This window comes from Nycticebus coucang, chromosome 8 (genome assembly GCF_027406575.1).
Source record: "Nycticebus coucang isolate mNycCou1 chromosome 8, mNycCou1.pri, whole genome shotgun sequence".
Classification (NCBI taxonomy): domain Eukaryota; kingdom Metazoa; phylum Chordata; class Mammalia; order Primates; family Lorisidae; genus Nycticebus; species Nycticebus coucang.
In genome coordinates, this window is record NC_069787.1 from 68376781 (window position 1) to 68448869 (window position 72089).

Below are 72089 nucleotides of genomic sequence, written 5' to 3' on the forward strand. Positions count from 1 at the left end.
GAGGACGTCCTTTCTACATACCATGGTGGAAGAAAAAGGCTGGAAGGGGCAAAGAGGGGCAGCACCCCCAAAGATTTCCATGCCTTCAGGGTATTCAGCCACTATGAAGTATTGTCATTCAAAGGTATTTTTCAGTTGACTTCTCCTTCCCTGACCTAGAAACCAAGCTCTGTAGAGCCCCTGAAACATGTTAGAGGGACAGGCAAAAGAAAACCAGGTGAGAAAGGGGCTGAAACCTGCAGAAAAGAAGGTAGTGGATTTTCTGGAAAAAAACCTGGACACTGGATGTAGTGAGTGGAATAGTGGCCTCATCACAATATGTCTAAGTCTTGAGCTGTAGGACCTGTGAAGTTATCTTGTTTGGAAATAGAGCCTTTACTGATGTAATGAAATGTAATGTAAGTATCTAAATATGAGATCATCCTATTTTAAGGTGGGATATAAATCCAGTGACCATAGATATTCTTTAAGAGACAGGAAAGGAAAGATAGAAAGGAAGAAGACAGTATCAAGATAGAGGCAGAGATGAGAGTTATGCTGCTAGAAGCCAAGGGATCCCAGCAGCCCCCCAGAAGCTCAAAGAAGCAAGGGAAAATTCTAGAAGCTTTGAAGGAAGTGTGGCTTTATAGACACTTGGATTTCAGACTTCTAACCTCCAGCACTGTGACAAAATAAATTTTGTTATTTTAAATCAAAAAGTTTGTGGCAATTAGGTATGGCAGCCCTAGGAAACTAACACATTGGGCTTATAACAGGAAGAGCCCTTATTAAAAACTGAGTTTGAGGTGAGGAGGGTGACAGTAAGGCTGTCACCCTCAGGACTTCCTTAGCTTTCCAGTAGCACCTCTCAGACCATGAATCTAGGGTATGAGGCACTGAGCACAGACCCAGTCTCAGAGAGATATAGACTCTAAGCCACACTAGACACTGCCCACTCTGAATTGGGATAAAAAATACCAAACCCATGAAATGTGAAAAGATAGTTCAGATTCAGACTTCATGTGACTGACTCTATGCATACACTCGTGTATGCTCCTTACTTTTTGAAGACCTTAGTAGCACCAATCATTTATTTGAAAAAATCACCCAAGGTGACCTCTAAGGGTCCTTGTGCTGGGAATCTTCTGGTCTATAAGACCTTGTGGTTAGAGCAGAGGGACAGTCAGACCTGAGTTTGCATCTATAGGACTTTGCCTGTGGACTGGCTCTCAGTTGGATATGCTGGCTTGATGGAGGTATTGCCTCTTCCCACCATTCCCCGGGGGTGACTTCTTAGATCTGGCCATCCCTGTGTCTCATCTGCTACCTGGGACCAACAAGTGCTTTGAGAGGAGATGGCCCTTAAATTCCTACTTACAGTTAATGTCCATGCAATGTCATCATAGGGTACAGTTAGTGCTCCAAACATATCACACAATTCCTGTAGACCAGCGGTTCTCAACCTGTGGGTTGCGACCCACAGGAACTGTATTAAAGGGTTCCGGCATTAGAAAGGTTGAGGACCACTGCTGTAGACCTTGTTGAATGTCTCAGGCCAATGTTGGAATTCCAGGAGACCTTGGTGGCTTCTGGGAGTGAGCTACATGCATCCTACCTGGGATCCTTTTCTGAGAGCACAGTCTAGAACTGCATTCTTCAATGTGACTACTACCAGTGAAATGTGACTACTTAAAACTAAATTAAAGAATAATTCAGCTCATCAGTTTCACTAGTTACAGTATAAGTTATCAGTGGTTACATGTGGCTATTAGCTATTCTCCTGGGTATTTCAAGTAGAGAACATTTCTATCATCACAGAAAGTTCTGTTGGACAACACTGCTCTAGAGCAGTGCTTCAACTTATCTGAGCATCTTGTTAAAATACAGATTCTGTTTCAATTGATCTGTGTTGAGGCCTTAGATTGTGCAATCTAGTAAACTCCCAAGTATGTCAATGCTGGGATTTCATAAACCACACTTTGAGGGGCAAGCATATAGAAAACTAACCTATAGTAATTAGGGCTACTATGTGAACTGTATGTTATGTGGGTAGCATAGTTCATCTTCAATCAGTAGAAAGAGACTGTGGTAGCTTTATTGAAGTCTTTGAGGAAGAGAAGAATGAAAAGTCACTTGGTTAAGCAAGAGAGGCCCTAAATGTTAGCCCAATGGGAATGAACTTTCTCCAATAGAGTAAAGCCTTCCAAAGGCGAGAGATACAACAGTGCAAGGTTTAGCACACTTTTTCTTATAAAGGGAAGATGTTCTCTATTTTAGACTTAGAGGGCCATGCAGTGTTTGTTGCAGTTACTTCAGTGTGCTGTTGTAGCGTGAAAGCAGTTATAGATGAGTGTGGCTGTGTTCCAATACAACTTTGTTTACAAAAACAGGTGGCATGTTGGATTTGGCCCATTGGGCATAGTTGGCTGGTTGGTAGGTCATGCTGGGTTAGGGAGTTTAAATTGAAGTTTATAGTTTGTCAGTTAGAAATTCTACATAGCTCAGAACTTGTTATAGCTATTCTCATGATGTGTCATTACTAATAAAACAACAGTCAATGTCAATTATTAGTATAATTAGTTTAATTTCAGATCCAAAGCAATAATTTTCTAACACAAACAATTCATAATTACATTTCAGTTATATCAAAGTTGAACTATAATATGTAGAAATTACAAGCTGTCCCAGAAACACGAAGTGAAACAAATTCTAGACAATCAATTTAAAAGCAAAGTCTACTCTCAGTCACCTTCTATTATCATGTTAAAGTAGAAAATAATTATCTAAATCCCAGATTGTAGAATTGCCTTATTTACCAGAAGGGGAAACAAAGACCTGGAGAGGGTCACTGGTCCAGTGTCCACAGTTTAATGAATGACCAGTTCAGGATAAAATCAGAGATCCTGTTTCCTAATTAGCATTTAACCCTTGCCTGACATTGCCTCTACAGAGTAGACAAGGTACTGCTCAAATTCTCCTCAAGTACAGGGTACGCTACTCAGAGACATGGACCTGAATTGTGGCTGTAAACACAACAAGGCTATTACAGACATTCTTTGAACATTTTATAAATCATTCCTTGTTGTCTTGAACTTTAGGGAGTATGAGCTGGATGATAAACATCTCTCTAAAGAGCTATCCAAGAAATTTTAAATGAAGTATTTAGTCATTCAACAAGAATTTCTGTGTGACAAGCAAAAAAAAAAAAAAAAATCAAGATAATTTCATTTGTAATTATTTTTCTTTTTTAAGAATAAACTATGCCATGCAATAGTTCTGTTGGAGGAAGCACTGACCAAGATGTTAAAAGATCTTGGGTCCTTTGAGGCTTCTGATGACTTAATTTTCTGAGATCTGAATTCCAGATCACTCTTATCCTCCCCCTCTTCTACCTCTGCATGATTCTCCAGACTCTCTTAATTGTTAACACATTATCCTCTCAAAGGTTTGGCTTTCTTCATACAGTGCAGTTGGCAGCCATTCGTGGCACCCTAGGTCACCATGAGCTTCAGAGAAGGTTCTTCCACAGGATCAGGAAGGGACTGGGCTTAAAGGTAAGGGGCCATAACCCCATGACAACTCATGGACATGAACAGTCCTATTTTATGGATGAGGACACCAAGGCTCAGAGAGTTGCAGCAACATGCCCAAGATCATTTGGAAGGTCTAAGACCAGCCTCCACCAACTTCTCCTATATGGTGATTTATTATTATATTTTTAAATCAGAAAAGTAATCTTCATTAGAACAATTAAAACACTACAAAGATGTAGGAAGAGAAAAATTAAACTTTTGCTTTTTTTGTCTCAGTTTCTCCTCCTGACCCTGAGATAATTAACTTAATATTTTTTGTGTGAATCCTTCAAAACATATCTATGCATACTATATGCCCTTCCTTCCTTTCTTCTTCCTTTCTTTTCCCTTCCTTTCTCCTTCCCTTCTCTTCCCTTTCTTTTCCTTCCTTTGTTCCTTCCATCTCTCTATCTTTCTTAAAAAATATTATACATTAAATACAGTTTTAAAAAAACATACAACTTTAAAAAACTTTGTGAAAAACTGCCTCTCATTTTTTTTTAAATTTCTCAAACTAGAGTGAGTTTGGAAACATTTTCATATATTTAGTCATTACTGGTGTTACGCATCTTTTTCTCATTTTTGTATTTTACTTATCAATACATTGTAGCTTTTAATATATTAGGGATGTTGACCACATGGGTGGAAAATAATTTCTCCCAGGCTAGCATTGGATTTTAATTTTGTTTATGGCATCTATGCTCTACAGTTTTTCATTTTCATGTACATTATTCAACTTATTCATTTGTGATATCTGGAGGTTTTGTGTTCCTTAAGAAGACATTCTTTACCAACACTTAAATTATGTACCTAGTTATCTATACTTTCTTCTTATATTTTATATAAAATTATAAGACCTTTAATCCATCTATTTCAGTTTACCAAAGGTATTAAAAAAGGTTCTGCTTTTTTTTTTTTCTTTCGGATGGATAGGCAGTTGGCCTAACTGAATTAACTAAAATGTCCATCCTTTCTTAGTAAATTGGAATGGTCGCTTTATCATATATTAAATCCCCATGTATTATAGGATACAATCTGGAATCTCTTTAGGTTCCATTCATCACCTTATTGGTTCATTTTGGTAGCTGACTCCTCTTAAAAGTTTCTAGAACAGAAGCTTCTACCTGCTTCTAACACCTATTGCATGCATAAACTTTTTAACCAACACATTTTTTTTTTTTCATTTCTGTCTGGAGCCTAAAGGCTCCACATATTTTTTTTAGAATGCCAATATCTTAAACACAGCTCTGTGCTTCCCTGTGACTTCCAATAAGCACTAACATTCCATCCCAATGTTCTGAAAGGAGGATAGAGGAAGATTCTCTTAGGAAAACAAGCAGCAAGGTAGCATACACTCTCTAACAATGCTGTCTGTTGGCTTTTCTCTTGAATTAAGTCCTGTCCTTCCCAGGCTAATGTCATCAGTCTTAGGTGCCATGGTCTGCATCTGAAGCCTAATCTACCCGAACTCCCCGTTTTAAGCTAGCCTTGATCCAACCATCCCCATAAATCTGACACCATAGAATATAAGGAGCCCACAAAATTCAAAGCTTTTGCATTAAGTGCTTTGAAAGGTAAAAACAGGAAAAAAAGCAAAATTTCTCCATGTATCTTGAAGCCCTATTATAAAAACCATTTGAAAAACTTAGATTGAGGATAACCTCTGAGCTATTTTCTAAGGTAAAATAATAATAACAATAGTAACAAGATAGCAAAAATGAGAGAAATTGCTTTAAATTATTTTAAGTAAGAAAAAAAATTCTTGCAGCTTTCCCTCTCTTCCCTCTGCCACTTTTCCTTCATTCTCATCAAATATCTTAAATTCTTATGTAGAAATAGATTTTAAATATGCAGAGATGGCATCTTTGGAGGCTGAAGGTACTAGTGTAGAAAGCAAATGTATCAAATTACTAAGCAGAATAGAAAACAGGGAGTCTGCCTTTCATACTCTTAAATCCCTCTCCAGTGTGCTTCAAAACACAACAGCATGGCTGCTAGCCATAATAGTTGGCATTCAGTCTAGCCTGTGACCATTCTCAACCAGTCCTGACCTAGAGACTTTAGGGTTTTTTTTTTTGTGGAGACAGTCTCACTTTACTGCCCTCGGTAGAGTGCCGTGGCATCACACGGCTCACAGCAACTTCCAGCTCTTGGGCTTATGTGATTCTCTTGCCTCAGCCTCCCAAGCAGCTGGGAATACAGGCGCCTGCCACAATGCCCAGCTATTTTTTGGTTGCATTTTGGCTGGGGCTGGGTTTGAACCCACCACCCTCAGCCGGCGCCCTACTCACTGAGCCACAGGCGCCGCCCAACTTTAGGGTTTTATAATCACCCGTTAAGGTGGATTCTCACCACCTCAAGGCTCTTGTATGACAGCCACTTTCCCTCAGTAGTTGAATCGGACATTTCTGGTTACCAAACCCCCTCCAAGAGATATGGAAAATGGATATAAAATATGCACACAGAACCAGAAAAAGGCCCCACCTCTGTCTCCTCTGAATCATGGGGACTTTGTGAAATTTATTGCCCACAAGGGACAAAAGAGCAAAACAGATGGTGAGATTTCATGCTTATTCTAGAGAGTTAAAAATATCATCAATCATGTAGTTAGAAATTGGCAGTAACTGAATTTTTGTTATTCCATAAGTTATACCAGACAGAAAGTTTTATAAGCAAAAGAGCATGGATGAACCAGCTGAAGTAGACTGGTTCTTCATTAATGAGTTTTGGCTGCCCAGCACATTGGTATAGCTCAGAAAATTAATTCTCAGCTTCCCGTGTCACTGGCTAGTGCCCTGTGTAACCATAGCATTCGGTTCTACTAGTGAAACATGTCCACTATAGGCCCTCGGTTTGAGAGTGAGCAACTTCTGAAGAAAGTGGCATGTGGTCTCCACTAGGGTGCCAGTAGAGCCCTCCTGCCTTTGGAGTGGCCATAGTCACAAGCCTAAGCTTCTGTCCCAGGGGTGGCATTGATGAGTGGCAGGACCAGCCGTGCTTCCCTCCTCCCCAGGCCAGTTCTGCTGTGGGGCATTGTTCTTGGAAGCAGAGCTTGGCTGTGGCTCTCCATTCTCCCAATAATTCTGTGAGAGGGCCAAAATTGTTTTCATAAACTCCTTTTCTGCTTAAGAGGCAACTTCTGTTGCTTGCAAAAACGAATCTCAACTAAGATAACTTGTATGGCCTTTACTCATGTATATTGGATGTGGAAAAATACTTTGATTTATTTTATGCTGCCAAAGTCACAGATAAATTTAACCAGACAAAACAGGTCCAAGATGCCAAACTGCCTCTAGAGGAGGCAGGTCTTTGAACTCCCAGAGATTTTTCTCAGTCCTTTGATGGACTCAGAGTGGAACAATGCAACAAATGATTGACCTGGGTTCGAGCCCTCGGACCTCCTCCCTGAAGTAGAGCAGTCATGCTCATAGCATATTGTGTGCCCCACATCTGGAAAATTAGTTAGCTGAGAATATAATTATTTTAGGCATTTGAGATGTTTCCTATTACCTTTCTTTAACCATGTGCATGTACTACCCAGTGAATTATGCATTCATTATGTTCTAGATGAGACTGAAAAGCCTGTCTTCATTGTGAAGAAAATGATGGGACAGATGCTTTGCATCTGATGAGATTCTTGGGGAGGGCAATGGAGGGCTGGATACTGTTATTTGTTCAGTAAAAGTTGTGAAATGTAATATACACATAGAAAATAACACAAAATGTGGTTGCCATTCATTTTCATTGCTGTGTAGTAGTTAATTTTATGAATACACCGTTATTTACTTATCCATTTTGCCGCAGATGAACATTTAGATAATTTCAACACTTTGCTATTGCAAATAATGCTGCTGTGAACATTCTGAGCACATCACCCAATGTACAAGTACATGTACCGTTATACACATAAAGCTAGCAGTGGGATTACATGGTTATGAGAAACGGATATTTTTCACTTTTTGGAGTAATGCTCTACTGTTTTCTCAAGCAGTTGTATCAGTTTACAGTGTTAGCAGCAATAGAAGAGAGAATTTCCACCTGATTACGCACAATGTTTGATGTTTGCCATCTGGTAGCTTTACAGTAGTACTTGAAGGTGATTTTAGGTAGCATTTTCCTGATACTGTAGGAGGCTTGGTATAGATTGTTGTTTATTGAGTTATTGGTAGCTAATTAGTTTACTGATAATTTGAGGTTTCTGTGAAGTGCTCTTTCAAGTTCTTTATCCATTTCCCTGTTGGGTTTGAATTGCTCAGAAAGCAGAAATTGCAGCAATGAATGTGTACTAGTCCTTTGTTCTGGAGCACACTTGGAGATGCAGGGGGCTGGAAAGGGGAGGCATACATGCTACATATAAGGGTGTTTCACGGCCACAGTGCATTTTTCTGCTGAAACAATATATTATGTGGTTATAATGATTTATTAATGGTCACCTATAATCTTTAGATAGATGCACATCATATTCTTAAGAGAATTCAATACAGTAAAGACATCAATTTCCTACTAAATGTATCATAAATTGACCTTACTTTCAAGATAAATTAATGAGTGTTTTTTTTTTTCCCATAAAGAGTACTTGGAAAAAACTAAAGGTATGAAATAATGAAAAAGAAGGGTAATCAAGAAAGATTTGCCCACCACATGATAACATGTCAGTTGGTGCAGTGCTGGACACATCGATGGAAGGGAAAAGGCCATTTAAAATCAGGCTGGGCGGCGCCTGTGGCTCAAAAGAGTAGGGTGCCAGCCCCCCCACATACCAGAGGTGGCAGGTTCAAACCCAGCCCCATCCAAAAAAAAAAAAAAATTTGTATCAAAATCAGTGAGGCCAACATAACATTCTCAGCCAAACAAAGACAAAATAAAATAAGATCTTAAAAACATACTTTAATCCTTATACCTTCCCATTCTCACTGTTCTAAAAAAATGAGTTGGTAAATTGGGTAGGGAGGTAAGAATACTGTACTCATTACCCCAGATCTAGAAACTATAAAAGAAAAGATTGGCAGACCTATTTGGCTACAAAAAATGTAAGTTCTATACAGAAAAAAATGCTATAAAATAAAGTTTAAAAATAATCTAGGAAAAATATTTGAAAAATATATTTCCAGAAAAGACAAAGATGTCTTACAAATAATAAAAAAGAAACACCAACTCAGAAAAACAAAAACTTCGTAAAAAGTACAGTCGTTAACATTGAAAATATGCACAGCCGCATTAGCAAGTTTTCTCTTCTCCCCAAATCCCTTGGCATCTTAACTGTTCTCTTTCTCAACCTCTGTCTTAAGTAAGGAATGATCTATGTATTTTTTTTCAAAATTCACAAATAAATCTTTCCTCTTTCGTTTTTCCTACCAAAATCAAGGCACCAATCCAGGAAGGAAGTGAGGAGGGCTTGTCCCCCTCCAAAGCGGTGGTTCATAGATAACGTCAGGGTCCCAGGATTGACTTGTAGAGTATTCCCTGTGAGCCATGTTTTTACTCTTCTTCCATGCCACAGAAAGAATCCAAGGATGGGCAGTGGGGCATCATATGAATGTGACACTTGAAAACACTTCAACCCATGGCCGGGTGCAACGGCTCACACTTGTAATCTGGTGGCCAAGGCAGGTGGGTTGCTTGAGGTCAGGAGTTTGAGATGGGCCTAAGCAAGAGCAAGACCCCATCTCTCAAAAAAACAAAACAAAACAAAAATCACCCTACCCCCGTGATTTTGATATTAGTCTCTGGTTGAAGTAACTGTGCCCTGACCCAACGCATACCACGTGATTCCCCTTTGGCCTTCCACAGTCTTTCACCCCTCTCACCACAGTGGTGATCGCCATTCAAGCTATGCCAATCAGATTCCCTCCATCTGGAATTGAAAGGCTGGGTGGAGACACACAAGGTCAGAAAGAAGTTAGGGTTGAATGATCTGGTACAGGAGATCCCTGGAGCTGCCATGGTTCTAAAAGAGTAATTGCAGTGCCTATCTGACTATTTACTCATTCCCAGTCCATTCCAGCCCCAGGAGAACCTTCTCCAGATCTAGTTTGTCATATCCCCAGGTGATGCAAAGCTCAAGCACAGCACAGAGAGCAGCTGAAGCTATTTCTGAGGCTTAGTGAATGTGTGGAATAGTCTTATTCCTTGATTGCTGTACCTTCAAATGAGAGCTTTAACATGCAAAAGAGAGATGAACTAATATGTCATTGAAGACTGGAAACATGTCAATGGTGGAAATGAGACAAGACACCCAGGATATGGAACTTACACAGTTAACACTGGAAAGGTCCTAGGCAGATTGTGATACTTGGTCACCCTTGCCATGATATTATTTTTGAAGAAATGTTTACGCTAAATGCAGGAACAGAATCATTTTTAAAAGATACAATTGGTGGAAAATTGAAAGTTGAAACTTCTCATTTCTTAGACAAGGAAATCAAGGCCTTGAGAGGTTAAGCCACTTAGAATCACAATATTTCCTGGTGTCAGATACAGTCTGTCCTGAGTTTCTGACTGCCGCCTAAGTGATTTCCTCCCGCACCCCATTTCTTTCTTTTTCAAAGCTAATATTGATCAAATCACGGTGTGCCAAAGGTCTCCTGTTCTTATTTGATGCTCTATTGATGGAAGGCTTAGGGAAGTTGTATACGTGATCCCTTGCCAAAACATCTGTGTTCTTGGCTCACACTTTCTGAAACTTTGGTAGGTGCAGGGGAATAGCCAGTGAAGCTCACTGCTGAATGCCAGCCCCAAAGGACAGGCTGTGGACCCTGATTAGTCACAGAAGTAATATCAAGGAGTTGAAAATAATGTACACTCTATCTCAGGGTGTTTGAATCAGAATCATGGGGAAGGTTGTTAAAAAACCAGATTGCTGGGCTATACCTATAAAATTTCTGAATTTATGATTCAGCGCCTTTTTGAGGATTATGGGGTGAGATTTATATTTTTAAGCTACTTCCAGGTGATACTGATGCTGCTGGTGTGGGTCCCTCCTTTGAGAACCATTCTTTCCCTCTGTGTCCCACACACACCACTCCTCACATGCGTAAGGTAGGTTTGCACATTGGTAGAGAGGTAAGGTCAGGCATCCATTTTAACGAATATAGTGTTATTTAATATGAAAAATTGCTAAGATCTGTAAATTAGAGAAGGAATTTTCCATAACTTTTTCCAGCATCTTCAGATGCTTTTGTGGAAAAGAGATTTTAGAAATTACCTAGTCAATTCTGTTGTAGTAGAAAGAGAACTAGAGGACAGTTCATTAATGATATATTTGCAAATTACATTTATATTGACTCTGAGCATAATACACCTTTAGCAAAAGCATACTAAGTTACTGTGAATCATTTAAAATCATAGTTATACCTGTTAACCCATCATTGATTTTCACAGTAGTTGTTTTGTTTTTTTTTTATGACTCAAGTAATTAACTGAATTATGTTTCACAAACATGTTTATAACAGGGAAGTAAATTAACAGGTCTGGCCAGGCATGGCGGCTCCCACCTGTAATCCTAGTACTGTGGGAGACCGAGGTGGGTGCGTTGCTTTAGCTCATGGGTTTGAGACCAGCCTGACAGGAGTGAGACCCCATCTCTAAAAATAGCCAGGTGTAATGGAGGGCACCTGTAATCCCAACTACTTGGGAGGCTGAGGTAAGAGGTTACTTGAGCCCAGGAGTTTGAGGTGGCTGTGAACTATGATGCCATGACACTCTACTAAGGGTGACAAAGTGAGGCTCTATCTCAAAAAAAAAAAAAAATTAACAGATTCATAGGAACTAGGAACATTTTTGTCTTGCCGTTGAGTGTCAGGAGCTTAAAAAGACACAGTTAGTCACATTAGACATTTAGCTGCTTTGAAACTTAATTCTCAGCCCTTAAAATCTAGCTACCAAGTTATTTTTCAGAAACTATTCCATTCTTAGTGGAGAAACATATTTCTAATCCTATGGTTTTCTAAAGCAGAGCATATATGTCTGCTTTCCTTCTGCATTCTCTCAATTTTGAGGCTTATTTCAATACATGTTTCCTCAAAACAAAATCCCTCATATTGCCTTTCAAGCTTTTTCACCCAGGTACTCCCTATTTATCCTTTAGAGCACCTCCTCAGAGAAGCCTTCAGAGATTTCCCTATTAGGCATGCTGATAGCACCATGACAAGTCTTATAAAAATAGAAACATAATTGTTTGTTATACACTCAGTTGTCACACTTTATGGGGGCAAGACACGATTGCAAGAGGGACTTTACCTAACAATTGCAATCAGTGTAACCTGGCTTATTGTACCCTCAATGAATCCCCAACAATAAAATAAATAAATAAATAAATAAATAAAAGAATAGAGGATCCATGAAAAAAGTGGTCATGTTTTTCTTTTGCTCACTGCCTAGTGCATTGCTTAGCCAGTTGAAGGTGCATGTGGTTGCCAGCCTCCAAAAGTGGCCCTCTGGATCCCCACCTCCTGGTGTCCACATCTGGTTAGGCCCCTCCTCCATGTAGCTGAGTTGATCTGTGTAACCAGTAGAATGAAGCAGAGATGAGGTACTGTGGCTTCCAGCTTGGGTGCTCCTTTGCTTGCGTGGTGGGGAAGCTGTTGCCATGGTGTGAGAAACTCTATGGAAGGCTCACGAGAAAAGGAACTAAGGCTTCTGGTCAATTGTAGAAAGGACCTGAGGCCTGCCTAAAGCTATGTGAGTGAGCTTAGAGGTGGATGCTCCAGCCCAAGCTGAGCTTTGGATGACTATAGACCAAGCCAGCAGCTTTTCTGCATCCTCATAAGAGATCTGTGTCCTCCTGAGATACTCTGAGTCAGCACCACCCAGCTAAAGTGCTTTCATACATTCTGAACCTGAGAAACGGTGTGTGATAATAGATGGCTGTTGTTTTAAGCTACTACATTTTGGAGTAATTTATCATGCAGCCATGGATACCTCAAGTGCTGAATAAATGGGTGATGACTAAATGAATGAAAGTTCTCTAGGAAGTAACATGATTCACATAACACTCCATTACAAATAATTTATTTCATCTCCTAGGACATTACTTTGCTTGTAAAAGAGTAATATAGCTCTGGAAGAAGAAAATGAACTTGTCATTCTTTCAGTATCTTAGACTTTTCATTTATGATGATGTTATCATATCACATGTAAGTTGATAACAGGATTTGCCAGAGAAATGGGGTTTCTTTCACCTTTTTTCACTAGTGTGTTCTGCATTGCAGAAGTTTTTGTTAATGTTAGTGGTGAGCCTTTGTTTAATGGATGCTGTAGGTTAGGTGGCCTAGAAAGCAGACTCAAGATACAACTAGCATGCAAGAAATTTATTGGTGAACTATCTTGAGATCAAAGGCCAAAGCCGACGACACTGCAGGATCTGGAGCTGGGCTGGCTCTTCCTACATGTTAGGAGCTGGAGTAAGGGAGATGGGCCATTATGTCCCCATGTTGATCAGAGGTTGGGACGTTGGCTGCCTAGGAGAGAAATACGTCCTTGCACCAGGTGGGTCTCCTTAGCAAAGCCAATTCAGGAAAAGGGCTAATGGCTGAGAGTGGACATCTGCCAGCCCTTCAGCAAGTAGGGAAATCTTGACAGCACATCTCACCATGTTATAAATAATATATAGACTTAATCAAGATTGCTTTATTTATCTTGGAATAAGTTTTATCTTGGAATAAGTTCTTAACTCTTTGATGTTGTTCAAGGTGATTAGACAGATTGAGTTCCTATCCTTGAATCACTTTGCTTATAATATTCTGTCATTATTCCAAATTATTTAAAGGTGAATAAACTTAAAAGGGATTATATTTTGAAGTACACATTCTGTGGTCTAGCAGGTGTGGCCAACCCGCAGTCCGTGGGCTGTATGCCAATTATGGGAGGATTTTTTTGCTTATCTGTGGTGTGGGATATCATGAAAATTATGCCCAGACCATTTTTTGCTCTTCAGTTTTCTGTAGTGTTTGTGTAATTAATGTGTAGCTCAAGACAATTCTTTTTCCAATGTGTGGCAGAGAAGAAAAATGATTAGACACCCCTATTAAATTTCTCTTTCTTTATTTTTATTTATTTATTTTGAGACAGAGTCTCACTTTGTCACCCCCCTGGCAGAGAGCCGTGGTGTTATAGGTCACAGCAGTCTCAGGCTCTTGGGCTTAAGAGAGTCTCTTACCTAGCCTCCCAAGTGGCTGGGACTACAGGTGCCTGCCAGAACACCTGGCTATTTTTAGAGACAGGATCTCACTCTTGCTCAGACTGGTCTGGAACCTGTGAGCTCAGGCGATCCACCCTCATTGGCCTCCCAGAGTGCTGGGATTATAGGTGTGAGGCGCTGCCCTGGTCTTTAACTTTTAAAATCACATAAATGATTTATAAAACAGCACTGTTCACTGTCTTTAATTGAAGTCTTAGTGATAGGATATCACCTTCACTTTCCCACTGAGTATTTGATAACCATGTCAATTTATGTTTGGTGTGTTTCAAATTATCATTTCATTCAGTATACTCCAATAACTCACTGAAGCCCAAAATTCATTATGTAACTGTTGGAAGCTAGAAAATAATTGAGTGATGGTGACGTTTGCTTTATTGTTCACTGATCAAGTTTAAAAAAATGTGCAGAAAGGAAATAAATAATTCCCTCTAAGTTTATTTTTGTTAGCATCTTTTGTTGCAAGTTGTTACATTTTCCACATACATCTGTGCTATTCTAGCACCCCTGGACCCAGGAGATAATTTTATCTATATTTTGTTATGGAAATTACCTTCTAACATATATGTAGGTGTCACATCACTGAAAAAAAATCCAAAAACATTCACAAAAATAAATATTTTTATTTTTGAGAAACCATAAACCTGTTAATAATTATATCTGTTTTGCATTATGTCCAAAGTTGATAATGATTTAGGAATATTTATAATTTCCTGCTTTATTTTAAAGGATTTCATTCACAGACTGTGATAGCATATTTTATGTTTACTTAAGTTTTGTATTTTACGTGTTCAGCTATTGTCGTATTTTGGTTTCATTGTTGGTATTCTGGATTAATATTCTGACATAAATCAACCAGATTTTTTTTTATCATTTCTGTCACCTGAAGAAAATTAGCATTATTATGCTTCTGTAATTTTATGGATAATAACCTAATAGAAATTGAGTATGACAAAATAGAGTCAGTCCATCTTAGGGTCATTTGAGATTTGGTATAGATCAATCTTGAGAAAGAACAAAGTTGGAAGTCACACATTTCCTGATTTTGAAACTTACTACAAAGCTACAGTAATCAAAGTATGTCGTACTGGTATAAAACCATTATAAACCAACAGAATTGAGTAGAAAGCCCAGAAATAAGTCCTTATGTATACAGTCAAATGATTTTGACAAATATGCCAAGACCATTCAATGGGAAAAGAACAGTCTTTAATAAATGGTGCTGGGAAAACTGAATATCTTCTTGCAAAAGAATGATATTGGACCCTTACTTTATACCATATAAAAATTTTGTATTAATCTGAATTGAGTTGGAACACATTTTTCTTAGTAAAGGGCCACAAGAATGGAGAAGCAAGAATTCAATGTATTTAATTCTAATATGAAGGCAATAGATGATCTAATACAAGGTGGAGGGGTATGGAATGAGGGATTGGGAGGGGGTTGTGGGGGGGGGTCACAGTGTATGACACAACTCTTGGGGGCAGGCCACAATTACAAGAGGGACTTTACCTAACAACCGCAATCAGTGTAACCTAATTCTATGTGCCCACAATGAATCCCAAGCAATAAAAAAAAAAAAAAAAAAAATTTACTCAAAATGGAGCTAAGACTAAACATAGATTTAGGACTTTAAAAATCCTAGAAGAAAAAGATAAAAAGAAAAGCTTCATGTCATTAAATTTGGATATGACATAAAACTTAGACCACAAAGGAAAATGAAATAACTTTTTTAAAAATCTCCAAATAATTGACTACATAGAATTCTTAGAAGCAGATTTGTTTTTACCATTTAGAAGAATTTGTGGTTAATAAATTTCTGAAAACTTCTTACTGAGTCAGTCTTTTGGAAAATTAAATTTTCATTCTTGATGTTGAAAATATTCAATGAGAGAGGCTGTTGTTTACATTTAAATTACATCACTATGTAGCTTTATTGGCAGAAAGAGCATCAATTTCAGTGGAGTCTTTTTTTAAACCAATTTTCTTTGAAATTTATCTATTATGGTGGAAATAGTTAGAATAATGTAGTACTATTTTTAATTCTCTTAATACCTCATCATTTTCTATTTTCTCATCCTCTATACAAAATTTTCTATTTTACAGCAGAAATAATATTTCTTCTTGCACTTATAACATTTTAGCCTACTTAATTTTAACAGATTAATTTTTATATTAATAGAATGTCCATTAAAACACAATTACTAAAATACAATTATGTTTATATATATTTATTTCTAGATAATTAAAAGTAAATGAACTTAGTTGTTACACAATGTTTAAAGACATAATTAAAGTAGTTTTGTTTTTTTTTTCTTTTTTGGTACTCAGTGACTTCATTGAGGTACATATAAATGGCTGAGAATATAAATAGCAATATGAAATGCCAAATTTAGCCAATGTGTTAATAGCAACATTGAAGAACAGCAGCTCCTAATTTAGCAGCCTAGGTTAATTGAGATGTTTTTAGACCACAAGGTGTTTTAATGGTTCAACTTGAACATACTTTTTATGTTTTTGTGAGTAATATATTTTATTATTATTATTAATCATAGCTGTGTAGATTAATGTGATCATGGGGCATCATACACTGGTTTTATAGACCGTTTGACACATTTTCATCACACTGGTTAACATAGCCTACCTGGCATTTTCTTAGTTATTGTGTTAAGACATTTATATTCTACATTTATTAAGTTTCACATGTACCCTTGTAAGATGCACCACAGGTGTAATCCCACCAATCACTCTCCCTCCGCCCATCCTCCCTGCTCCTTCCCCTCCTTCTCCCCCTTCCCTCTATTCTCAGGTTATAACTGGGTTATAGCTTTCATGTGAAAGCCATAAATTAGTTTCATAGTAGGGCTGGGTACATTGGGTACTTTTTCTTCCATTCTTGAGACACTTTGCTAAGAAGAGTATGTTCCAGCTCCATCCATGTAAACACGAAAGAGGTAAAGTCTCCATCTTTCTTTAAGGCTGCATAATATAATGTGGTGTACATATACCACAGTTTATTAATCCGTTCGTGGATTGATGGGCACTTGGGCTTTTTCCATGACTTAGCAATTATGAATTGGGCTGCAATAAACAATCTGGTACAAATATCTTTGTTATGATGTGATTTTTGGTCTTCTGGGTATATACCTAGTAGAGGAGTTATAGGATTGAATGGCAGATCTATTTTTAGATCTCTAAGTGTTCTCCAAACATCTTTCCAAAAGGAATGTATTAATTTGCATTCCCACCAGCAGTGTAGAAGTGTTCCCTTTTCTCCACATCCACGCCAACATCTCTGGTCTTGGGATTTTGTGATATGGGCTAATCTTACTGGAGTTCGATGATATCTCAAAGTAGTTTTGATTTGTATTTCTCTGATGATTAAAGATGATGAGCATTTTTTCATATGTCTGTAGGCCGCGTGCCTGTCTTCTTTAGAGAAGTTTCTCTTCAAGTCCCTTGCCCAGCCTGCGATGGGATCACTTGTTTTGTTCTTGCTTATACATTTGAGTTTTCTGTGGATTCTGGTTATTAAACCTTTGTCAGAGACATAACCTGCAAATATCTTCTCCCATTCTGAGGGTTGTTTGCTTGTTTTAATTACTGTGTTCTTGGCTGTGCAGAAGCTTTTTAGTTTGATCAGGTCTCAGTACTGTATTGTTGAAGCTGCTTCAATTGCCCAGGGGGTCCTCCTCATAAAATACTCGCCCAGACCGATTTCTTCAAGGGTTTTCCCTGCACTCTCTTCTAGTATTTTTATAGTTTCGTGTCTTAAGTTTAAAACTTTAATCCAGTGAGTATATCTTAGTTAATGGTGAAAGGTGTAGGTCCAGTTTCAGTCTTCTACAGGTTGCCAGCCAGTTCACCCAGCACCATTTGTTAAATAGGGGATCTTTTCCCCACTGAATGTTTTTAATTGGCTTGTCAAAGATCAAAAAACAGTAAGTAGCTGCATTCATCTCTTGGTTCTCTATTCTGTTCCAGACATCTACTTCTCTGTTTTTGTGCCAGTACCATGCTGTTTTGATCACTATTGATTTATAGTATAGTCTGAGGTCTGATAGCGTGATTCTTCCTGCTTTGTTTTTATTTCTGAGTAATGTCTTGGCTCTTTGAGGTTTTTTCAGATTCCATATAAAACGAAGTATTATTTTTTCAAGATCTTTAAAGAATGACATGGAGCTTTAATAGGGATTGCATTAAAATTGTATATTGCTTTGGATAATATGGACATTTTAACAATGTTGATTCTTCCTAGCCATGAGCATGGTATGTTTTTCCATTTGTTAACATTTTCAGCTATTTCTTCTCTTAGAGTTTCATAGTTCTCGTTATAGAGATCTTTGACGTCCTTTGTTAGATAAACTCCCAAATATTTCATCTTCTTTGGCACTACTGTGAATGTGATAGAGTCCTTAACTGTTTTTTCAGCTTGACTATTGTTGGTATATATAAAGGCTACCGATTTATGAATGTTGATTTTGTAACCTGAGACGCTGCTGTATTCCTTGATCACTTCTAAGAGTTTTTGTAGTAGAGTCCCTGGTGTTTTCCAGATATACAATCATATCATCTGCGAAGAGCGAAAGTTTGATCTCTTCTGACCCTATGTGGATACCCTTGATCGCCTTTTCTTCCCTAATTGCGGTGGCTAAAACTTCCATTACAATGTTAAAGAGCAGTGGAGACAATGGGCAGCTTTGTCTTGTTCCTGATCTGAGTGGAAATGATTTCAGTTTAACTCCATTCAATACGACATTGGCTATGGGTTTGCTGTAGATGGCCTCTGTCAGTTAAGAAATGTCTCTTCGATACCAATTTTCTTAAGTGTTCTGATTATGAAGTGATGCTGGATATTATCAAAAGGTTTTTCTGCATCAATTGAGAGAATCATATGGTCTTTGTTTTTTAATTTGTTTATGTGCTGAATTATACTTATAGATTTATGTATATTGAACCAGCCTTGAGATCCTGGGATAAAACCGACTTGGTCATGATGTATAATTTGTTTGATGTGTTGCTGGATTCTGTGTGTTAGGATCTTGTTGAATATTTTTTCATCTATATTCATTAGTGATATTGATCTATAATTTTCTTTTCTTGTTGGGTCTCCTGGTTTGGGGATTCAGGGTAATGTTTGCTTCATAGAACATGTTGGGTAGTCTTCCTTCTTTTTTTACATTTTGGAACAGGTTGAGTAATAATAGGTACTAATTCCTCTTTAAAGGTTTGGTAGAATTCTGACGTGAAGCCATCTGGTTCCGGTCTTTTCTTTTTAGGGAGATTTTGTATGGTTGATGCTATTTCAGAACTTGATATGGGCCTGTTCAACATTTCCACTTGATTCTGGCTAAGTCTTGGAAGGTGACATCCTTCCAAGTATTGGTCAATTTCCTTCAGATTTTCATATTTCTGAGAATAAAGTTTCTTGTAATATTCATTAAGGATTTTTTGAATTTCTGAGGAGTCTGTTATTTTGTCTTTGTCGTTTCTGATTGATGAGATTAGAGATTTTACTCTTTTTTTCCTGGTTAGGTTAGTCAAAGTTTTATCTATTTTATTGACCTTTTCAAAAAACCAACTTTTTGATTTATTGATCTGTTGTATAATTCTTTTGTTTTCAATTTCATTTAATTCTGCTCTAATTTTGGTTATTTCTTTTCTTCTACTGGATTTGGGGTTGGAACGTTCTTCCTTTTCCAGTTGCTTGAGATGTCCCATTAAGTTATTAACTTCCTCTCTTTCCGTTTTCTAGAGGAAGGCTTGCAGTGCTATAAATTTCCCTCTTAGGACTGCCTTTGCGGTATCCCAGAGGTTCTGATAATTCGTGTCTTCATTGTCGTTTTGTTCCAAAAAATTGGCAATTTCCTTCTTAATCTCATTTCTGACCCAGCTATTGTTCAGCATAAGGTTATTTAATTCCCATGTTTTTGTATGAGTATGCAGATTCCTGATACTGAGTTACTGAGTTCAACTTTTATTCCTTGGTGGAATATTTCTGCATTGACTGAGGTCTTAATAGATTAAGGTTCATAATTATGTTTTTAAAATTTTTATACTTTAAACATTTCATTATTTTTAAAAGGAATAATAATTTCTACATATGAGGCACATATTTGTGCATAAATTTAAATATTAATGTTAAAGTTAATGTTAAAAAATCCAGTTGAAGAAACAAGTCCAGATTCTTATAAAGCTCTGATTTATTATACTGAAGTTATATGCAAATGCCATTTTATGTACTGAGAAATCAGTGTCTTTCACATCCCTGTCTTTTCTGCCACTGGCTGCCTCTAGAACTTCTGAGAGATTCCAGAATTTTAAAACACCACACAATACATCCACCCCATTTTTTAAATCCATTCCTTTATGGTCTTCAACTTCTTGCCACCAAAAATGACTGTGAGATAACTATCCTTTTAGATTTTCTTGATTATAAATGTTCTATCTGTTGTACATTTTGTAGCTGAGGGTCCCTTCTTTTTCTTATTTACAGTTCTTTGTATATTCTAGATATTAAGTTCATACTGGCTTTACAATCTGTCAACGAGGTGTTAAACCTTTGTTCATAATGGACTTAAGTATACCAGCAGGAGTTGTAAACTTTGATATAATTAAGTCATCTTTTTTTACCTTCATGATTCATAATTTTAGGGTTTTAGTTATGCAGTTATTTCCCTTAATCCAACTTCAGATCATAAAAACATTTCTCTACATTATCTTCTAATAACTTTACAGTTTTAACTTTCACATTTAGATTTTGAGTCCATCATAATTCTATCTTCATAAGATGTTAGCTAGATACAGAGTTTTATTTTTCTCCATAGAAGAGAAGAGCTATTTTTATCTGCACGGTGATAGTTCCTTTTTCACAATGGTCTATAAATTTACCTTAATAATAAACTTTTCTTGTACACATACATTAATTCCTCTGAAGTCTTTATTTTGTTCAATTGCTCAGTTTGCCTGTTTTTAAATCCAGGCATTCATACACTGTGTAATGACATTACTGTGGGCAACAAACTATATACAACAGTGGTTTCTTAAGATTACAATACTGTATTTTTATAGTAACTCTTCTATGTCTGGATGTGTTTAGATATATAAATACTTAGCTTTGTGTTATAGTTGCCTACAGTATTCAGTATTGTAATATGCTGCACAGGTTTGTGAGTTCAGAATATATGTTATGCCATACGGCCTAGGTAGGTAGTAGGCTAAACCATTCCGGTTTGTGCAAATACACTCTATAATGTTTATACACGACAGAATCGCACTCATGGCTATAGTATACTGTTTTTCAGATTTTGGCCTCATATGACAAATATCTGGTAGGACACATTTAATTTCTCTTTCAAAGTTAACTGAGCTATTTGCGTGTCTTTATTCTCTCACATGTTAGTTTATTGAATTCCTTAGAAAAATCCAAGAAATTTTTGTTTGGGTTGCCTTGAATTCATATCATTAAAATTAACATTATTATAATACAAAGTTATTCAGTCTAATAACATGGAATATATTCTCATTTATTCAGATCAATTTGTGTTTTTTATCAGTTTAAAAAAAATTTTCCCCTTACAGTATCTGCGTTTTCTTTGTTATTTCTGGATACTTTATAATTTTTGGTGTTATTGTGATTTCTTACTTCCCTTCATAATTTCTATTTGGTTATATATGGTATAGAGAGATCTTTCTAAGGTGGTCGTATATCTATCAATTTTATTAACATTTACTGCTATTTACGATCGTTTAAAGCATTTTACTGCGTTTTCTAGATATATCATTGATATTATCTCTGAATAAAAGACGATTATTTCTAACTTTTTGATTCTTAAAACACTTAGAACAGAACTGGTTAGAAATTAAGCAGTAGTGATAAAAAGGAGAATTCTTACGTTGCACTCCCTCATAAAGAGAATTCACCTAAACCTTTTCTTTAACTATTTTATTTCTCCCCTGCCACCACTTCCCCCTCCTCCATCACGTATAAGCATTAACAAGTAGATGAGAGCTTTGGATTTATTAACAAAAAACAGGTATTGAACTTCATTACATGCTTTTTCTTTCTCAGTCTTTTAAGGTAATGAGTTTCCTCTTTTATCTATTGATGTGGAAACTGACATTAAAATAGACATTGTGATGTGAGGTGGAACCATTCTTATTCCGAGCATATATCCTACCTAATCCTGATTAGTTATTTTCAATACATTTTTGGATTTATTTTGCTTACAGTTTATTTAGAACTTTTTTTTTTTCCAGTTTTTGGCCAGGGCTGGGTTTGAACCCACCACCTCTGGCATATGAGGCTGGAGCCCTACTCCTTTGAGCCACAGGAGCTGCCCTATTTAGAACTTTTTTATTCATATATTTACTGAATGAACACAATGACTATACTTTTCCTGTTCCAATTTCAACATTTTGTAATTTTCAATGATTGATTAATTCCATCTAAGTTTTTATATTTATTAACATATAATTTTTTACAAATTCCCCTTGGCCATTTAAACTTTCTATTATACCTGTGGTTATTACTTTTTTTTCCATTTCTGTTTTGTTTATTTTCATATGTTCCCGTGTTGTTCACCATTAAGTCTTATTAATCTTTTAAAAGAACTATCTTTTAATTTTGTTAGTACTATCTATTGATTTTTAAAAGTTATTCCATTGTTTTCTATCTTTATTTTTCTATCGTGTTTCTTTAGGTTTTCTTTGGTGCTAATTTTTAAACTTCCTTTTTTTTGACATTAACCCTCTGTCAAAAATGTAATTCTTATTTTAGGGTACAGGAATAAAGGAATAGATAAAACTTACAAGTAAAGAAAATATACTATAAAAACCTTGATAAGAGTTTTTTCAGTGAAAGTTATCATAACATTAAAACTTGATTTCAAATATAACAAAAGAGAGAAGATCACAAACAAAAATGTGTATAGATTTTCTAAACATACGTGAAATAGTATTTAGGCAGTAGGGTTCCTGCTGATAACTAGCAGGAAGTATCAAAGTATTATCTACTTGGGAAAAAGTCTTTAATATACAATTATACAAATAACAAGCCCAAATAGCAATTTAATAATGACTGGAATTTTTCTTAATTCCAAAATAAAGCCTTGATTAAAGCGTTCGTACCCTATGTTCTTCTTATCGTTACTTGAGACATTAAGGAACTATATACAACAAGTGAATTTATTTTCACCATTGGGATAACATATTGTACCTCTCTGCCAATGTTAATTGAAAACTTTCCATGTCAAAACAATTTGACAGCGATATAAACAATTAAATGAATTTGCAATGATCTTTCATTACAGTCCTTTAAAAAACACATGTTAATTCATGCTGTTTACCTTAAGATTACAGTGTGTAGAATACAAATATAAATAGTTGGGTTGACTTTCAAAGTAATGTTGAATCTCTCACTTTATCATTAATCCCACTATTACTGAGAAATTCATGTCATAGTCCCTACCATGAATTAATGATTGAGTGTCAGAAGTTAATGAAAACTTTTCCTGTTACAATGTCCATTGCTGGCAATGAATGTACCCAAACCCACCAAGGAAGTCATTGTTTTTGCACAATATGTGAGGATTGGAACTTTTTCAAAAGATTAGTAAAATAAAAAATGAAATTATCTTTGACATTTCCTGATACCTGCATTAATATTGTATGCCTATTTAAAACATGCTCCCAGAATGCACATGAGTAAAAATATGTTAAAATCAAGTAGACTTCATTGTTTATAGATCACTTCTAGTCCAAGCTTAAAGTTCAAAGGTGGAATGATCAAAATATTCATTTTCTCAGACTGTCTTCTGCTAGGATGTTAACAGTGGCATCAGCAAGTAATTGTCATGATACCACTGTTTTGTTTTCTCTGAATTCTTTTTACATGTTCACACATGAAAAGAATTATTTGGTGGTCGTCTCTTTTTTTTGCAGCTGGTAAGTATGCTAATAGTGCTAAGACAGACCCATTGAACTGAGAGTGCTGGGAACCCATTTTCTATTTGAATGCATTAAAAAATGTGACCATTGCTATAAACATAAGAATGAACAGGAATATTTTGCCCAGTGAAGAGGACCTGGGGAGAGCCAGAAGAATATTGTTTACTAAACTTAAATAGAAGCTGAAAATTTTCCCTTTCATATAAGGTACCTGGTGCACATTCCATGTCTACAAGCTACTGTGTAATTATATTTTGAACACTCTTTTCATTTGAAGTCATCCCAGGAGGTGGGTCATTTTGCAAAGCTAACAGTTCCTTTTGTAGTTGTTTCTGCATTGACGCCATGATGGAGCCATCTACCTAGGTCTGGGGAGGCCAGAGGTACCTTAACTTCCAGAGTTAAATTTTAGTTGCTGGTTTTTAATCAGTTAATCTGTAGAATTTATTAAAGTTACTTTTGTGGCCTAATTAGTCAATTTTTGTATATCCCTCTCACATGCTCAGAAAAGATCGTGCGTTTTGGTTGTTTCAGAGTTCATTATATATCTAATACCTTGAATTTGTTAATTAAATTGCTAGGGTTTTAAAAATATGTTTGCTGACTTTTGTTTGATCTCTAAGTTTCTGAGAATGGATATATAAAAATACTCCTGCTAATAATTATTGATAAACAGATTTCTGCTTACAGAATTTTCTAGTAGAAATGATGCTGTCTTGTTAGAATAAGTGAGGCCAAATTTCCTACTCTATTATGTTTTTTTTATCACTACATGATATTTTTTCTCTCTCCCTTATCCCTTATGCTAACTTTTGTCTTGAATTAAAATTTGCCAGATATTAAGATTTCTATTATAACTTTCCCTTGGTTAATATTTTTAATCTCTTTTTCATCCTTTTATTTTTAGTTTTTTCCTATTTTTTATTTTAAATTTGTTTTTTGTAAACAACATATTATTAGATTGTACATTTTTTTCTTTTTTTAATTAAATCATAGCTATGTATATTAGTGCAATCATGGGGCACCATACACTGGTTTTATATACCATTTGAAACATTTTCATCACACTGGTTAACATAGTCTTCATGGCATTTTCTCAGTTATTGTGTTAAGACATTTATATTCTACATTTAGTAAGTTTCACATGTACCCTTGTAAGATGCACTGTAGATTGTACGTTTTTTAAATCCTCTGGCTTACTTGCTTTGCCTCCAGTGTCTTTCAATAGCTGCAATGTTTTTTCTTTGGTTTTCCTTCTTTTTTAAAAAAATAATTTTACATAAGGTTTTACAGATATTCTCAGGAGGAGGATTGGTTTGATACTAGCCACTCTATCATTTCCAGAAACAAGAGAAATGAATTTTTAAATTAAAAAAATCGTCATTTTATTTGTTTGAGCTAAAGGAGATTAGAGCCTTTTTTTTTTTTTTTCAGGAAACAGGATATTTTTAAATAGAAGTCTTACTAGCAGTTAATGCATTAAATCAGAATTTTTTAAATGTAAATAAATATAATTCACCAATCATTCTTATCTTTGTGTGATTTTTAATCTCAAAATCTTCTTTAGTACAAATGTTAAGTACTATTTCTGAAAATTTGCATTTTGAATGAAAATTAAAATCTCTTGCATTCCCCACCAGACTAACTAAGCACAGGGCATTACACACATAGTAAAGGATCATCCTGGACACAGACGTCTAATACAGAGGCTTCCAAGTACACAAATATCAGAAAGCCCTCCCCTTGACATTGTCTCAATTTATAAATCTACTAAATCCATACTGTTAGTGATAGTTGTACCTGTATTAGTAGCTTAGTTTTGCATCCTCTGATTAAATCATTACCAAAAAAATCAAGTGTTAAATTTTATTTGGCTGCATCACCTAGTACTGATTGTGAAAATGGCAAAACTCTTCCAATGGTCTATTGTTGTTTTGTCTATTTATACATACTTTTTGATGCTCATGAAGACTGGAGCTTGTCAGAAGGAGGGCCTGTGTCTGTACTGAAGAGCTCTGCATTCTCAGCTTCTGGTGTAGTCTCTGGCACCTGGGAGGTTCACCCATGTAGGGCTCTGTAGTCCCTTCATCATATCAGTCATCTTACCCATAAAAGTTTTAGAATTTTAAGCCTTGTTTTTATCAATTTACCATGTCTCTACCACTAGAATTAAGGCTGATAGATCAATTCTTGTGCAAAGTATTTATAAAGACCTCCATTGAAAAGTTTATCGCAGCCCAATTCATAATCGCTAAGTCATGGAAGCAGCCCAAGTGCCCATTGACCCATGAATGAACTAGCAAATTGTGGTACATGTATACAATGGAATATTATGCAGCCTTAAAGAAAGATGGAGACTTTACCTCTTTCATGTTTACATGGATGGAGCTGGAACATATTCTTAGCAAAGTATCTCAGGAATGGAAGAAAAAGTATACAATATACTCAGCCCTATTATGAAGCTAATTTATAGCTTTCACATGAAGGCTATAACCCAACTATAGCACAAGAATATGGGGAAGGGGCCAAGGGAGTGGAAGGGAGGGGCGAGGTGAGGGTGGAGGGAAGGTAATAGGTGGGGCCACACCTACGGTGCATCTTAGAATGGGTACAGGCGAAACTTACTAGATGCAGAATACAAATGTCTACATACAATAACTAAGAAAATGCCATGAAGGCTACATTGAACAGTTTGATGAGATTATTTCAGATTGTATATGAAACCAGCACATTGTACCCCTTGATTGCACTAATGAACATAGCTATGATTTAACAATAAAAATAAATAAAAAATAAAAAAAACAAAGTTAGGTGCAAAAAAAAAAGACCTCTGTTGAATATGGCTTTGTAAATTTTATCTCCTGTAAATGAATGTTGATTGGCATAAAGTAGTTGTGTGTATTAAATGTATAAAGTGACTTTAAAATTTTCATAAAAAAACTTTTTCCCCTTGGGCGGTGCCTGTGGCTCAGCGGGTAGGGCGCCGGTCCCATATGCCGGAGGTGGCGGGTTCAAACCCAGCCCCGGCCAAATTAAAAAAAAAAAAAAAAACTTTTTCCCCCTTAACAATTACCTAATCTATTTAAAAATACCTTTTAGATGACAAAGAATTGCTAAAAAGGAATACTGAGAGAAAAAGGTAAATACAGGCAGTAGATCCTCTGGCCCACACGCACACTGGGTCAGGAAGAGACCAGTAAAAAAACACTGGCAAGTAAAGTCCCCAGCCAATTTTAGCAAAACCCAAGATAAGACCTTGAGCTTCTCAGTTCACCACCTCCTTTTCACAGTGGTAACAAGAAAGAAAATAGATGAGATGTGCATATGTTTGAGACTGTGTGATTTATTTGCACTAGCTACAATCAAAGATGTAGCAGAAATTAGAAAGTGTAAATGGCATCCTGAGTTTCTGTGCACACTGGGGCACTTTAACTATGTGCACACAAAAACCCAACCCAAACCCTTGTGGCAAATACTGAAGATGAGATTGGGAGAAACTTGCTCAATAGACAAAAGGTGTGTCTATTTTTGTCTATTGAGCAAGTTTCTCCCAATCTCTTCTTCAGTATTTGCCACAAGATGACTAGATTACTTGTTGTCCGTGCTTTATTAACTTTCCACATTAGTTATGTACAGCTGTTCCATTTTACTATTACGACATGTAGAGGGTGAACTTTTAGTGACGTAATTAGGATTGTGTTAGTTTACTGAGGCAGATGGCGCCATTTTTTCCTAGGAACTCAGTTCTATTTGGTTGAACTCCATCTATGGTCTTGACTTGTCCCATACTTAAAGTCACAAGTGTTGGTAAATGATAGAATGTGTGTGTTTCCTATGACTAGAAACCATTCTTCAACATTCTTCAAGTGTGTTCTGTTTTTCATTTATTAAAAATATAGCCATAATGATCTTTTATAATACCTTATATTAAATCATATATTTATACATACATATACAACTCTAATACCAACACTATGTAGTTCTTTAACATACATATTTAAAACATTATTACTTTCCCAGAATAAAAAAATTCTGATATGATAAAATTCTCTTCTCTCTATTATTTCCCAGATAATTCCTTTGCTCTGTTTGATTAAAATAGATAAGGTACAGAAAAAAAAAAAGGCTAACTGCTAAAGCTAAAGAATAAGTTACCTAGGCTTTACAGTAAACACAGTCATCTATGTGGTTTGCATGTTAGAGTAAGTTTTTGTCCTCATATCTCTGATAGAAAAGTCTTAATGTATTTCACATACTTTTTATAAAACTATTAGATATTCCATCTTCATTTCATATAATGTGAATTTGACCGAATAGCAGACACTATTTGAACAGAAAGTAGTAGCCACCATGGGGTTATCATGTCTAAATTGAAAGACAATGCAGAATATTTTATTACTCAAATTTAGAAAATATGCATTACTGAAGTTATTAGTGTCTAAAATAAGTATAATTATAATCTATTAATTCACATACAGTAGAACGTCTGTATGTTAACTGCCCACAGGACTGTAACACACTAGTCAACCCATGTAGGTGCTCAATGTAAGGAACTAGGCCTGCTGTACTATACATACATATGGTGCCTGTGTGGTCAATGAAAATTAGGTCAACTTAATAAGGTGGTCAGTGTGGGGAGGTGGTCAACTATGGAGGTTCTACTGTATACTATAGCATTTAGAAAAGCTTATAAGAAGGAATTAAGCCTCCATCAGTGAGGGTGAAGCTGCAGACTAATATGTTTTCAAATTTAGAAGGGAATTTCTAAAGAGGATATTTACCATAAAATGACAAGGTGAGAACAGATAGTAGACTTTATGTAACGTAGCTTTATTTTAAGGAATTATTTTTCAAAAATATGGCTTGCTAGAATGTGTGACTGAAATGAACTTAAAATCCATGATTAAAATTCTCATTTCTCAGTGTCTATTTTAGCGAAGTATTAGATCAAGTGTGTTTGACCTAGAGTGCATCTTCTAAGGGATTTTACACATAGGCCTCAGGGTCTTTGACCCTCCTAAAACTATATGCAAAATCTAAAAAAGGGAAAAGTTTCCAGGGAGAGATCCTATATCTTATATCATATTTTCAAAAAGGTCTCTAATGACTCCTCTCTCCCTCCAAAAAGTTACGAACTAGTGGAGAAAATGATTTCCTAGAGCTCTTTGCTACCAGTACTAGGAGTGAAGGATGCACATAAATTTCCTTCTTTAATGCCAGGAATAGTGAGCAAAAGTAATCTGTATAAATTGATATGAACGGCAAATGGAATAAATTGCAAACAAATAAGATCCCACTGCCTCCTTTTTAAACATTTGTACCTAAATAAATGATCATTTTTTACATAATTCTTCCTTGAGAAGTTTTCCTAATAAGATTGGGGTGCACAGCCAGGAAAATTATTGAACTCTTACTTAGAGGTGATATACTTTAATCTTCCTAAATAGCATTTGAATGTAAAATCACTAACCCAAGAGAAAAATCCCATTTTTGATAGTATGATTCAGAAAGCTTGGTTCTGCAAATAAAGTTGACTTACGTGACATTCAAAACTACCCTGTTTCCCCGAAAATAAGACATTCTCGGAAAATAAGACCTACTTACAGGAAAGATAAGACGTCCCCTGAAAATAAGACCTAGCGCATCTTTGGGAGCACACCTTAAAATAATTTCGGGGAAACAGGGTAGATTTTCTTTGTCTTGCTGAAGCATTGTTGTTAACACTGCTCTCATTGTACTTTAGTAAGGTTATTGAAAGATTAAAACTTAGGTTTCATTATCAGAAAAGCTAAAACTATTGTTATGATAGCTTGGTTTTTGTGTTATAGGTTTGGCTTACAGAGAAGTAGGTTATAAGCTAAATAAATGAGTCATTTAACAAAGCCTGTTTATGACCTTTTTAAATTCAGAAAACATGCTGCTGTTAATTCATTTTTTTGTAGGATCCTAAGTCAACATGTCTTTATGCCTCTTGAGTAATCCTTGGCACAGCACAGAGCAGCAAATCATATTTTATTTCTGCAAGATGGCAGAAGCCACGGAGTTATCTGATACTTTTACATCACTTCTCCAAGTTCTCACTTGCAAATCTATGATCTAGAGATTATGATGAAATTTTAGAGTTGGCCTTTGCCAGTAATAATCAATAAAACAAATGGCGAATCCAGCCCTCCTCTTCACCCTACCCTTTCTTCCCCTAAACTCTTTGTTGTTAGCCTTTCCTCTTGAAGGTCACTGTGTCCAGATATAAAATGCTCTGCTTGCATATTATTTTCATGAGCACCTTGTAGTTGTTGGTCTGTGTGTTCCTATGTTAAATTTAAGACCTTAGCTTTGACTGTTCTGGATTAATTTCACCTGTATTATGGTGTTCCTTTTCAGTATTTAAGTTCAGTCTTTTGTTTACTTCAGGAATGTTTTATCAAATTATATTTTTTTCAAATTTGTTTCATTTTGTTTTTCTTCAAAGGTTTCACTTATAGATGTATTTTTCTTTCCTTGGCTGTCTTACATAGTTATCTGTTTCTTTTTTGGCCCCCTTTTTATCTCTTTTATTACTTTTAGGTCATTTTGTCTGCTTGTCTCTTTTTACCAGTTACATTTCCTCATTTTCTGATGTCTGGCCCTCTTTTCCTGGATACCTTCTATATCTGTAGTGCTAGTTTCATGGCCGTACTTGCCTCATGATTTCCTGTTGGAAAACTGGCATCATTTTCATTTGCAGGGAGTTTTGATGGTTTAAAACATTGTTTTTAATTGCTGATTGGTATTGATGGTGTGTTTTCTCTTTTTAATTGTTGGCTCCTTGGCTTTCTAAAAATTAAACTTTACTTTTTAAAAATGTTTTAGATTTACAGAAAAATTACGAAGATAGCAGAGAGAGTTCTCATATATCCCTATCCCCAGTTTCCTCTATTAATCACATCTCACATTACCATGGTATATGTGTCATGATGAGCCAATGGTGATATGCTATTTAGCTAAAGTTCATAAGTTACTCAGATTTTTAATTTTTTTTTTAAGCTATGGCCTTTTTCTTTTCCAGGATTCTACTCAGGAGATACCATATCACATTTTAAGGGGCTTTCTCCTTAGACTTCCCTCGGCTGTGATAATTTTTAGACTTTTCTTGTTTTTGATGACCTTGACAGTTTTAAGGAGTACTTGTTAGATATTTTATAAAATGATAATCAGATTTCTTTGATATTTTTCTCATGATTAGACTAGAGTTATGGAGCTTTGGGGAGGAAGATCAAAGAGGTAAATTTCCATTTTTATTAGTCACATAAAGCATATATCCTGTCAACCACCTACTGTTGATGTTGACCTTGATAATCTGATTGGGAAAGAGTACTTGCCAGGTTTCTCTACCACAAAGTAACACTCTTTTCTCCTTTTCTATACTGTGATTTTTGGAAGCAAGTCATTATGTCCAGGCAACTCTCAGGGAGTAAGAAGTTATACTCATCTTGAAAGTAGACTGTCTATATAAATTATTTGGAATTTTCCTGCATGTAAGGATTATGTTTTCTCCCTTATTCACCATTTATTTATTCAACCATTTCTACAATTGTTAACTTAGGTTTATTTATTTTGTATTTTGGGCTATCATCCAATTTATTTATTTATTTTGTTGCTGAAATTGATCCACTTGGCCATTGGGAGTTCCCTCAGTTGGCTCTTGTGTCCTTTGGACATATCCCCATCATTGTGTGTTATTCATTTATTTGCACTTCTTGCTTAGTATTACAAGCAGTTCTAGGATTTTCTTGTGTATTTACTGCCTGAGTCCTAGAATCTGCCATTTCTTTAAGAAACCCTGGTTTTGTTTATTGGAGAATGGTATTAGAAAAAAACCACAACAAATAAGTAAGCGAGGTGATGGATGTGTTAACAGTTCAATGTAATCATTTTGCATTGTATATCAAATCAGTACCCTGAACCCCATAAATGAATCAATGTACACAGTTATGATTTATTGAAAAAAAAAGAAAGAAATTGGGGGTGGCGCCTGTGACTCAAAGGAGTAGGGCACCTGCTCCATATGCCCCAGATGGCAGGTGGCAGGTGGCAGGTTCAAACCTAGCCCTGGCCAAAAAAGAAAGAGAATTCGGTCCTCCATGTGCTTTCTTAGAGTGCTGTTGCTTCTAGGCCCTCTCAGATGACAGAAGAAAGAAATACATGTGTGTACTACCTTGGGTATGGATACATATGTGTAAACACTTCTGTATGTAATCCTTGCATCTATATTTGAAAAACATGATTTCATACCAATGTCTGCAACTCCAATGTATTACCACATGAATCATTCCAGCCTCTTTCCCACTCCAATATCGAGAAACCTGGGTCTAGCCATCTACTATCCATTCACTAATTGTTCAGTTCCAAGATACATGTACTATGAGTACTAGCATCAGAATTATTAATGAATACCACGCCCGTTGTTTATAAAAGTTGTCAAGTAAAGTACAGTGGTTATGTGCTTTTTTTCTGTACTGTTATAGACTCCCGTCATTTCCAAAGTTTCATAGATCAGTAACTTTTTCCCTCATCTCCTTGTTTCATTTACTTTTAATTCAGTAGATAATTGTCACATGCGGCATTTTGTTCTTATTGCATTTTTCAAAATTTGTATACACTAAAGTTAACTTTCAGTGATGTAAAATTGTATGGATTTTGACAAATGCATGGTATCATGTATTTGCCAAACTCATACAGAAGAGTTTTATTTCTCTAAAAATTCCCTATCCTTCACTAACTTAACTTTCCCTCCTTCTTCCTGAATCCTTGACAACCACTAAAATTTTTACTATTGCTATAGTTTTGTCTTTTGCAAGATGTACTATGGTTGGAAATACGCAATATGTAGTCTTTTCGGATTTTCCTCAGCAATATGCATTTATGATTCATCTATGTTTATGGCTTGATAGAATATTTTTCTTTCTGTCTCTCTTTGTTCTTTCATTCTTTCTTTTCTTTTTTCTTCATGTTGCTGAATGATAGTTCATTGTGTAGATGTACTTTTTTTTCATCCATCATAGTTATGGTTGCTTCCAGTTTTTGGTGGTTATGAATAAAGCTGCTATAAACATTCATGTTCAGCTTTTGTGCGGACATATGTTTTCAAATCAACATGACTGCTGGATCATATGGTAAAACTATGTTTAGCTTGTAAGAAACTGCCAACCTCTTTTCCAAAGTAGTAGCATGATTTTTCTTTCCCAACGGCAATAAATGAGAATTCCTGTTGCTCCATATCCTCATCTGCAATTGTTAATGCCAGTTTTTTGGACTTTAACTCTTCTCATAGTTATGTAGCATTATTCACTGTTGTTTTACTTTGCAATTCCCTGGTAATAAATGACATTAAGCATCTCTCTTTTTTACCATCTGTCTATCTTCTTTGGTCAGGTGTTTACTAAGAACTCTGACCCATTTTTGACTTGGTTTGTTTCCTTATTATTGAATTTTTAGGGTTCTTTATATATCTTGGATATAAGTCCTTTATCAGATATGTGTTTTGCAAATATTTTCTCCTGGTGTCTGATTTATATTTTCATTCTTTTAACAGTATCTTTCACAGAGTGAGATAAAGTCCAAGTTTTCAATTTTTTCCATGAGTCATGCTTTGGTATTTTATTGAAAACCTCAGTGGCATACCCAAGGTACCTGCATTTTCACCTATGTTTTCTTCTAAATGTTTTACAGTTTTGGATTTTACAGTTTTAGGTCTATAGTTCATTCTGAGTTGATTTTTGTGAAAGGTGTAAGATCTGTGTCTTAAGTTCATTGTTTTGCATATAGACATCCAGTGGTTTCAGCAGTGTTTGTTGACAAGTCTATACTTTCTCCATGAAATTGCCTTTGCCCCTTTGTCAAAGATCAATTTTGTCACGTCCAGTCTAGTGATGAGCTTATCAAAATTTGTGTAGGATCTCTGTTCTGTTCCTTCGATGTACATGTCGATGCTCTTACTGATAGATTCCTGGCTTGATTACTATGGCTTTGTAGTTAAGTCTTGAAATTGGGTAGTAAAAGTTCTCAAATTTTGTTCCTTTTTTTCAGTATCATCTTGGCTGTTCTAGGTCTTTCTATTTAATGTTATAGTCTCTTTTATCTTATTAGCATTTTGTACTTTAAAATTTTTTGTAATGCTCACCCTAGATATTGCAGTATATATTTACAACTAATGTAAGTTTACATTCAAATAACACTGTGCCACTTCATGGGTGGGGCAGGTGCCTTATCACAAAGTATTACTAATTTCTTCCTCTTATCTCTTATGAAATTGTTAGCATTCATTTTACTATTCATATGCTATTATCATTTAATACATTGTCACTATCACTACTGTAAACAAACATTTACCCATTAAATCCACTGAAAACAAGAAAAACCAAATATTATAATTTACCTTCATTCCTTCTCTGATGATTTTCCTCATCATATGAAGATCTGACCCAGGGGATTTTTCTTCTCTCTGCAGTACTTCTTTTAACATTTCTTTCAGAACAGGTCTGTTGACAATTAATTCCTTCAATTTTTATTTGTCTGAGAAAGTGTTTATTTCTTCTTTTTAAAAGAATGCTATTTATGGATATAGAATTCTACGTTGGTGTTTTTCTCTTTCAGCACTTTCAAATTTTCACTTCACTCTCTTCTTGATTCCATGGTTTCTGATGTTATTCCTAGTTTTCTCCTCTATAGTTACAGCGTTTTATTTGCTTGGCTTCTTTGAAGATTTTCTTTTTGTTTTTGTTTTTCCCCAGTTTGAATATGATACATATAGATGTAGATATTTTGCTCTTTATTCTACTTGACATTCTCTGAGTTTCCTGGCTCTGGAGTTTGGTGACTGTCATTAAGTTTGAAAAAATTGTATCCATTGTTCCTTTCAACAATTCCTTTGCTCAATTACTTCTTCTTCTTCTGGTATTCCAATTACAACGATGCTATACTTTTAAAAATTGCACCACAATCCTTGGATGTTTAGTTCTATTTTTTTTTCATTCTTTTTTCCTTTTGCATTTTAGTTTGGGAAAGTTTCTATTATTTTCAAACTACTGTTTCTTTTATCATGTCCAGTCTACTGATGAGCTTATCAAAGGTACTTTGCATTCTTTATTTTTGTTATAATGATTTTGATTTCTGGCATTTCCTTTTGATTCTTTCTTAGATGTCTATCTTTTTACCTGTTTACATTATCCGTCTGTTCTGGCATGTTGCTTATTTTTTCCGTTAGAGTCCTTAATGTATTCACCATATTTATTTTAAATTACCCATCTGATAATTCTAAAATCGATGTCATATCTGAAACCAGTTCTGATGCTTACTGTGTTTCTTCAGACTACTTCTTTCCTTTTAGCTCGCCTTGTAATTTTCTGTTGAAATCCAGACACAATATATAGGTTAATAGGAACTGCAATCAATCATTTTTTAGTGTTCGTTTTATGTTAATCTGACTAAAAGCTGGGCTATGTCTTGTGTTTTCTGTAGCTGTAGTTACCAAAAACTTCAAATTCCTTTGGGGTCTTTGTTTTTGTCTCTTTAGTTAGTGTCTTTTGGGTTTCCCTAAGAACTCTGCCTCTGGATACATCTTGCAGATTCTAGAGTCCTGGTGGTGTGGTAGTAAGGTGTGAGAGGGAAAGAATTCTATAATCTTACAATTAAATCTCATTCTTTTTGTAAGCCTGTGTCCTTGGGCTATGACCTCGTAAAGTGTTTTAAGTTTTCTTTTCTCCCATTTAGTTAAGACAGACTAGAGGAAGATGAAGTCAAAGAATGTCCTTCCCCTGGATATAATAAAACTATAGTAATATCTTTCCCCTTGGAAAATATTCCTTTGTTATGAAGAATGCGCTGGGTATATTTCACAATGATTACACTTTTGCTTTCTCTTTCAAGAGTCACGAGGGGCTTCTTCTTGGATCTTCACTATGAGAACGTTGTGGGGTTCCTGGAGGTAAAACCTACAAAAGGAAGGCCCCTAAGACTTTCTAATTCTCAGCCTAGTTTACATAGCCTCCAGATTTCATCTGTCTCTCAGGATTTCAGGGTGACTTGCCTTGCAACCTCAATTCTCTGATAGATCCAAGAGAAGTCATCAATTTGTTGTTTGTTCAGCTTTTTCTTTTTATAAGGATGGAGTGATGATTTCTGAGCTCTTTATATGTCAAAGCTGAAACTGAAAGTCTGTTTATTTTTATTCTTGTGACCAAATGGGAATGATAAACGTTGTCCTGCATGGGCTATTTTCAGGTGGCTCCTCCTTGTTTGAAGTGTGTGGGTGAGGGGTGATGGCGGGTGAGTTTCCAAGGTTTTTCTACTTCTTTGATGCTACCATCGGGGCCTGTTTTCTTGTTAACAGGGCTGTGTAGCCTACCTTCCTCCAGCTCAGAACCTAACTGGATGTTTCCGTACTCCTATCTCCATCCCTGAACTCCTTAGAGTCCTTCACTGGCTGCTAAACACCAGGAGACATACCCCTGTCTTTCAAGACATACTTTCCCCCGAGAAGGTGGCACTTTTGCGATTTGCCTTGTCTGGGGTTCCACTCAGAATCTTCATGCCTTTCTCCATCATCTTCCTATGATTATGCCATGTTATATTTAATTTCTGTTAAAATAGGTCTTACTTAGAGTGGGATATTTGTTGATTTCTGACATTTGATACCAAAAGGCCTTCTCACTGCTCTCTATTCTTCCCCACTACACTGTGAAAGCTTTCTGCATAAGACTCGCTGATCTCAGTTTCTTTTGGCCCCACTTACACATAATTTGGAGTTTGTGGATTTTTCTCTGTCTCCTCCTTTTACCAAAGAAGTTATTTCATGGTTTTATTTTTGTTCTCCTTGTTGCTCTATTTGGTTTCTAGGAGGTGAAGTGGGAAGACTCAAAACTAAGCATTCACCATGTTCCTAACCTCTGTTCCATATTTGGAAATGACGAGAAACACTAAGAAGCAATGAGAAAGTGAATGTCTGGGTCACTGTGCTGCTCAAGGCAGAGCACAGTGGAAATTGTGCCCTCTGGAGTGGCCTAATGCAACAGTCTTCATAAACACACAGCCTTCTGTCTTTGGTCCTTATTCCTGTGACTGAAAAAACTGTATGTTCTTTTCCTTCTTGATATGATATGTTTCTCATTTGAATTTTGATAAAGAAACAGGTATTGAAGTGAATGTATAGTAAATTTCTCTTAATTGGAAGAGTCAAGCTTTGAGAATTTGACTTTGACAAGATAATACAAGAAGGCAATTCAACTTGATTTTACTTTGCCAGGTTTTTTGTTTGTTTGTTTGTTACTTCGTCTATGAACCACGACTTTATAAACAAATGATTGTAAAGGTCCCGCCATCTACCTTCCCTCATATATATTCATAAGGGAATTGCTTTTTTATGTACATAGGCACTCCAATAAAGTCTTTGGGAGAGAAATATTTCTTCAGTAGTCTATGCCAGTTTCCTTCTGCAAGGCAGACAATTTTGAAATAAAAATACCTTCAGTCAATATGGTTTTCCCATCGCTTCTGACTAATTACTTATGCAGCAATATCAAAATATTTTAAATACATTTGCATTTAGATATAATTAAATTTTAAACACAAATTAACCATTTAAAAGAAATCTGGCCACTTATTTAGGAAGCTAAAATAAATACCAAAATCTGTTTTCCATAAAAACTATTTTATTGAGTTTTTATAAGAATATGTGTCAGAGGAGACATGGAATTTATTTGGTGTCAGTTACATTTTATTACAAAATTAGGAATAAATGACATAGTTTTCAATGCCTCATTTATCCTTCCATAGGACTGACTTATTTTGACCTACACAGTTCTATTTAACCATGGTGCATTAGCCCTGGAGAAAAAAGTTGCCTAAAAGCATCTCCAGAGCCGCTCCATGCTGGGAATACTTTACACAGCCTTTCTAGGCCTAAGAACTCAGTAGTGACTTTGCAACTGGAAACAAAATGATCAAGACCACAGATTTCAGAAAAAAGCCAGATGAGGTTAGGTGTTCTTTAATGACTACTAATATAGAGGAAAGCACCAGGCATGCCCAGTGGGAAGTGAGGATCTGGAAAACACAGGGAAGATCCCAGGAAGCTCCTCCATGGTGGCCAACCTGGAAAAGAGTAAGAAATGAGGGCAGAGAAATGGATCCAAAGAGCCTGGTGTTTTCTAGGTCTGTGTACAGATGTAAGATCTGGGGGGATGGAGAGAATTCTGGGTATAAATGTAGGATTTCAAAAAAAAAAAAAAAGAGAGAGAGAAAAGATTTAGCCAATCATCTGTGCCTAAAGTGAATGTCATAGAAGGAAAGAGAAAGATCAAATAATTCGTAGCTCCTTTCCATCCAATCTTCTTTCCTTTACGGCAGCCTCAAGATGGAGTGTGATGATGGTAGATTGTGCACAAACCAAGGAGGGAATTATAAACAGTTGAGTTAGTTCTGTGCTGCATTTCCATTGTTCCAAGAAAAATAAAATATATGCGAGGAATGAAGACAATTCTGATGGCCATTCCAGAAAAGATTCGAATATTTCTTTGAAGGGTGGACAAGTGAATAGGTTTCCAAGGATTATACCTCAAAGGTGACTGGTGATATTCAGCAATGAGGTATGTAGCACTTTTTCTAGGATTAGTTTGCAAACTTCATTGTCTGACCTTGTATGTATGTACTAGCAACAAACGACAAATTTTGTGACTTAGGCAATTGTGTCTATGTGTTCAGTTCTCTCATATTTGCACTTGAAACTTGCACTACACAATGTAAACATGAACAATGAAATTCATGCTAGTTTAAAGTCTACAATTTTTCTCTAGTTAGAATAACATTAAATTGCTAATAAAATACAGCATGGCAAGTTGAAAGAGAGAAATGGTAGGGACAAAAAGCCCCAGCTTTATTTTTAGTACCTTTAATGACACTCTATCCCTACTTTTTCTACAAATTACTTTGCTGCCTCTGGAAGCAGCAGATAGGTTGTCCATGTAGAATCATCCAGCTCCGGGGCTCTGAGGTGGTGGATGCATCCATGGAGTTGAAGGAGACACGCAGATAAGGATGGAAGCGTCTCTACTGCCACCATGTAGCTGGACAATTGGGCCTCTCCCCCAGCATCTCAGCACTATGTCAGATGCCTAGAATCTTGACAAGTGCCTATGGAAGGGGAGGATCTTTGGTAAGACCACATGGAAACTACTCTGTACATTTCCTATTACTACTATAACAAAGTACCCCACACATAACTTAAGATGATATAAATTTATTATTGTACAATTCTGGAAGTCAGAAATCTGAAATGGGTGTGCAGAGCTGTGTTACCTTTGGATGTTCTGGAAGAGAATCTGTTTCCTTGCTTTTTCTTCTAGAGGCCACCTGAAGTGCTAGAAGTTCTTTCTTCTATCAGGAAAGCTGGCATTATAGCCTCTCCTCTCTCTGCTTCCATCTTCATCTTGACTTCTTTCATTCAAGATTACTTGTAATTACATGGAGTGCTTTGGGGTCAGCCAGGATTATTTCTCAATCTCAAGAGCTTTTCTTTAGCACATCTGCAAAGTCATTTTTGTCATCCATAGTAACATGTTTGCAGATTCCAATGGACATCTTTGAGGGACAATTATTCAGCCAACATACTCTCCAGTAGGTTGAGCGTCCAACAAAGAAAACAAATGTAGTTATAACAAAATAAAAACTATTTTGTAAACTTGTAGGCTGAGACTCATACCCCTCACATTAAAGTTCAAATTAGGAAAAGGAAGAAAATAAAACAATCACCATTAAAACCTCTGTTAATGCTAGTAGCAAAAAGAGAGTTTGCATTTAATAGCAGAGGACACCCACCTCTATTCCCCTGTCCCCAAGGATATTATCGTTAAAAGCACTGGACAGGAAGGGCAAAGTATATTTTTAAAGATACATTTCAAAAAAACATAGTTCATATATTACACTATCAAATATGCCTCATAGGATAAGTAGGCACCCATTTTAAAGGAAAATCATTCTGCCCTTTGTCCCAAAGAGACAAATTTATTAAGAGTTTATTAAGTCCACACACCTTTGACATTTTGGCACTGCTATTGCAAAGGAATGATAGGGCAGATAGGGCAGGACTGACCAAGAAATGTTTACCGAGCCGCTTTTCCTTCTACCAAACTTGTGCACATTTTATTTAGGTATCCACTTTCCACCATCCAGCCCTGCTTTTAGAGCAGCGCTTCTTAAACTTAAACATGCATCTGAATCCCCGGGCGAGCTGGCTAAAATGCAGATTCTGACTTAGCACTGAACAGTTTCTACTCAGCAGGTATAAGAAGAATTTCCATTTCTTACAAGTTCCCCAGAGGTGCTGATTTTATACTTCTTTGGACCAAACTTTGAGGAGCTGTAAACCCCATTTCCAGCTCTTAAAATGTGGCCCCTGACAAGCCACGGCCAAAAATGGCAATCTCATGAGATTGAGGCAACGAGAACGTAACCCAATTGCAGCCAATATGGTAAAAAATGCCATCCTGCTGGGTGAACCTTGAGAACAGCTTATTTCTCCTAAATAAGCAGTGATGAGACATTCTTTCCTTGCCCTTCACCCTGATGGGTCTGATATGAGTCCTGGAACTTCAGTGGCCATCTTCAGATCATAAGGTGGGCCAGCTTGTGTGCAAATCTATCTTACTGAGGAAGGCACAGTGGAGGCATAGAAATAGTTGCAACTGCTGACCACAGAGCCATCTGATCTGAGCACTGTCCCCAGCTCAAGACTTTGTATGGAGTTATAGTGTGTTTCCTTATATTTTAGGCCCACTTACATTAGAGCTTCTGTTACTTGATTCATTGCATCCCACTTCAGGAGGATAAATTCCTGATAAGCTCCCTTGTTAATGATGTGTGGAAACATTTGTATAAACAGTTAGAAGCTCTCAGTGGAATACATGTTGCCCATAGAAAATTATGCATGATAAAAAGCCAAACCTTTCTGTGAAGGAGATTTACATTCAGGTCTCAAATAAATTCCTTGCCAACCTCAAAATCTTGCAGCAATTGCAGGATATTTATGTAATTTCTGCTTTAAGATCTCTTTCTTTCATATTCAAAAATATACTGCATATATAAAATACATAGTTTGAAAATGTATACTAAAGAAATAAATTCCTGAAAGTGACCCATCCCATCACAACTTGAAAATATTTGATTGCTGTAAGCTATGGTGAGAAAAGTATGGTTAGTTCTTATTCAAGGAAGTGAAATCTCCATAGGTGAAGGATGGATCAAGCTGATAATTTAAAGAGTTGTGAATAGTGGGATGGGAGTAATAATAAGGTTGATAAGTAATAATAAGGTATCACTACCAACATCCATGCTTATGATTGTTTTTAAAAGAATGTTATTTGTCAAGTAATTGTCATTTCTCATCCACATCTCTGAGGCAAATCAACGAGATGCTTGATAGAAAATCAGCTTTGGAGACTGCTTACATCAATGTGAACTTGCAATGGGCTCTCAGCCCCTCCTCCTGGCCTTGCTCTTTTCTACTCTCTGGCACGGGGTCCTTCCACTGGCAGATCTTGAGTAGCATTTCTCAATTCAGGCTGCACATTGGAATTGACTGCTTGGGCCCTATTCCCAGAAATTCTGGTTAAACAGCTTTGGTGGGACCCAGGCATGAGTCTTCTTTGCTTTTATAACTTTTTATTTTGATAAAGTTTTATACTTACAGAAAAGTTGCAATATAAGATGGAATTCCCAGATATTCTTCACCAAAATCTCTTTCTTGTCTTTCTCTCTCTCTCTCTCCACAGACACACACACACACACACACACGATTATTTTAAGCCTCATTGAAAGGAAGTTGTAGACATGATGCTCTTTTTCTCCTGAACATTTCCAAAAACACAAGGAATTCTCATACATAACCACAAAACAATGATTAAAAACCAGGAAGTTAACAATGTTATTATCTAATCTGTAGACCTTACTGAGTTATTGTTCTAATAATGTCCTGTGTAGCAAAGAAAGCTATACAGAGTGTTTTTTTTTTTTCTTTTAATATCTCTGGCTTGATGTGCAGTAACTGGAAAATAGCATGCATTCAGGTGAAGGTGGGAGATGTAACAAAAGGAGGTGCTCAGGGTAACAAATCTTTCTGGAAGATTGATGGCACCCCAGGAGGAGCAGGGCAGTGGGCAACAGGACAGCAGAGACAAGGAAAGGCTGGCAGTGTGTGGGGAGCTCAACCATACCATGCCCTACACCGGCAACTCTTGCCCCAGATTTGGGGACTAGGCATGAGTTGGCAGTAAATTTCACTAGGCACCCCTAACTCTCACCCCCAGCCCAGAAGGCATGAACAAAAGGTCTTGAAAGTCTTGGATTTCTTCACCATGATTGCCTTGCAGCCCCCTGGGTGGAAGGAGGTGGGTTTATATAACTGGAGCTGCTTTTCTAGTCAGTTGCCTGGAACACAGAGCCCCTGCCTGGTCCCTGCACCTGGCAGGGAGACCAGTGTGCTGGCAGGGGCAGCACCAGTGCTATCCAGGAGAGCACGAGAGGACCCAGTGTGCCCCAACCAGACAGTGTCCTCTGGCAAATTCCCCAGCAGACGCCTTCACCATGTCTGCATAACAGGTACATAGGAGCTGCCCAGGAGAGTGAAGAGCTATAGCACGGGAATTGGCTGGAGGGAGGAAACCCAAGAGGTGGGGGCAAAGCCTGTTCTCTCATATGAACCAACTCAGCTTCCTCTCATCTATTTCAGGTAGAGCCAGAGTAGGGAAATAAGCAAGCAGCACTAGCATGTTGATATACTTTTCTGAATTCTAGAATTCTTTGTTAAGCAATAATGTAACTGAGAAAGTTGAAGTGGGCAAGAAATATATAAAAACAGCATGAGCTATCCAATAAGCATTTAATACAAGATGGCAAATGTCTCTGTTTGTTTTAGTCGTCTATAACTATAAAACAAACCACTCCAAAAGTCTGAGCAGGAGATGACTATTTTCTTATTTCTCAGGATCCTGTCCATTGACTGGGCCTTGGATGATGGCCAAGATTGGAACACATCAGATGACTTCACTCACGTGTCCTGGTGGGGATGGGTGGGAAGCCAGGAAATCCAGACTCTCTCTCTGTCTCTCCACATGCGGTCTTGGGCCTCTCTTTCCCAACTTTCCTGCCCAATGATTCATCCACATGGTGGATGGACTTTTTGCACAGAGTCTCATGGCTCTCAGTATTTGGAGTGTTGGAAGTGACTGCATTATTTAAAGTTGCTGGCCTTTTGGGCATATGTCCAGATCTGACACAGCTCATTTCTGCCACATTTTGTTGGTTTAAGTCATAGGATCAGTCCCATTCAATATAGAAGGGGATTATTCACAGGTCTGAATACCAGGAGGCTTGGTATTCAGACCTGTGGAGGTCAGGCACATCTTTGTGAACTAGTTAACATATTACTCAGAGGTCACTAATGATGCCAGCCGGATACCATAAAAATTAGTATTGTTGACAAGGTCGAGTGAATGCTCTAGCTAGAACTATGCAGGTAATGGTCATGTGATATATCTACGAATGCCAGACCTTTCCCCTGGGTTCTCAGTGTCTGCAAATATTTCTATGCCACAAAAGTACAAACAGAATAGGAAAGACTGTGTGAACCAGAAGAGTTTGGGTCTAGGAAGAAACCTTCACAAACGGGTTGGGTGATGATTCAGGGACTTTTCCAAAGCCGTTATGCAATCAAACACACCTTGGCCCTAACCTTGGCCCAGTCTCTGGAATTGGGTAGAGGTGACTAAGGAACTGGCAGAGTACTACGGTACTCTAGAATGACTAAGTTTGAATATCTTTTGATTGAAAGAGACTAAAATTAAAATTCAGATATCTTCTTTGTATACATGTTTATGGCTCAAGACTAGCGACATTTTTTCTTCATTTTCATAAAAAAGAAACAAACAAATGGATGAGATCCCTTGAAGCCCTCATAATGCATGGCTATCTTCCACAGCTAGCAAGTTTTCCTGCTCACTTTGTTATTGTCCACTTGGCTTAGTCCATTTTCTGCTGCTGTAACAGAATATGTACACAGACTGGCTACTTATAAAGAACAGAAGCCTATTTGGCTCACATTTGTGGTGGCTGGGAAGTCCAAGAGCATGGTGCTAGCACCTCCTGAGGGTCATCTCATGGGTGGAGGGGCAGCAGGGCAAGAGCACGCAAGTCAGAGTGAGAGACCAGGAGGGGGACTCACTTGATAACAACCTGCTCTCGGATAACTAACCTGCTTCCATAATAATGATAACAATTCATTCGTGAGAGCTCGGCCTCATGACCCAGTCGCATTTTAGCAGGCCTCAGCTCCCAAACCTATTGTGTTGGGGATTAAGTTTCCAATACATGGACTTTTAAGAAACACATTCAAACCATGGCACAATTCTACTCCTATCTAGTAGGTTAATTTTAAGTTACCTGTGAAGGAAATTAAAAATGAAATACAACTGTGATCTAAGTAATTTACCAATAACGTCTAGATATGCACCAAGGAAAGTAATGTTGGTATTCATCTTAGCCATCTCTAGGCAAGAAAAAATCTTAAACTGACACCATTACGTTTGTATAAGGCATTTATGTCTCACATCATCTATTCTTTGTCAGTAGACATTAATTTACATATTAAAGCTTCAGCCCTTCAATTCAAATTTTAAGGTTTTAGTTATCTTTATAAAGTAGCCTTAGATTATATGCTTATTAAGTTTAAGATCTACTAAGCCATGCTAACATCCAAGTTTTTTTTCTTTTGCCAACATTATTTCTTCATGTTCCAGAATAAGATTTAAATAGCTGTAATTGTTCAAACTGAGATGCTTTGTGAAACTACATTCTAAAATGTTTAAAAGGCCAAAGCCTTCCATTTGCAAATTCTGACTACTGGTCATTTGTCTTCAGTGGATATAGAGAACCAGGGAAGGGAACAAGCAACAGAAGGAGCGAGCCTGTCTGTCTGGTCCCTCCTGACACACACCTAGAGTCATCGCCAGTCCATACTGATGCCTTTTGAAGCAATCTGGAGCTATTGCTTTTATGGGAAAATTATCCTCCAAACATAACATCTTCTGTCTTCTCAATTAGAGCTGTTAAAGAATGACTGACTTTATTATATGGGGCATCTCTCTGAGTAATAAATGGGTCTTTTTTCTTTCCCCCAGGAAACTAAATTGTACTACCCTGTTTTCAGTAATAAACAATATTATAAGTCTTGTGACCTAGGAAGTTTATAAAACTTGCTTTGGATGATAGATTTTATATCTCCAACAGAGTAAAACTGTATATTTTAAGCTCTTACCATGCTGCTTGAATTCTATGTTGTGTTTTAGAGTTTGAAAAACAACATAGTACAAAAATAGATAAATACAAAAATAAAAGAGAAGATGATTTTATAGTTTGTCAGGGGCAAGGCAGGAATATATAAATCAGAGAGAGAAAAAATTGCACAAACATGTAGGACATACTAAGTGAGAATTTTTACCTTTATTTCAAGCTAATGTAGGTGATTAAATTAGAATTCTGCTGATGTAATTTGTTATGTAAAAGATATAACTAACATGAGAAATTTGTGCAAAGCAGAATTTGTAAAATAAAGGATATGGTTAGGACTTTTAAAATCATAATTAGCTTGCAATGTGAATAAAATATGTGGTTTCTTTACAAAGTAAGGGCTTAATAGAGTTTGCAAATTACTCCTGTAATGAGCCTATTTACAATAAATGTAAGTTGCTACTCTGTTTTCATAATGAATGAATGAGGTTTTAATGAATAACATTTACTTTAACATCCAGCAGAAATATGGGTCAGTATTCCAATGAAACTGAAATATTCCTTATAATAGAATTAAACGGAAATAATTTTCATGAAAATGGGCATATCGATTTTTTAAAATCTGTTTTTTAAAATTATTCTTTAAAATGTATCCTTCAAATTTGTTTGAAGGTTAGGTAACAATCATGTAAAAATTAATGTGCAATGGCAAAAACAAAGCACATTTAATAGTGTTGCAATGAAAAAAATACGTGTATATCTTTAATTACAGAGCAGGGCCAAGAATATTTATATAGACAATAGCAATAGTTTGGTATCACATTTTTCTTATTTTTACAAAGCGAGATTCATCCATCCATTTGACAAATATTGATTGAATGCCTACTGTGCATTCAACACTATACAAAGTACCAGGTTTACAGAATTGCATTTGAGGAGTTATATTCCGGTTTGTCAGGTGATCCTCAGGGAATTCTCATGACTCAGGGAAGATAGATGAATAGCATGATGCCCTACTTGAGGGCATCCACTTCCAACCCCATCTTCATTCTGCCCTCCAAATCCCAGGCCATTTTGAAAAGTGAGGGGTTGTAGCTTTATTGGCTGGAAATGTACTGTCATGATGTATTTTTCTATCTGTTACTTTTAGACACCAAAAATATGGGGGCTAGTAAGGGTGGAGTAATCTTCAGGTTCTTAAAGTTACAACAGACTAAGTCCTCATCTTATGGAGGCAGAAGGCACAGCTTACTGGTTCTCAATTGGAATAATTCTGCCCCCCAGGGGACACTGGCAATGTCTGGAGACATTTTTGATGGTCACAACTGGAAGGACTGGTGCTACTGGCATGTAGTGGGTGGAGGCCAAGGGATGCTGCTAAACATCCTTGAATACACAGGACAGCCTCCTGAAAAAAATAGGCTGCTTCAAGATGTCAATAGTGCTGACGCCGGAAAATCAAATTGTAACCTGGGGGCTTAAACCTAGTGCATCATACATGGAATGTCAATAAATGCTTGTTGACTGCATAAACTAATGCATAAGTGAGTACATGACTATATCACACTTTGCTAAAACTACCAAACTTTGGAAAATGATTACCTGATCAATTAAATATGGTCGTCAACTCTTCATCCAGGTGGACTGCCGAGATAGATTCATTTTAATAGTTATAGTATTAATCAGGCTTACTATTTCATCTTTAGATGAGTTTTAGATATGCTGTATTTTATAGGAATTTTCCCTTTTCATCTGTTTTCTAATTTATTGGCATAAAAGTTCTACTGATATCATCTATTCTTTTTAACGTTTGAAGGATCTGAAATTATTTTTTATTACTATTAATGATTATTTGTGTTTCCTTTTTTGATTAGTCTTGCCTCAGGTCTATAAATTTTATTAATATTTTCAAAGATAAAATAATGGCCTTGTTTCCCTTCATTCTATGTTTGTGTTCTTTTTATCTTATATTTATTTTCTTTCCCCTTCACTCATATGGTTTAATATGCTATTCTTTCTTAGACTTCTTTATATAGATAAAGAGATACATACTTAACTCACGAGGCTCAGACATTTTTGTTTTTCGTTTTTTCCCTCTAAGCATCACTTTGGAATATTGGTTCTCAACTCTCAACTCTCAACTTGGAGGGACTTTGCCCTCAAGGAACACCTGACAATATCTGTAGATATTCTTGGTTGCCATAGCTGGGGGAAAATGGTGTCGGTCTTTGTAGGGTAGAAACAAAGGATGTTAAACATCCTGTAACACACAGGATAACCTGCCACTACAAAGGATCATCCACTCCTAAATGTCAATTGGGCCTGAGTTGAGAAAATGTGATTTAGAACATTCTATAAAATTTGAAATATAGCATTTTGTTATAATTTAGTTAAAAATACTTTATAATTTGCATGTTAATTACTTGTTTAACCATGTGTGGTTTATAAACTTTCAGCTTGGTTTTATAACCACATGGTGGAATTTTCTCCTTTTTTTTCTTTTTGCTTGACTGAAGCTTTTAATTTCCTGCTTAAATGAATCGTGATCTGAAAAGCTTTTCTGTATGTTATCTGCCTTTTGAAATTTCTTAAGACATACTTTATACCCAATGATTTATTAACTTTGTAAATATTCAGTTAGTATTTGAAAATACAAACTGTAGCTATTGGGTGATATATTCTGTATACATTAATGTGCTATTTATGATTTAGATTATCAATATTTTTGGCCAATGTTTGAGGAATTATCAAAAACTTTAAATATATTTCACTATTTGCAGTTATTTAGTTTCTTATATTTCTCTCAGATTTTGCTTATGGAAAAATTTGAAGGTCTAAAGTTAGGTGCATAAATATAGACTTATTACCTATAAAATACAGAATTGTTATTCCTTCCTGGTAAATTATAGTCATTATGAATAGAACATCTGTATGTTGAATAATGTTCTTTCTTCAGGATCTTTCTTTGCCTTAAAGTTTACTTTTTCTGATATTAATAAAGCTATATAATCTTTTGGTTAGTGTTTATATGACTTATCTTTGCTATTGTTTTACTTTAACCCTTATGAATCATTGTTTTGGGTGTGTGCCTTATAAATACTATGTTTGAGAAGTACATTGACAATATTACCCTACTATATTTTGGTTTCCATTGCTGATGTTAATTTAAATTAACAATATTCTTTTAAAGGTAAATTTTGTCTCAGCTTTATTTTTATGTTTTTTCCTTTGTCTTGAAACTTTCTGGTATTTTGATATGATGTGTGTAAATGTGGATTTTCTTTTCTGTCAGTTTTTTCTGCTTGTCAATTTTTGGTATTCTTGAGTCAGTGTATTGGTGTCTTACATCAATTTTGAAAAATTCTCAGCTGTTATCTTGTCAAGTTACTTCTATCTCATTCCTTCTTTCTTTTCCTTCTGGGACCCTAATTAAATGTTTACATTGTGCCCTTTATGTTGCTAACCTTCTCCATGTTTCTGATTCATTTATGTCTCTGTACTTCATCAGCATAAATTTTTTGGTCTATGTTCCATTTCATTAATTTTGCCTTCGATACTATCTAATCTATGAAACCCATCCATTGAATTCTCAAATATTTTTTCATTCTAGAGTTTCCATTTAGTTTATTTTCAAAATTTGTATGAGGTTTATATTCTCAGTTCTCTGAAAAAATTTCAAACTCGTGTTTTATCTTCTTAGCCTTATTAAAGTCTGGGTCTAATAATTCGCGTGTCTGAAATCCTTATGTGTCTGTTTATGTTCTCTTTTATTTCTGTTTGTGATTTATCTCTTATTTTGACTTTATATTTGTAATGTAGAGCTAGATAACTCTTCATTAATAATTCTACTTAATTATCTATGGAAATAATTTTTGACTGAGGAAGATGTTCCTCTGAGATGATTTTTCTTAACTTTTGCCAGGCACTAGCAATATGATATAACTTTAATAAATTGTCAGTTCTTGCTATTTTCTGGGCCAACCAAGTGACTCAAAGTCAAGCTGTAATCATTGTGAGGGGTATTTTAGTCGGAGTTCACCTTCACTTTTAAGGCATAGTTCTGTACTTTGTACAACATTGGAGTGATTTATAAGCTCTTTCTTGGCAAGAGCTAGACTTCCACTTCCATTCAACTAGCTCTAAAAAGATATTTGAAAAGAGCAATCCTGAGGACGAAAGTGATTCCAAATACCAGGCCCATGTTTAACATTTCCAGTTTCTCCTGAATCTTGGCCTGGTAATTTCTGATCATTTCCTTTAGGAATTTGATGTTTTTGAAATAACTTTTTAAACAGTTTTCCAGCATTTGAGTTTGCAGCAGAAGACATCTGTTAAGTAACCTACTATTCTGTGTCTTATTACTGGGATCTGAGATTACTTTTCTTCATCTTTATTATCTAATCCTTGCTTTGGGTTAATTTTGCTTCTTCATTCCAACTTATTAAGTCAATTATTAATTCACTAAGCCTCAGCATTTTTTACTCTTCATTAGTAATCATATAGGGTTATACATTTTCCTCTACCACTTTGGTTAGTTACACAAATTTTCATGTGGAGGATTTTCATAATTATTAAGGTGTAAAAATATTCCAATTTTTATTCACAACTTTTTTTTTTTTTACTTAGGTCCCTTGATTTGATTAGAAATTGTAAGTTTTATGTTCAGACTAATGGATTTTTTTTTCAGCTACATTTTTCACTTTAGTTTTTTATTTAATTACTTTTAGACCAAAGAATATCATGTATTTGATGCCAGTATTCTAAAATGTGTTGAAGCATTCTGTATGGCTTAGCTCATGTAAACGTTTGTTGTGTGCCTTGTAAGAATGTATTTTCTTTTACTGTTTAGTGCTACATTAATGCACACATAAGTTTCTGTCCTTATATTAAATAATATTTTTGAATGGATGTTGCAAATCTATGTTCTCAATGACTTTTTTTTGATATAGCAAGTAGAGAGAGGATTGTGCTAAATAAGCTAAGGTGATGGTGATGCTTTCTTTATTTCTTCTAATTTTGTAATAAAAAATATTTTGAGGCAAACATATTAAGTAAACAAATTAAGTAAAAAATTCCAAAATATTTGGAATATTTTTCTATCTTCCCAAATAATTAAACTTCTATAATTTGTTCTGAACCTTTTTATTGCTATTCATCACTGTTTGCCTTATTCCTTTCCCATCTTTTTATTTTGAATTTTTCTATGGTTTTATCCATTAAATATGTCTCTCAACAACAAATAGTAGGATTCAGTATTTTAGCACACTCTGACAATTTTTACCATTTAACTAGATGCTTGATCAATTTACATGTGTTTGGATCTATTTCTATCATCTTATTTTGTGCTTTCTATTTGTTTTATTTTTTATGTTTTATTTCTTGTTTTTTTCCTACTTTTGAATGTTTTTCTTTTTTAATTCCATTTTTCTCCTCTTACTATTTTGGAAAACATGCTCTCTATACCCATTTTTCAGTGTTTACCCTATATGTGAATGTGTAATCTTAAGTATATTGTTAATCAATATTTTTGCCTCTTGCTGAAGAGTACAAGGAGGACCTTGGAATATTTTAGACCACTTCCTTCCAATGTAAGTGCTATTGTGTCACTATTTCAATTCCGTTCTACTTTTTTTTTAACCTCACAAATAGTCATTGTTATTTCATAGTCCTCATATGTTTAGACTTACCCATAAATTTACTGACATGTAATTTTACTATTTCTTCTTGCATTTTAGAAGAATTGCAGTCATAGTCTTCCTTATGCTTGAACTACATCCTTCAGATGTCTTCCATAAGTGAGAGTCTGCTCCTTATAGGTGATAAGCTTTCGCAGTTTTGGTTTGTCTAAAAGTGCTCTTATCTTACCACCATTTTTAAAAGGTAATTTTGGGGAGTACTAAATGGTGGCTTAATAGTTACTTTTCTCAGGATTCTGAAAATATAATTCCATTCATCTATACATTCTATTATTGAGAATTTAGCCATCAGTGTACCTGTTCTTTTATTAGATGATATGTTTTATTTCTCTGACTACTTTAGAAATCTTTTCTTCATTCTTTCTCCATTTTTCTTCTTTTTATTTTGGTGCAGTTTGACTGTGTTATGTCAATTTAGGTGTATCTTTTTATTTATCTTATTCGAGATCCATTTGGCTTTCTAAATGTAAAGAATTCTGCCTATCAACAAATAGAAAAAGAACTTAGCTGTTATCTCTTCAATAGTGTGCCTTCACATTCTCTCCATAACCTGCTTTTGGGATATTTATTTGACATTTTTTATCCTTTCTCAATATAGCCTCTGTGCCTTAAAACCTTTAATATTTTCCTTCTCTTAGTCCTGTGTGTTGCTTTAGAAATTTCTTAAATCTCTCTTCCAGTTCACTGATAACTTCTTCAAATGTGCCTTATTTGCTATTTGACCTATCTACTGAGCTTTTAATTTGCTGTTTTTATTTTTCAAAGTTTCATTTGATTCATTTTCAGATATACTTTATAAAATAGACTCTAATGCCTTTCTCCTATTTTTCTGCCTATCTTTGGTGCTTTTGAATATAATTCAACATATGTATCTTCATTTCATAGTCTATATTCCAAAATTCTAATATTTGTTGATTTACAGGCCTCATTTTGGTATGTAAGATTTCTTCAGGCATTAGTTCCTGGCAATGTGGTAATAATTTGAGATAAGAATAAAAAGTTAATCCTCCCAGAGGAGACTTCACAGTGATTTTCCAATTGTCTAGGGTGGCATTATCAAGTGGGGACCTCCTTAAATTAAATTTATTTTTTATTTTTTTAATTAAATCATAGCCGTGTACATTAATGCAATCATGGGGTACAATGTGCCGGTTTTATATACAATTTGAACTGTTTTCATCAAACTAGTTAACATAGCTTTCACGACATTTTCTTAGTTATTGTGTTAAGACATTTATATTCTACACCTAGTAAATTTCACACGTACCCTTGTAAGATGCACCATAGGAAATTAATTTTTTTTGAGGCTTTTTGTACTACATATATAGCAGGAATTCCAGCATTGCACTCTCACCAGGTTTAGCTTGAAGAGGCGATTCTCAGAGTCAATGATAAAGCCTTAGCTAGAGGCCCCTACAGGACTCCTCACATAAAAGGCCTCTTCCAAGTCTCAGTGAAGTCTAGATGCGCTGACAGGATTGTATGTTTTATCAATATTGTAAAAGTATGATATTTAAACTGCAGTTACTTGTACCTCCTCTGTCACACTTCCCTTTGTATTGGGTAGTGCTGGAGTATCCTTGGGCTTTTGTTTGGAATCTGAGTAAAAACTGAGTTGGGAATGTGAGGAAGGAGAGTTGTAATGCTGAAGGATAGTTTGTAATGCTTTAATAAAATAGGTAACTAATCAGGTTTACACTTAGACATTGCTATAGTCTCAATGTGCCCCCCAAAATCCATTGGTTGGAACTTAATTGCCAATGTGATAGTATTGAGCAATAAGGGACTTTAGGAGGTGATCAAGTCATGAAGCCTGAGTCCTCGTGCGTGGGATTGGGGACATTAGGAAAGAGACCAAAAAAGTGGGTTTATCTTCTTGCCCTTCTAGCCCTTCTGCCACATGAGGATACAGCTTTCTTCCCCTTTGGAAAGTATAGCAGCAAGGTCCCATCTTGAAGCAGAAACTGGGTAGTTCTGCTAGTGACTTGAGCTTAGACTTCCTAGCCTCCGTAATTATGAGAAATAAGTCTCTGTTATTTATAAATGACCGAGTCTTGGGTATTTTGTTATAACAGCTTATCTGAACCAACATATATATATGTTGTATATATACATACATATACACACACACACATATATATATATATATATATTTTTTTTTTTTTTTTTGCATTTTTGGCCAGGCTTGAACCTGCCATCACTGGTATATGGGGCTGGCATCCTACTCCTTGAGCCACAGGTGCCGCTCTATATAAACATTTTTTTATTGAGACAGTCTCACTATGTTTTTTTTTTTTTTTTTTTTTTGTAGAGACAGAGTCTCACTTTATGGCCCTCGTAGAGTGCTGTGGCCTCACACAGCTCACAGCAACCTCCAACTGCTGGGCTTAAGCGATTCTCTTGCCTCAGCCTCCCGAGTAGCTGGGACTATAGGCGGGTCTCACTATGTTGCCCTCAGTAGAGTGCTGTGGCCTCATGGCTCACAGTAACCTCAAACTCTTGGGATCAAGCAATTCTCTTGCCTCAGCCTCCCAAGTAGCTGGGACTACGATTACCCGCCACGACACCCAGCTATTTTTTTTTGTTGCAGTTGTTTAGCTGGCCCTGGCTGGGTTCAAACCTGTCACCCTCAGTGTTTTGGCTGGTGCCCTGCCAACCAAGCTATGGACGCTGCCCCAAAAACCTATTTTGTCATCTTTAAATTTATTTCCTAAAGAACCAAGAGATAATTCAGATAAAAAATGAAATTTGAAACAAAAGCGATAAAGATGACCAATGAAATAGAAAGAAGTTATCCTAACAACAAGTAAACTGTTTAACAAAAACTGTTTTTAATCTATCATGCCAAAAGCAGTATTAAATTAAGAGGATGTTCATGATCTATGTGTATTTGACTTAATAAAAAAAAATAAATAGTGATTGTTTTATACTCCAATTTGTAAAAAGAAATGAGACATACAAACACATCGGAAAAAGATTTAAGCTCCACACTGTTTTGAGAGGAGATATGAACGTTAAAGATGAAAACACATAAAACTCATAATATGTCTGTATAATAAGGACATAGATGACATATTGCTTAAAGACTACTATCAATTCAAAGAGTGCTTAAGATTGGTCATAGCACAAGAAAATGTAAAACTTCCCTGAAGTTTCTAGATCAGAGATGGAAAAAACAAAGTTTCTGCCATATTAGACAACAATCTTAAAGATTTCTACTTTACTAATGACAATTTGTGAAACAGAAGGAATCTACAGTAGAACCTCTGTAAGTTGACCACCCAAGGGATTGTAACAGACTAGTAAACATACAGAGGTGGTCAACATAAAGAACCAGGCCTACTGTACTGACACATACATGTGTGCATGTCCAGCCTATGAGGTCAATTTAGGAAAGTGGCAAATGTATTGGCTTAATTTTCATAGACTCTACGTGCATCACATGTACATATTCAGTTCAGTAGGCCTATTTCCTTACGTTGAGCACTTCCATATGTTGACCAGTCTGTTAGTGTCCCATGGGTGATCAACTTATGGTAGTTCTACTGTGTTGGTAAAATAATTTGGTTTTGATCAACTATACTAGAAGAAAGACTAAATCATCTATTCTCAATAGAATTGATATGACAAGTCTTTTATCATATAAAGAGATAGTCAAGGAATTTGCAGCAAAAAATATAGGAAAATATGTTAAAGTTGTGTCTTAGGCAATTATTTAATAAAACATGCTGTTCTTTTGTATTTTCTGATGTTTGTGATATTTGTCAGTATTTTAAAAATGTGTTCTGTTGGATTTCTTTTTTTAGTCTAAATAAATGTTTTTAATAATATTATATTTGTAATTTTGCATTCTTTTTGTTAAAGTGGCTTTTTTATAACTTGCTGAAGGTTTGGATTCCAGAAATTCTGGGTCCACACATGGCCGGCTTATTATGAATACTATATTATGAATCCTAAGGACAGAATTATTTTTTGGTCAACACTGGATCAAGAGGAGAAAGGCCAGCATTCTTGTTGTCTCTTCTGTGTTACAGTTATTTCTCACCAAGATGAGCTTTTTAGAGTCCTTGTTGATGCCACTATATCCTGTATTATAATCAAACACCAGAGCTCCAAGGTCACTAGGATTCTACAAAACTTGCAAGTGGACCTAGGTTCTTGCTTATAGCCCAGATTTCCTAGAATTCTTTTCTTTTCTTTCTTTTTTTTTTAACCTCTGTGTATTTCATTCTTTTTTGCCAGCTTAGCAATGTATTTGAAAGATTTTTAACAAATTTTCTCAGCATTTTAGTTGCTTTTCATAAAAAGAGCTTTTAGGTATTTAATTCAACATTCTTCCAGGGGTGAAAATGCCTGCAAATCAAACACAGGTATATCTTGTTTCATTGCACTTTGCAGACATTCCATTTCTTTTGGTTATAAATCAAAGGTTTATGGCAACCCTGTGCAGAGCATGTATATTAGTGCCATTTTTCTAATAGCATGTGCTCATTTCATGTCTGTCAGCATTTTTTAGCAATAAAGTATTTTTAAATTAAAGCATGAACATTGTTTTTAGACATAATTCTGTTGCACACAATAGACTACAGTAGAGTGCAAACATAATTTTATATGCACTGGGAAACCAAAACATTTGTATGACTCACTTTAATTCAATATTCACTTTATTGTGGTGGTCTGGAACTGAACCCGTGGTATCTCAAGGGTATGCCAGTACTTGAAATTATGTAAGATCTTTGCCTGATTTGTCAGGAACTTTTTCCTTGATAGTCAAAAATCTCTTTCTCTTTAAGGTTATTATAATTACAGGGTGAACTATACATTTGCCTTTCTTCTAAGATAATATTTAACATAATTTATCATTTATTGCATGACTTTTACATAACAGTGATCATTAGCCATTGTAATATGCCAGAGTTATGGCCTTTTATCAGTTCTCAGCCACCAGCAACCCACCAGACTTAAATGGGTCAGGCCTTTGATCTAATTTCAGATATGAATCACTAAAAGCATTAAAGATGACAAATAATAGTGCCACTCATGTTCAAATGGAGAAAATCTTTAGCAAGCTGAATAGTTCTCACCAGCTCTTCTGGGAAGAGAGTAGGGTAGGGGATCTGTTCTTTTCTCACTTCCCAATGGGTACTTTAGGGCCATGGAGGAGATTGCTACAATGATTGTGTCATTTAGGGTTACACACACACAGGCACACACACAGAGGTGACAAAAGTGACCCAGATCTGAAGAAGGTTCAGATGCCCTTCCCTTCCCTCTAAAAGGCTGAAGAAGAAATAGAATCTCCTTACTATTTTATATATTAGGCAGGTGGTTTTTGTTTTGTATTGTTTTGTTTCTAGACAAAAGTCTTGCTCTGTTATCGAGGCTAGAGTGCTGTGGCCTCAGCATACTCACAGCATCATCAGACTCCTGGGCTCAAGGGATCCTCCTGCCTCAGCCTCCAGAGTAGCTGGGACTTCAGGCTAATTTTTCTATCTTTAGCAGAGATGGCTCTCGCTTTAGTCAAGCTGGTCTCTAACTCTCAGGCTCGCCATCCACAGCCAACTAGAGTGGGGGACAGGTGTCTATGTTTTGTTTAGCATCCAAATTAAAAATGACATTTTCTCTCAAGGGTTACTTCAATGGCCATAAAAATTACTTTGTTTATGAGTTCATAAAACTTTATCATAATACCATCTGCATCATTTAAAGCAGCATTCTTCAATTTTGGGGGGACTAGTTTCATGGAAGACAGTTGTTTTCCACAGACGAGGGATGGAGTAAGGAATTTGACCAGAGGCAGAACTCAGGCGGTGATGGTGATGTGAGTAAATACAGATAAGTCTCGCTCACTGTGCTCCACTGCTCACCTCTTGCTGTATGACCAGGTTTCTAGCAGGGGTGGGGGTGGGGTGTTGAGGACTGTGGATTTAATGCATGGGGCTGCTTTTATTGCATTTTTAATTTCATGCCCAATACTACAAATCATAGACACCTCCCTGTTGGTTGGCATCCATTCTTTTGCCTTTTTGTTCACAAAATGTGACGATTACATATACAGGTCATGTCTAGAATTTATGTATAGATTCTTTTATCCTCAGAGAAGGAACTTCTGCTCATTTAACGCCGGAATTCACTATGAGGACTGCAATCAAGTGAATTCTAGGAGCAAGCAGTATTGAAAGTTGCTGCCGCACTGACATTGAAATTTGCCCTAGCTACTGTCATGCTGACTGAATTTTTTCATTAAGTCTCTTTCTGCATGTCATAGTCCAGAGGTGCACAAGAACCACACATTCAAGGCCTGCCGAATGGGAAATCTTTCTTTTATGACTACTGCCAGCCAAGTACAGCACCATGACCCTTTCAAATGGTTTATGAAGTGAGTGTATGATGCCCCATAATCATATCATTGTATACAGTTATGATTTAATAAAATAAATAAATAAATAAATAAATAAATAAAAACCAGGAAAAAAAAAAAAACAAAAACAAAAAACAAAGTGGCCAGCTGATCATTAGTTCTACAAACTGTGAACATTTCTTTTGTATTCTAAAGTCTGTTGGTATAGGGGATAATTTCAGCCCTACAAGCTTGTATAGTTTAGTTCTAATAGAAAGAAAAAGGAACCAACATTACTGAGAGCCTATCATATTCTGGCACTTTGTTTATGAGCTGATAAGATTCTATTTAAACCTCACGGTAACTCTATAAAGTAAATCTCTTTACTTAGAATTCAAACCCAGTTTTGTCTGATTGCAAAGCTGATATTTTTTCCGCTACATCCATCTGCATTGGTCAATTTTATACTTTAGTTGCCAAGTTCTAAATTTGTCTAAAAAGACATTTTTGTCTTTATCTTCCTTTCTTCTGAGTCATTTCAGAAGCTTGACAATACATATGTATAATATACATTTATACACGAAGATCACATATGGTGATTATGGGACTCCCATATGAAATTGTTTGCATTTCTGTTGATGATTTGAAATTGTCATAGCTAAAATCTTAAGTGATAGATTTCCCTAATAGACTTCTTTTGTTATTCAATTTATAAATTAAGGATTTTATGTCAAGCTTTTTCTGTTACACAGTTGTTACAATTTGGGGGACATTTTTGATCTGTAAGATTATGGAATCAGTGAAGTTTTCGGCTGTACTGGGCTCTATTTTATCTATTTTACTTAATTTATAAAACAGGAAATAAGACTTTTATGTTTATGTCATCTGCTGACTATAATGAAGCTAAAAAATCATGTTTAACTGCTAAACCACTAATCCAATTCTATACCTAGGCTTTATATTATAAGCCAGATTTGATGGGTTGGTAGTAATATTTGGAATGAAGACATTAATATTTTAATTTTAATATTCTTTTTTTTTTTTTTTTTGTAGAGACAGAGTCTCACTTTATGGCCCTCAGTAGAGTGCCGTGGCCTCACACAGCTCACAGCAACCTCCAACTCCTGGGCTTAGGCGATTCTCTTGCTTCAGCCTCCTGAGTAGCTGGGACTACAGGCACCCGCCACAACGCCCGGCTATTTTTTTGGTTGCAGTTTGGCCGGGGCCAGGTTTGAACCCGCCACCCTCAGTATATGGGGCCGGCGCCCTACTGACTGAGCCACAGGCGCCGCCCAATTTTAATATTCTTTAGACTGGATCTTGTTCTATTGCTCAGGTTGGAAAGCAGTGGGGTCATCGAGCTCACTGCACCTAAAACTCCTGGGCTAGAGTGATCCTCCTGTCTCAGCCTCCCAAGTAGCTGGGACTATAGAAGTGTGTTGCCCTGCCTAGCTAATTTTTCTATTTTTTGTAAAGACATGGTCTGAAACTCCCAGCCTCAAGTGATCCTTCTACCTCAGCCTCTCAAATTCTAGGATTACAGGTGTGATCCAATATGCCCAGCCAATATTTTAAATTTTATGATTTTTTTTTTCAGAATAAATTTGAGGTATTTCTTTTAGAGCTCATTAATTATTTAGAAAGGCCAAGTTGACCTAAACATATCTACATCAAATGGCATTATTCAAAGAAAAATTTCTAAGGTAACAATAACATTTCTGAATCTAAATATTAACCTAAGGAAGATTGGGGCAAGAATCTTGTTTATAAAATGTACCTTTATGGTTAAAAAGCCAAATTTTGTATCTATTAATGATAATCCTGTGGCAAAAGAACAGTTAAAGCAAGTGTCTTTGTGTCAGATGTTGATAAAAGAATCATCAGTATTGCAAACCAATTTATACTGAGATAGATGCTTTAAAACATTAAAATGTTAAGGTAATAAATAAATTATTTATTTTTAATTAATTAATTAATTTATTTTGCAGTTTTTGGCCAGGGCTGGGTTTGAACCCGCCATCTCCAGCATATGGGGCCGGTACCCTACTCCTTTGAGCCACAGGCGCTGCCCACTATTTTTAATTTTTTAAACTAACCTTTCTCTCCTGTGAGCTTTCCTTGTCTATCAGTTCTGAATGTGTTCAGTTGTTAAGAAGAAAAAACTTATTGTTTTTAGTGGCTTTAACAAACAAAAGTTAATTTTGTTCATGCAGTTGAGAAATTGGTAGGTAAGGCTTACTAGAGTCAGTCCAGCTGTTCAACAGTGCTCTCAAGAACTAACTTCTTTCATTCCACTCCACTTCCCAACACATCCTGAATGTGTTGATTTTTACCTTCATTTTTGTCCCCAAAGGCTATGACAACTCAAGGCATCGTATCCACATTCCAAATAATCAAATGGACAAAAAGCTTTCTCCTTATGTAGTCCGGTTCTTTTAATTGGAATGGAATGCCTCTTCCTAGCAAACTCTTCTTTATGTCTCTTCAGCTAGAAATGGGTCAATTGTCTGTTTCTGGGCACCTCGTTGGCAAATAGGAATTATCATAGCTGGTTTAATTTTGGAGGGTCTAGCAGGGCTTCCCTCCCCAGTGATGATGAGATCTCTGCCCATTCTCTCACCACAAAATTAGGGCACAGGGGCTGAGAGCAATAGACATTGTTATCTGCAAAACAAAAACATCTTAGGGGACATAGAATAATATCATTTGAATTAGAGCATAATTTCTTATCAAAATATCTTGCAATGAAATACTTGCCAATTTCTTAAAGTTTAGAATATAGATGTACAGGATTCTTGCAAATGAAAACAAATAGGTGAGGATAGAACATATCAACCTGTTGTTCGAGAAGATGAACCATCCCATCATTGGCCTCTCTTACGTAAGAAATCCTGAACCAAGTCTAAATAGAGCTAAGCCACAGCTAAATTGGTCAATTTCTATGTCAGAAATTTTGAATAAACTCAGCTATTTTTGATAAGTTATATTTTTCTCACAGTACAAGACACTATTTTAAAATTAACACTATTTCACTGCAGTGCATAACACAAAAGGGTAGTTGGCAGTGCTGTGTTTGTGGGAGAATGCGCCAGAATGTTCCCTAATCACTTTCTTGGAATATTGAGAACTGGGTGTTAAACTTGAAACTGTGAAGCATCTGAGATTTTTACCCTAATTGCAAACTAACAAGTTAGCCTGCCACAGTTTTATATACATATATTGACAGAAGGCACTGACTCCTGGGCAGTCACATACAAAGATGGTTGATTACTCTCAGCAGAAATAGCACCAGAGCAGTATCTGTGTCAGTTCTCCATGCCCGGATTACCATAAGATGATGTGATAGTTCCAAATATTTGTCTGCATGTGCAGTGCTTCACAGGAAAGAGATACCAAAATTAGAAGACTCAGAGCTTTTATGGGGCTGCCAGCACATCTGCTTGCTTTCCCCACCAGAGAGAGATTACCGACTACCCAGAATATAATCAGATCTCTCTTTAAGGAGGGAAGGAGAAATCTACCTTCACCACCCTGGGATGTGTCCAACTCTCTCTGGAGGAATACACTATCTCTAGCGTCCAATGCTGTTTGCTGTACAAACGTGGCATTTGTTTAGAACGTCCTGGCCATACTGGAATGTAAGAAATCTGTGGAGAATTGTCCTACAATACCAGGTTGACATTCCAGAATCTCAGGCTTAATAGGACCCAGTAAACTGCACAGCCTAATATTTGGCTTCATATTGAAGCCAAATAATAAAATAGGTAAACAATTTTTAATAACCGCCTAAAATAAGAGACAACAAATTTTCCATCAAAGGTTTGATTTTTAAAATTCAGTGGAGAATTTCCTTCTATTTTTTTTGCCATCCTGTTTGACAGTCAACAGCACTGGGGACAACCTTAAGACAGGAAGAAAGGAAGGTGAGTTATACATTCCAACATATATTCCACAGTGAATATTTACTTCATGGTTTTCTACCATAATGGTGTGCGCATAGACGTGAGCAGGGGAGGGAGGTACAGAATGGGTTGTGTAAACAAAGAAGATACAGACTAAGAAGGCACACTAGGAGGTAAGGGAAGCCATAAGTGTCACAGAATGTCAGAAAAGTGAGACAAAATACAAAAGCAAGCAAGGTATACAGATGGGAACATACTCTAGCAATACCAAGATAGGGTAATCACAACTGTCCCTAGACACATAACAGAAATGACACAGAGCACACTATACAGTAAAGTGTCTCCCACTCCATGGGCTTTGGACAGCACAACACATCCACACTTAACCATGAATACCCGGGCCTGACAGCAGAAAGGAGACACCATTACCATTGGTCAACAAAGGAGGAGAGGCAGAGAAGAGAAAAAGGGATGACACAGAGAGCTCAGTGTCACTGTCCGCTGGGACTGCACCCACTCCCACCCATTGCCCCCAGCCTCCTGGAGTGTATTATCACTTCTTAATCTTTCTTGCAGTCCATTTTCATAGCTGGAAGTGTAAACTGTGCTGCTTGTTGTTTCAAACTGTCTCCTGTACCTTCTTTCACTGTGAGAAGACAAGAACCAAGGAGTTCAATGCCAGTAAGAAGGGCACTTGAAAACCTGTCCGGTTTGTCTTAGTAAATTCTGGCTGCCACAACAAAATAGTCTTACAGCACTACTGATGGCTTCAACAATATGTATTTATTTTAAACTATTCGGAGGCTGGGAAGTTCAAGAGCAAGATGCTGGCAGAGTGGGTGTGTGGGGAGGAGTTTCTTCCTGGTTTGCTGATGGTTATCTTCTCATTATATTCTCACAAAGTAAGAAAAGGGCATTCTCTGTCCTCTTCTTATATGAGGGCACCAGTCTCATCATGGATATTCCACCTTTATTTCCTCACCTAAACATAAGTATTCTCAAAGTTCTCACCCTCAGATACCATCATATTGGGAATTATGGTTCAACATGTGCATTTTGGGGGCACACAAACATTAGTCCACAGCACTATTCTTTGAACAATGACACCATTTCCTTGTCAATTTTCACCCCAAACACTAAATAAAAACAATATAAGGAATAATATTTCAACATTAGAGTTCTGGTAAAGAAAATTTCACCAATTTTCTTGATTCAACAATTTTAGTCAGAAACTGTCAAATGAAGCCATTCAACTTATATTCCATCTCTGAATGTACTCTAAAAATTTTGATTTGTATTCACATGCCAAGCAAGTAGGATAAAGAAGTAGAATCTTCGACGTATTTTCAGGTTATGAGTCCATGAGTACTATTTACCCAGGTTTCAAAGCTCACTGTGTTTGTCTATTTTTGGTGATAAATGTGATTGTTTCTAAAATTGTTTTTAAGTAAATTTGGTTTTAATATAATCAAAAGCTACCAAAAAGTTAAAAAATGAAAAAAGTGTTGCTAAATGAGTGAATGTAATATAGAATAATATGTTTTTGTACAAAATGTATTTACTTAATTTTTTCCTATGTTGACTTGTTTTTATTTAATTTATATATTTTACTGTCTCAAAGAGCTACTTGGGTATTATAGGTTGTGATGGAGCCCATCTTACTTTTCTTCTATTAAAATTTAACAGCTTTTAACTTAATGAACTTAACGATAAGGTTGAATGAAATGAATGCAGTGGGAAATGGGTTGATCAGTTTGTGTAACTATAGTTCTATGAGGTCTCCACCACCTCCTCCTCTTCCGCCCAGGTCTGAGGGTGGGTAGGAAATGGTTCCCAACTTTGGAATTGTTACTGGATTATCACTTTAACAATTATTCCTGATAAATTTCCTTTGAAGATATCACAATTGTCCTATAATCATTGGGTATCATTTTGAAGGTGAGAAAAGGAGCACCAAGAGCCTGAATTACAGTGAGGACTAGAGTTTATAATTGGAAAGGATTTTCTGTTTCATTTTATGAAAAAAAAAAAAATACTTGTTTAACTCTAAAAGGAGATATATGGAATCCCTGGACAGGCTGATAATTTTGACACCTCATATCAAACTAATTTTTTTTCATTTGTTTAACTTTTATTAAAAGCTGCTCCAAAAGGGCAGGTGGAGAAAATTATACCCTGTGCTCCCCTCCTCACACCTTTTACTGGCTCAGGCAATTTATCTCTGAACTCCAAACTGCACTCTCAACCCAGGAAAATAAAATCCCTGCCATTCACCAGACCTGCTCTCCTAAGAAGGCAGTTTTAGACCCGCCTGCTGTTAATTGAGTCTAACACTTAAAGGTCTCTGCATTTACAAAGCTATTTACCCAAGAGTTTTTTCCAGTTACATTAAATTTTCTTCCTGAGAGAATTCTAGGAAATGAAAATTTCTCTATTTTGTGAGGTCCTGAGCATCTTATATATATTGGCTTTCCATCTAAGTACCAGGTTGGGGCCCGTATTTCAATCTGTCACTCCAGTCACTCATTCAACAAATTCTTACAAAGTAACTACTCTGTAGCATGCATCCTGTTAGGTATTGGGTAGCTGTGGCCATCCCCATGATGTGGTCAGTCCCATGATGTTATGTGAGCAGGTGACCATGGTCTGAAGAGGGCAGGAAAAAGCTTGCCAGAAAGGGTGAGAACTTGCTGAAGGAGTAGTAGTGATCCAGTTAAAGAGGCTGGGGAGGCTAAGATTGAGTAAGGCAGACAGACCTGTTTGTTTGAAGGACCAAAAAGAGGGTCAAAAGAAAGTATGGGCATGGTATTCAACAAACTGAGAAAAAGTCTTGATAGGATGAAGGTGTGAGAGAAAATGAGAGTGAAGATCATAAAGGAACATAGGGTACAGTCATAAAGGAAGTCATGAACCAGGACAAGGTGTCAAGATATTTCCTAGGAATGATGGAACATTCTAGAAAGTTTTGAAGCACAGCAATGCCATGAATAGATGTGCATTTAGAAGGGTACTCTTATTATAGGGTGAAGAAGGGAATGCGAAGGTCAAGATTAGAGGCATAAACCTAGTAAAGGAATTATAGGATCGAATGGCAGGTCTATATTTAGGTCTCTAACTATTCTCCAAACATCCTTCCAGAAGGAACGTATTAGTGTGCCTTTCCACCAGCAGTGTAGGAGTGTGCCCTTTTCTCCACATCCATGCCAACATCTCTGGTTTTGGGATTTTGTGATGTGGGCAACTCTTACTGGGGTTAGGTGATATCTCAAAGTAGTTTTGATTTGTATTTCTCTGATGATTAAGGATGATGAGCTTTTTTCATGTGTCTGTAGATCGTGTGTCTGTCTTCTTTAGAGAATTTTCTCTTCAAGTCCCTTGCCCACCCTGAGATAGGATCACGTGTTCTTTTCTTGCTAATACGTTTGAGTTCTCTGTGGATTCTGGTTATTAGACCTTTATCGGAGGTATAACCTGCAAATATTTTCTCCCATTCTGAGAGCTGTCTGCTTGCTTTACTTACTATGTTCTTGGCTGTGCAGAAGCTTTTTAGTTTGATCAGGTCCCAGTACTGTACTTTTGATACTGCTTTAATTGCCTGGGGAGTCCTCATAAAATATTCAACCAAGCCTATAATTCCTTTACTAGATTTATACTCAGAAGACCAAAAACTGCAATATAACAAAGACATCTGTACCAGAATGTTTATTGCAGTCCAATTCAAAACTGCTAAGTCATGGAAGAAGCCCAAGTGCCCATCGACCCACGAATGGACTAGCAAATTGTGGTACATGTATACCATGGAATATTATGCAGCCTTAAAGAAAGATGGAGGCTTTACCTATTTCATGTTTACATGGATGGAGCTGGAACATATTCTTCTTAGCAAAGTATCTCAAGAATGGAAGAAAAAGTATCCAATGTACTCAGCCCTACTATGACGCTAAATTATAGCTTTCACATGAAGGCTATAACCCAACTATATCACAAGACTATGAGGAAAGGGCCAAGGAAGGGGAAGGGAGGGGGGAGGTTAGGGTGAAGGGAGGGTAATGGGTGGGGCCACACCTACGGTGCATCTTAGAATGGGTACAGGTGAAACTTACTAAAGGCAGAATACAAATGTCTACATACAATAAGAAAATGCTATTAAGGCTATGTTGAACAGTTTGATGAGAATATTTCAGATTGTATATGAAACCAGCACATTGTACCCCTTGATTGCACTAATGTACACAGCTATGATTTAACAATAAAAAAATAAATAGAAAGATTAGAGGCATAGAGATGTCTTTGCTGGCTGCCTTAGTTCACCCAAGAAGCTGGTTTTGGGATGAGGGCTTTTGTGTAAATGATTTATTAAGGAAGTGGGAGGAGTAAGACAGGGGAGGGGAGAAAGCCAAACAAGGGTGCAGTTTCAGGCAAAGTCCCAGCTTTCAGCTTGATCCCTGTGGGAGATGTTGAGAGTAATTGGTATTATAACTAGCCTCAGAGACAGAGAGCTGGGTGTTCATACTCTGCCAGTTGGTCATTGGGTCTGGGTCCTCCCTACAGAAATGTAAATTCTCAGGCCCTTCCATCTGTCTTTATCTGTGGGTAAAGTAGCTCCAGCCGTTCAAGAGCCATTCCTCTGAAGATAGCTCACAAGCACAAGCTGTAAGAAGCAAAGCACGTGGGAGCTGCGAGAGGAGCTCACAAAACTGGTAAAAGGGTTCTAGGGATCTGGGTAGGACATCAACAGCATCCTTACAGAGGCAGTTTTAGTAGTCCAGAATGCAGGAGAAACAGAGAAAGAGTCAGAGGGAGTGATAATTATAGCAAGTGGAGAAAGAGAGGGACAGAGGGAAAGAGAGAATGATGATAATGGCAGTGGGGCATAGTTTATACAATTGTAACTTTCATTAATAAGTGTGACATGCTCTTTTCTAAATGGTAATCAGATTCTAAAATAATATATAACCATTTCAGTTTAAATAATTAAGAATATTTATGAAGATGGATTGTTGGAATGAGCAGAAAGAATCTAAAGCTTCTTTATAAAATTCAACGTATTAATAACACAGGCAGCACTCACCAGTTTTCAAGGATTATGAACAAACTGGGCGAAAACACTTGCCAATTCCAAGAGAAGAGGCACACCAAGAGGGAAAGCCCTCACCAAGTGCAAATCAGTGCTAAAGAGATAAACAGATTAAAGGACATTTTCCGAGAAATTTTATATGTATCTTAATTAGACTGCTGCTCTTATGATGTTCCCCCAAAACAGTGAGTTTAGTCTAGTTGCCCAGGAGAATTTAAAAGGTATAACGGGACTTCTTTCCTGCAATGCTTTTTGGCTAATCTCTCAGAGTTGATTTAATAAAAGGAAGACAATGTATTAATTTTTCTGAAAGCCTGTTTGATTGGGCGCCTTTGGAAAAAGCAAATAGATGAATCAAGAAATTAGCTTCATTAGCCAATATTAAAGTTCTGCTATCTCTTTGAAATATTTCTTTGGCTATTCAAGTTAATTTCACTAATGGGGAGACTGGCTAGAAAAACATGTAGAAAACATAGTGTACTGAAATAATTCAATGATTTCCTCTAAAGCTCCTTGGAGAAATGCACATCTGAAAATGGAATTTTTATCTAACATTCTCAAAATAGCACTTGAATAACTTAGAATGTGGGCTTATCAATGAATTCTTTGCCTAATATGTACTTTTACCAAAATAGGCAGCAGTGGCATTCTGAAAAAAACATTCATGTCTTTAAGAACCAGAAACATTTCTTTAGAAAAAGAAAATTAAGTTCCAGTAGACTCTAAAACAGTGTTCAGGTATATGGGGAGAAATGAATATTCCCCAGGTAAAAAGACATGCAATATTGAATGAGACCACGTGTTTTACTTTCCTATCCATTGCACTCAGATGTATCATTAATTTCTCTTAGTCTTGATTTTATTTGGGGGGCAAAAAGCACTAAACAAATCTTTCTACTAACAATTTTGCCAGCTTTGGTTAACTTTCCTTGTGAATGGGAAGATTCCCCCCTGCTGGCATGTGCTATAATTGGCAGAGACAGTTTTATCAGTAATCCGGAATTACTGCACTTGGGCAGGCTCCCTTGGCAAGACCTGCCTCAGAACTCCAGGATTAATGATGACTCTCACTCCATAGGTAAAAGAGATCCCTAAGATTTAGAACCTGTAGCTCAGCGGCTAGGGCACCAGCCACATACACCTGGAATAGTACTGGAGACACTAAGAATTATTTTTAGTCTCATTTTTCTAAGTGCCAGATTTTTCCACTGGCCGTTATATAACCTTGTGTTATTTCTTTCATAATGCATAACATTATTCATATTTGTAACCGAGGTTTCAGTTGTTATGTTTAATTTAGGTGGCTTCTGAGGACACGGTAGATAGTAGAGATCTACTAATCTCTAATTGAATTTCCTCAAGGCCCAAGACTAGATCATCTGCGTGTCCCTATACCTGTATTCTTCCCATCTCTACCTCCTCCGCTGTGGCCCCTTAGGCTGTCTCATTTGTACTCACCCACTCAGCTACTTACTGTATGTGAGTTGCCCCTATTTTTTTTTTCTTATCTTTAGCTCAAAACTCTCTCTTGAACTCCTCCTTACTTATATATACACAATGGTTTATTTGCTACATGTTTTAAAATTCACAAGTGTTTGTTGAATGAACAAACCAGTTACATAATTTGAATCATGTACAATCAGAAGAAGAATATTATTTTAGGCTTATTCTCTATACTTCTCTAGGACCTAGTGCCCTTTTGTCTGAAGTTACACAGTTTTTTTTTCTTTTTCTTTCTTTCTTTTTCTTTTTTTTTGAGACAGTCTTACTATGTTTCCCTGGGTAGAGTGCTGTGGCATCACAGTTCACAGCAACCTCAAGCTCTTGGGCTTAAGCAATTCTCTTGCCTCAGCCTCCCAAGGAGCTGGGACTACAGGCACCTGGCACAATGCTCGGCTATTTTTTGGTTGTAGGTGTCACTAGCGGGACTGGGCTGGATTCGAACCCTCCAGTTCCAGTGTACGTGGCTGGCGCCCTTGCTGCTGAGCTACAGGTGCTGAGCCCACATTTTTCATTTTGATTTTGAAGTTTTTTACTTCTACAGACTCAAGCTGTTTTTCCCAAGAGTTGTTTTTAGTCTTTCATTATGGATTTTATGGGTTGTATTATCAACTCTTGAGCCCTTTCTGTTGTGAAAAGGAAAAAAACTTGTTATTGCAGATGTAGATTTGCCTTTCCTCCTGCTATGCCTCTTCCAACACCATTATCCACGGACTTCCTGAGTGCCTATACACCCTCATAGTATTCCATATATTCCAAATAAGGAGCTGATTTATAGCAAGAGAAGCAAAGCAATGGGCTGATGTGCATAGGATCTATTGTTCTGATTATATATGCTATTTCCTGTCTATACAATTTACCCTTAATAAGTGGTGGCATGGTTTATTGAAATTCTGCCATAAGGCATCAGCTGGGCGATTGCACTTTATGGGATTTGGGTGCTATCTTATAAATCTTAGTGAACAACCTATATAGGATGCAGTTTGTCTTTTCATAGTCTACACAAGGGCTCAAGAACCAAGCGATGAGAGCTAGGGGTGTTGCCATTACTGTTTATACTAATGAATCATTTTGAAAAAAAATGTGCTTTGCTTCCCTATGACTCTAAAAGTGGCTAGCTTAGATGTCTCAGCATGCTAGAAATAAACACTGTTACACAAAAATGCTTCTCTTGAAATATAAACTGAAACTGGCCATTGTGTCTGCGATTGCCTTTGAGTGAATAGGTCAAAGCGGGTTGCAAGGTAGCCTTTGATAACTATCAAAGAGAAATGGGGTTGCTATTAGCCAATGGCGACCAAGAGGAGTGAATAAAGTACTTTGGGTATTCCCTGTGGTGCTCAGAACCCTCCGAAAAAATGGTGCAGGGATCTTTCCAGCTGAAGAACCCTGATCAGTTGAGGCCATAGTAATTTGCAAGGTAGACCAGCAGAAAGATGTCATAAATGACAACTATAAACAAGGGGCCAGTTGTAAAAAATGAGTACTGCATTTATAGTTTCTACCCATTCTTCCTTCTTTGTAGTGAGGCATATATATTCATTTAAGCTAACTTTTTAATTTATACTATTTATTAACTTAATTCTCTTTCCTTTTCCTTATGCTCTTATGTTATATAGCATTGGCTGGAAGTGAGCCCAGAAGAGAATATGGGGACAGGATCGTGACAAAAATCAGAAGAATTTATATCATCCACAGATCTCAAACTCGATTTGGATACAATAAATAAAAAGAGTTTAAATTTTCTTCCTTTGGCCAGAGTTGATTTTCATACATACAAGGGGTAAATAAATGTCTTACAGTAACTAGGAGCAACTGCATGAAGTAGTGTTTGCGGCAGCTAATGAGATGGACTGCAGAGGACATTGTCCTGTTTGTTGCTCGGCATCCAAGCCCCTGCTTTGATGTTTCAGAAGTCCCCATATAGAGGAAAGAGATTTCTACTTAAGATCTTAAAAGCCTGGATGCACAATTATTCAGCATAATTGGCAGCTAAGAAGCAGGCACCTGGCTCGGATTTGGCCAATCATACTCGCTTGGGCTGAATTTGAATCTGCTGGTAGAGATGCTGAGCGTCTACAATCAGCAAGTGAAGAATCAATTTTGCAATCAAGTAGCATCCAATATTTAGAAACTACCATAGCATTCAGTTTTTTTTTGTTTGTTTTTTTGTAGTTTTTGGCCGGGGCTGGGTTTGAACCCGCCACCTCTGGCATATGGGGCTGGCGCCTACTCCTCTGAGCCACAGGTGCCATGCCCAGTGTTATCCCCTCTGGACTGGCTCTGTGCCAAGGTGTGGCCTGGCTGTCATCTGTCTTTCCTTGTTTTCTGAACCCAGTTTCTTGGCCTTCATAAACGACCTAATATCTTTTCAATAAATCACTTTTCTGCTTATATCATCCATATTTACTTTCTGTTTCTTCCAAATAACAAGGTTGAGTTATGCACTGGGAACCGCACAAGGAGCCCATTGACCCTTTTCTGAGTTGAACATTCTAAATGCACAAGCATGTGGGACACAGGCTCTGTTTCCAAAGGAACCCCAGGACCCAGCTCACTTGAAAGTCTCCAGAAAAGCCTGCTTGGTTACCCAAAATAAGCATCTATATACAGATGTTTATCCTCAGCAGTTGAGGAGAGAGGTTAGTCCTGTGGTTGCTCTTACTGCATGGTTCACAGAGACAGTCTCAATTTTCTGAGTCATAGGAAAACCTCAGGTGGGCTGTGGAGGCCCAGGAAACATTTGTGGTATTTTCATCCTGATGTTGCAATAGGAATATGATCTACAAATCCTGCCTGCTGGCCTCAAATGCCAAAAAGGCATTAACATAAGCTTTTGTAAAAACAGATGAATGAACCAAAGAGGGGGCCAGTAGAGGGAAGTGGGATCCAAAAATATGTGGTTGTTATTTTATTCACAATAGTAAAAATGATCAAAGGGTGAGCAGTTTTTGATATCTTAAAGTAGAAATCAACAAGGAGCTTATTATGTAAAAAAGGGGAAAAGGCAAGTTTCCAAATAGCAAATCATGGATGAATTCCTGAGCAGCTTGTGAGCTTATTAGCTAATCACAGGGCTTGGGCAAAGGGGGGCAATTTGAATTATCTAGTTGTTTTCTGGAAAAAGTAAGGTGGAGCATGATTATCTGTCTTTATGATATGAAAAATACGTGGGTATTCAGAATTCTAATGAATAGGAGAGAGGTACTAAAAATGTAATCATGGAAGGCAAATCAGGTAATAGAGATAAAAAATGAGGCATGTTTATGATTTTAGGAAGAGGAATAAAAACAATTTGAGATTGGGAGCTGTGCTGGGACCCGTGATTGGCACCCTCCCAGACCCCAGTAAGAGCTGTGCCGGGACCCTCCTGGACCTCTGGAAGAGCTGCGCCCTCCCAGACCCTGGTAAGAGCTGCGCAGGGAACCCTACCATGCCCACCAGACCTCCCCATGCCCTGACCAGGAACTCCAGGAGCCGCACAACCCCGCGTCCTCCCTCCTGTACCCTCCCTGCTCCACACCACATGCTCATCTGGCCAGGAACTCTGGTAGCTGCATGCCCTGAAAAGCCCTCCCTGCCTCTGCACGGAGCCCTTCTCCTGGCCAGAGACTGCTAGAGCCTTGGGCCCTCTCTGCCAAAGTCACTGGGTGCCAGGCACTCCTAGAACTGTGTGCACCACTCCCTGCCCTGTTGCTGGATCTGGGGGTGTCACACTCTGGAGCTGCTCCCACAACCAGAATTCCCTGGCTGGGGAAGCCCCAGAAGAGCTACACAGGGTAACACCCTACAAAGATCCCGCAAAAATAGAGTGATCCCCCCAGGTCTAATCTCGGAGAGACACCACCCCAACTCTGAGGACAGCCAGAGGCAATGGTGAAAAACAATCATGAGACGAAATCAAAGGAAATACTCTGGCAATATGAATAATCAGACTAGATCAACTCCCCCAAGGATCAATGGGGCAGACACAGCCCACGATCCCATGCACAAACAAATAGCTGAGATGTCAGAAATCAAATTCAGAATCTGGATAGCAAATAATGTCAAATTAGAATTCCAAGCCGTAACCCAAAAGATATCTCAAGAATTCAATGAATTGAAAGACCAAATGACCAAAGATTTTGACACATTGAGACAAGAAGTTGCAGCCTTCAAAGATCTGGGAAACACAGTAGAATCCCTCAGTAACAGAATGGAGCAAGCAGAAGAAAGGATTTCTGACATTGAAGACAAAGCTTTCAAATGCTCCCAAATGAGAGGAAGAGAAATGGAGAGCAAAAACAGATCACTCTCTCAGAGACCTCTGGGATAATTGAAAACTAATATTCGTCTTATAGGGATCCCCAAAAGTGATGAAGTGGCTTCACAAGGCACAGAATGTCTTCTCCATGAGATTATGAATGAGAACTTTCCAGACATGCCAAGAGATTCTGAAATTCAGATAGCAGACAGTTTCAGAACTCCAGCATGACTCAACCTGAATAAGACATCTCCCAGACACATCATAATCAATTTCACTGAAGTTAATATGAAGGAGAAAATTCTGAAAGCAGCCAGACAAAAGA

General features: G+C 36.7%; 1 pseudogene; it reads right to left on the bottom strand.

Moving 5' to 3' along the window:
• Positions 1–23564: 23564 nt before the first annotated feature.
• LOC128591359 (ubiquitin-conjugating enzyme E2 W-like) lies at positions 23565–24077 on the bottom strand (annotated as a pseudogene).
• Positions 24078–72089: the final 48012 nt, after the last annotated feature.